This window comes from Oncorhynchus tshawytscha, linkage group LG02 (genome assembly GCF_018296145.1).
Source record: "Oncorhynchus tshawytscha isolate Ot180627B linkage group LG02, Otsh_v2.0, whole genome shotgun sequence".
Classification (NCBI taxonomy): domain Eukaryota; kingdom Metazoa; phylum Chordata; class Actinopteri; order Salmoniformes; family Salmonidae; genus Oncorhynchus; species Oncorhynchus tshawytscha.
The window spans coordinates 55,417,593-55,489,366 of NC_056430.1; the positions used below are offsets into that span (position 1 = coordinate 55,417,593).

Genomic DNA, 71,774 nt, shown 5'->3' on the forward strand with positions numbered 1-71,774 from the left:
CCTCTGGCGATGCACACTTCCTCCCAGCATGAGAGCTCATCTCTCACCCTGTATAATGGCAGTAGGTCTCTGTCCACCATAGCAGGCCATCCTTCCCTGATGTAGGTGCGAAGCTCGTCATCCTGTGGTGCCTGTCTGAGTTCATACATTGTGACTTTAGCTTCCCATGGGCCATGTAGCATGTGGACTCAGTTGTTGTCATCCCCTTCTGTTGCACACCATTGATGCAGGTGAGATCGTCCTGGACAGCAGGTCAGCCACAGCATTGTGGCGTCCCGGGTGAACTCAAGATCTACCCATCTGAAAAGCCATAGAGGCTTGTGTTAGGAGCCCCGGGACGCCACAACGTTGTGGCTGACCTGTTGTCCAGGACGATCTCACCTGCATCAATGGTGTGCATAGCAACAGAGGGGGAGGCAACAGAGGGGATGATGACAACTGGGTCCACATTTGAACATCTTGGCCATGTTCTGTTATAATTTGCACCCGGCACAGCCAGAAGAGGACTGGCCACCCCTCATAGCCTGGTTCCTCTCTAGGTTTCTTCCTAGGTTCTGGCCTTCCTAGGGAGATTTTCCTAGCCACCGTGCTTCTACACCTGCATTGCTTACTGTTTGGGGTTTTAGGATGGGTTTCTGTACAGCACTTTGTGACATCAGCTGATGTAAGAAGGGCTTTATAAATACATTTTATTGATTGATTAGGGGTTGATGGTCTGTGCGGGAGTTTGAATGGTCTGCCATACAAGTTCAAATGCTAGCGCTCACACTCCCACATGCAAGCCAGGGCCTCCCACTCTCCCATAGAGTAATTTTGTTCAATCGGAGACAAGGCCCATGAGGCAAATGTCACGCCCTGGCCACAGAGAGGCTTTTATTCTCCATTTTGGTTAGGCCAGGGTGTGATTAGGTTGGGCATTCTAGTTTCTTTATTTCTAGGTTTTCTGTTTCTATGTTTTGGCCGGGTATGGATCTCAATCAGGGACAACTGTCTATCGTTGTCTCTGATTGGGAATCATACTTAGGCAGCCTGTTTTTCCACCTTAGTTGTGGGCAGTTGTCTGTGTTTAGTGGCCTGTATAGCCCTAGTAAGCTTCACAGTCGTTTCCTTATTCTTTGTTTTGTTGGTGACATTTATAAATAAAAAGAAATGTACGCTCACCATGCTGCACCTTGGTCCAGTCATTTCCACCCTGACGACGGTCGTGACAGCAAAAGCCACTGGCCATTCCATGCCTCCGTGCAGTTGAGACAAAACAGCTCCACGGGCAAGTGTTGAGGCATCACAGGTGCCAATAATTTGTGAAGATTGTCGAAATGAGCCAGAATTGGGGTCGATGTGAGCTGCACCTTGAGCTCCTGCACAGCATCCCGACAGTCCTGAGGTCATGTCCATGGTGCGTCTTTTTTCAGAAGCCGCCGAAGAGGATCGGTTATCTCCGCATAGTTTGGAAGAAACCTTAAGCAGTATGTTGCCATGCCGAGGAATGACGCCAGCTGTGCTGCATACTGAGGCTCAGGCAAGGTGAGAATGGCATCCACATGGGATAGGATGGGGGTGATGCCCTGGCTGGAGAGCCTGTATCCAAGGAGCTCAATGTCTGACACCCCGAACACACACTTTTCAGTGTTGAGTCTGGCCCAGTTCTCGAAAGCTGCAAGCGAGAATTGTGCTCTGTTTGTGATGCACCGTGTACCACAATGTCATCCAGATAGATTGACACTCCAGAGATGCCTGCCAGGAGAAGAGTCATAATCTTCTGGAAACAGCTGGGCACGGAGCTGAGTTCGAATGGCATGTGTTTGTACCTGAACAGCCCCCCTGTGTGTTATGAACGCATGAGATCTTGACTCTCATGTGCCAGGGGAACCTTGAGGTATCCCTGCTTCAGGTCTAGTTTGCAGAATACCGTGGACCCATAGAAATGGGTTGTGAGCTCCTCAGCGGTTTCCTCAGTAATTTCAACATTTCTACAAGGATAGTTTTAATGTCAGCTGTCCCCAAGGAAAAACATCATAACTTGTCGGTCGGTCCCTGATACAAGAGCAGAATGAACAGAATAAGGCTACGTCATTAACTCAATTTAGAAAAAATGCAGATTGAACCTTTATTTTGCAACACAAGTTGACATGGGTTACTATGGCAACAACTACAGATGTTCATTTCACCTAACATTGACAAGAATAACAATTATAAAAGTTGGTTCACAATATTGATAACCTCTGATTAGCTCAAGTTTAAAGTTTTAATGTCATGTGCACAAGTACAGTGAAATACCTTTCTTGCAAGCTCTAAAACCAAAAATGCAGTAATCGATATCAATATAGTACTAAAAATATCATAAGGTAGAACAAAAACATACACAAAATAAAAATAAGAAGAACACGAGTAGTAAGTAAGCTATATACAGGGTAAGCTCCAATACGATATTTACAATGTGTAGGGATACTGGAGTGATAAAGGTAGATGTGAATAGAGCCATTATAAAAGTGTGTGAATGACTAGGTGGTGATTAGGCATCAGGATGTAAGAAGCAGCAGTGTATATGATGATTGTACAGTTGTGGCCAAAAGTTTTGAGAATGACACAAATATACATTTTCACGAAGTCTGCTGCCTCAGTTAGTATGATGGCAATTTGCGTATACTCCAGAATGTTATGAAGAGTGATCAGATTAATTGCAATTATTTGCAAAGTCCCTCTTTGCCATGCAAATGAAGTGAATCCCCAAAAAACATTTCCACTGCATTTCAGCCCTGCCACAAAAGGACCAGCTGACATCATGTTAGTGAATCTCTCGTCAACACAAGGACCAGCTGATCACTCTGTCATCTGATTGAGTTTGAATAACAGACTGGAAGCTTCAAAAGGAGGGTGGTGCTCGGAATCATTGTTCTTCCTCTGTCATCCACGGTTACCTGCAAGGAAACATGTGCCATCATCATTGCTTTGCACAAAAAGGGCTTCACAGGCAAGGATATTACGGCCAGTAAGATTGCACCTAAATCAACCATTTATCAGATCATCAAGAACTTCAAGGAGAGCAGTTCAATTGTTGTGAAGAAGGCTTCAGGGCGCCCAAGAAAGTCCAGCAAGCGCCAGGACCATCTCCTAAAGTTGTTTCAGCTGTGGGATCAGGGCACCACCAGTACAGAGCTTGCTCAGGAATGGCAGCAGGCAGGTGTGAGTGCATCTACACGCACAGTGAGGCTAACACTTTTGAAGGATGGCCTGGTGTCAAGAAGGGCAGCAAAGAAGCCACTTCTCTCCAGGAAAAACATTAGGGACAGACTGATATTCTGCAAAAAGGTACAGGGATTGGACTGCTGAGGACTGGGGTAAAATCATTTTCTCTGATGAATCCCCTTTCCGATTGTTTGGGGCAGACAAGGAGAAGACAAGGTGAGCGCTACCATCAGTCCTGTGTCATGCCAACAGTAAAGCATCCTGAGACCATTCATGTGTGGGGTTGCTTCATGGAACCAACACATCCTCCGAGAGCAACTTCTTTCAACCATCCAGGAACAGTTTGGTTATGAACAATACCTTTTCCAGCATGATGGAGCACCTTGCCATAAGGCAAAAGTGATAACTAAGTGGCTCATGGAACAAAACATTGATATTTTGGGTCCATGGCCAGGAAACTCCCCAGACCTTAATCCCATTGATAACTTGTGGTCAATCCTCAGGAGGCAAAGAAAAACCCACAAACTCCAAGCATTGATTATGCAAGAATGGGCTGCCATCAGTCAGGATGTGGCCCAGAAGTTAATTGACAGCATGCCAGGGCGGATTGCAGAGGTCTTGAAAAAGAAGGGTCAACACTGCAAATATTGACTCTTTGCATCAACTTCATGTAATTGTCAATAAAAGCCTTTAACACGTATGAAATGCTTGTAATTATACTTCCATAATCCATAGTAACATCTGACAAAAATATCTAAAGACACTGAAGCAGCAAACTTTGTGAAAATGTATATTTGTGTCATTCTCAAACTTTTCACCACGACTGTATATAAGTGTGTGTGTTCAGAGTCAGTACAACTGTATGTATGTGTGTAGAGTCCTGTGAGTGTGCATAGAGACAGTGCAGAAATACAAAGGTGAACTCAGATAGTCCGTGTAGCCATTTTATTAGCTATTTTAGCAGTCTTATGGCTTGGGGATAGAAGCTGTTTAGTAGCCTGTTGGTGTTAGAATTGATGCACCGGTACCGCTTCCCATGCAGAAGCAGAGAGAACAGTCTATGGCTTGGGTGGCTGGAGTCTTTAACTATTTTCCGGGCCTTCCTTTCACACCGCCTGATATAGAGCTCCTGGATTGCAGGGAGCTCGGCTCCAGTGATGTACTGGGCTGTCCGCATCACCCTCTGTAGTGCCTTGTGATGAAGGGCCGTGCTGTTGCCATACCAAACAGTGATGCAGTGATGCAGTCATATAACTTTTTGGGGATTTGAGGGCCGATGACAAACCATTTCAAACTCCTGGGATTGTATCTGATCTATACCAGACATTACATCCAGCACAGGTTACAAGTATAGTCTCCTGAACATGCAAAATAGCCAATGTAGCCTATATTCACTTCTTTGATGATAGCAAAATAACTATGTTAATTAATTAATTCATGAAATGTAATTGCATGAAATTAGGCTACATTGTGAGCGGGGACCCCGAATTTGCCTGTCAAAGGTCCACTCATCCAGTGATCAAACAAAGCCCATCTGACAGCTTGCTCACACTCTTATCCATCTATTCAGGATTCTGATAGCATGCCTTTCATCAGTATCAAACCATTAAACAGACTACACTAAGACTTGTTATGGTAGGAAAAGCAGCTTGCTACATCGAAGTTGATGTCTAAATTATCTGATCACAAAACATTTTGTCGTAATTTTTTTACTTTCAAAAGCCAAGAGAAAAAATACATTACAATTATATGTTTTACTTAATAAGGACTGAATGATCAGGCTACCATGCTTTGCTAGGACAACGAGATACAACTTCAATTAGCACTGACGTGTGAAGCGAGAGGTGTCAAAGCCTTTGAGCCCAACAAATGGCAGGCTACTCCACCCAGATCCAGAGGTCTTGAAGCCCCCTCCTGCTGTTCAAAGACCATCCCCTGGCATTTTCTACAAGAAATCTGCCTCCAGAATTAAAAGCTTCTCCCAAGTGGTTGACTCCCATTGCCTGCTGCACTGCTGCTTTGATTCCACCTGGCGATCTGTTCACCGTCTACCCTGGCCCGTCTACGCCAACCACACTCTAACCCCAAGAAGTTCTGGAAAACGGTTAAAGACCTGGAGAATAAACCCTCCTCCTCACGGCTGCCCATGTCCCTTAAAGTTGACGATGTGGTTGTTACTGACAAGAAGCACATGGCTGAGCTCTTTAATCACCATTAAGTCAGGATTCCTATTTGCCTCAGCCATGCCTCCTTGCCCGTCCAACATTTTCTCATCTCCCACCCCTTCTAATGCGACTATCAGCGATGCTTCTCCCTCTTTTTCCCCTGCCCCGCTACGAAGTTTCTCCCTGCAGGCAGTCACTGAGTCTGAAGTGCTAGAGGAGATCCTGAAACTTGACCCCAAAAAACCATCTGGGTCAGATGGTTTAGACCCCTTTCTTCTTTAAGGTTGCTGCCTCTATCATCGCCAAGCCTATCTCCGACCTTTTTAACCTGTCGCTCCTTTCTGGGGAGGTTTCCATTGCTTGGAAGGCAGCCACGGTTTGTCCTTTATTTGAAGAGGGAGATCAAGCTGATCCTAACTGTTATAGACCTATTTCTATTTTGCCCTGTTTATCAAAAGTGTTGGAAAAACTTGTCAATAATCAACTGACTGACTTTCTTGATGTCTATAGTATTCTCTCTGGTATGCAATCTGGTTTCCGCTCAGGTTATGGATGTGTCACTGCAATCTTAAAAAGGTCCTCAATGATGTCACCATTGCCCTTGATTCTAAGCAATGTTGTGCTGCTATTTGTATTGACTTGGCCAAAGCTTTTGATAAGGTAGACCATTCCATTATGTGGGCCGGCTAAGGAATATTGGTGTCTCTGAGGGTTCTTTGGCCTGGTTTGCTAACTACCTCTCTCAAAGAGTGCAGTGTATAAAGTCAGAAAATATGCTGTCTCAGCCACTGCCTGTCACCAAGGGAGTACCCCAAGACTCAATCCTAGGCCCCACGCTCTTCTCAATTTACATGAACAACATTAGCTCAGGCAGTAGGAAGTTCTCTCATCCATTTATAAGCAGATGATACAGTCTTATACTCAGCTGGCCCCTCCCTAGATTTTATGTTAAATGCTCTACAACAAAGCTTTGTTAGTGTCCAACAAGCTTTCTTGTGTCCAACAAGCTTTCAAGCTTTAGAGCTTGAGGTAGTCACCTCATACAAGTACTTGAGAGTATGGCTAAACAGTACACTGTCCACTCAGCACATATCAAATCTGCAGGCTAAAGGTATTTCTAGACTCCTCTATCGTAATCGCTCCTCTTTCACCCCAGCTGCCAAACTAACCCTGATTCAGATGACCATCCTACCCATGCTAGATTACGGAGACATAATTTATAGATCAGCAGGTAAGGGTGCTCTCGAGTGCTTAGATGTTCTTTACCATTCGGCCATCAGATTTGCCACCAATATTCCTTATAGGACACATCACTGCACTATATACTCCTCTGTAAAATGGTAATCTCTGTATACCCGTCAAAAGACCCACTGGTTGATGCTCATTTAAACAACCCTCTTAGGCCTCACTCCCCACTATCTGAGATATCTACTGCAGCCCTCATTCTCCACATACAACACCAGTTCTGCCAGTCACATTCTGATAAAAGGTCCCCAAAGCACACACATCCCTGGGTCGCTCCTCTTTTCAGTTCACTGCAGCTATCGACTGGAACGAGCTGCAAACACTCAAACTGGACAGTTTTATCTCAATCTCTTCATTCAAAGACTCAATCATGGACACTCTTACTGACAGTTGTGGCTGCTTTGCATGATGCATTGTTGTCTCTACCTTCTTGCCCTTCATGCTGTTGTCTGTGCCCAATAATGTTTGTACCATGTTTTGTGCTCCTACCATGTTGTTGTCATGTTGTGTTGTAATTTGTTGCTGCCTTGCTATGTTGTTGTCTTAGGTCTCTCTTTATGTAGTGTTGTCTCTCTTGTCGTGATGTGTGTTTTTGTTCTATATTTATATGTTATTTATTTTTAATCCTTGCCCCCGTTCCTGCAGGAAGTCTTTTGCCTTTTGGTAGGCCATCATTGTAAATAAGAATTTGTTTTTAACTGACTTGCCTAGTTAAATAAAAGGTTCAATAAAATATCTTATTAACCATCATTTTATATCTCGAGGAATGGCTGCCCTTTCATTTGTGTCGATCGGCTTATCCGTAAACTGCAGAGCCATCATTGACGACCACAGCACACAGAGAGGTAAATGCTGAGTGCCTTTGAGAGTTCTTCAAGGCCAGTAATCTTAGCAAGACACTGCATAGGTCCTAGGTCAACCTGCAGAGACACTCAACTAACAATGTTCCTGCTTCACTGTGACATTCCCTCCATCCCAAATGGCACCCTATTCCAGATAAAATGCACTACTTTTGACCAGAGTGGGGCACCATTTTGTATGCACTGAGTTCACTTTTGTTATTTTCCAGGGGGAATAGTTAGAAAATGAGGTACAAAATGGAATAGTAAGGCCTATGACCACAAAGTCATGTCTAAGGCAGGTTTTTTTTATTACTCTCATGCCCCCTGGAAATAAAAGGTGCACACTTTGCTATTGTGCAAATGCTTCATACAACTGGCACTAGTATGGTAGCTTGAGAGATTTGAACAGATGAATTTGAACATATTCCAGGTATTTATATTGATTTAATCATCAGTCGGTTTCAGTCTGTCCATGGCAATATAAACTCAGCAAAAAAAGAAACGTCCCTTTTTCAGGACCCTGTCTTTCTAAGATAATTCATAAAAATCCAAATAACTTCACAGATCTTCAATGTTTTAAACACTGTTTCCCATGCTTGTTCAATAAACCATAAACAATTAATGAACATGTACCTGAGGAACAGTCGTTAAGACACTAACAGCTTACAGACGGTAGGCAATTAAGGTCACAGTTATGAAAACTTAGGACACTAAAGAGGCCTTTCTACTGACTCTGAAAAACACCAAAAGAAAGATGCCCAGGGTTCCTACTCATCTTTTATTAATTAATTTAACTAGGCAAGTCAGTTAAGAACAAATTCTTATTTTCAATGACAGCCCAGGAACAGGTTGTCTGCTCCTTGTTCAGGAGCAAAATGACATACTTGAACCTTGTCAGCTCAGGGATTCGACCTTGCAACCTTTCGGTTACTAGCTCAACACTCTAACCACTAGGCTACCCTGCTGCCCTATTTTGCATGCACTGAGTTCACTGTGTGAACATGCCTTAGGCATGCTGCAAGGAGGTATGAGGACTGCAGATGTGGCCAGGGCAATAAATTGCAATGTCTATACTGTGAGATGTCAAAGACAGCGCTACAGGGAGACAGGATTGGCAAATGATCGTCCTCGCAGTGGCAGACCACGTGTAACAACACCTGCACAGGATCGGGACATCCGAACATCACACCTGCGGGACAGGTACAGGATGGCAACAACAACTGCCCGAGTTACACCAGGAATGCACAATCCCTCCATCAGTGCTCAGACTGTCCGCAATAGGCTGAGATAGGCTGGACTGAGGGCTTGTAGGGAAATGTCAAGAGAAATGTAATCATTGAATATTGTAAGAATATTGAATATTGTAAGAGCTTTCATTGTCTGCATATATGCCCCCTTTATTTATCATATGGTTCTAACTTGGTGTACAGGGAGAATACTGTAAGAATGGTTCTGAATTCTGTCGCTGTACATTTCAAAAGTGCTGAACAAATAGTTAGCTCACTCATTAATGTCTTAATCTAAATCTTAATCTAAATTACAGATTGCCCCTTATGCCATAGTTTGTACATCTCAATTGTCAGTAGAAACCTAATTTGTTTAAGCAAGTCAGCAATATCAGCTATATTTTTTTAAAGTTTAAGGGCAGAAAATGAGGCAGAATTAACTGTTTCGCTGCCAGACAAGGCTCCGCTGATAGCCAGGTGTAGTAGTGGTAAGGTGTTGGGACTGCTATTGGGACTCTGCTGTTGGGACAGCTTTATTTAGGCCCTAACAGTTTGTAGGCACAGTTTGTCACCATTATAGTGCAATTCGTGTATTGTTGAGTGTTGTGTTGTGTAGTGGCTTTGCAGGCATGCATCCCTCAAGATTTACATGCTAAAATTGCCACTGCTGACAGGTGTATAAAATCGACCACACAGCTATGTGATCTCCATAGACAAACATTGGCAGCAGAATGTCCTTACTGAAGAGCTCAATGACTTTCAATGTGGCACTGTCATATGATGCCACCTTTCCAACAAGTCAGTTTGGCAAATTTCTGCCCAACTAGAGCTGCCCCAATCAACTGTAAGTGCTGTTATTGTGAAGTGGAAAAGTCTAGGAACAACAATGGCTCAGCCTCAGCTGCAAAGTGGCCACACAAGCTCACAGAACAGGACCGCCGAGTGCCGATGCGTGTAGCACGTAAAAATATTCTGTCCCCGGTTGCAATACTCACTACTGAGTTCCAAACTGCCTCTGGAAGCAATGTCAGCACAATAACTGTTTGTCGGGAGCTTCATAAAATGTGTTTTCATGGCCGAGCAGCTGCACACAAGCCCAAGATCACCATGTGCAATGCCAAGCGTCGGCTGGAGTGGTGTAAAACTCGCCGCCATTGGGAATGCATTCTCTGGAGTGATGAATCACGCTTCACCATCTGGCAGTCCAACGGACTAATCTGGATTTGCTACCTGCCTGAATTCATAGTGCCAACTGTAAAGTGTGGGGTTGTTTTTCATGGTTCGGGCTAGGCCCCTTAGTTCCAGTGAAGTGAAATCTTAACGCTACAGTATACAATGACATTCTTGGCGATTCTGTGCTTCCCACTTTGTTTCAAACGTTTGAGGAAGGCCCTTTCCTGTTTCAGCATGACAATGCAACCATGCACAAAGCGAGGTCCATACAGAAATGGTTTGTCAAGATCGGTGTGGAAGAACTTGACTGGCCTGAACAGAGCTCTGACCTCAACCCCATTGAACATGAATTGAATGAATTGGAACGTCGTCTGCGAGCAAGGCCTAACCGCCCAACACCAGTGCCCAACATCACTACTGTTCTTGTGGCTGAATGAAAGCAAGTCCTCGCAGCAATGTTGAAACATCTAGTGGAAAGCCATCCCAGAAAAGTGGAGGCTATTATAGCAGCAAAGGGGGGACCAACTCCATATTAATGCCCATGATTTTGGAACGAGATGTTTGCCGAGCAGGTGTCCATTTACTTTTGTAGTGTACATAAAAACGCCAAACCTGCATACTATTCATATTCTTAATTCTTAATTCTATTTAAAATGATAATTGAAGGATAATCAAAAGTAAAACATTGATTTGCAAAGTCTACGATGTTCACGTTGATTCAGAAAGCAGGAAAATGCCCTCACCCTGACTGATTTTTTTTAGCACATTTTGAAAATCCCTGTTTTTACTTTTGATGACATCATCAGTGGGACATTTTCTTTTTGACTACAGAATGTAGAATTGCACCGTTTTCACATATGTAGAATTATATTACCTATATCACGATGTGTGTTTGACCCTTCCATACAGATATGGAGAGGCAACGCAGTTTTCAGCAGACAATATGTTGACCCCGACCTGAAAGTGGTTAGAGAAAATATATACATTATTTTGGATGAACCTTTCTAGTAGCAGACACTGGATGGGAAGACAGGTGTCTCAATTTCTACCTATAGTTTTCAATTACTTTACTCAGCATGCTCTTCAGGTATTCGTCATTTCACATTCATAAAAATTGTGATATGTTTTTGTCTCACCTAGCTATCTTAAAATGAATCTAATCTAAGTTTATTGGTGGCATATACAGTTTTGTAGACGTTATCGCAGGTACAGCGAAATGCTTATGTTTCTAGATGCAACAATGCAGCAATATCTAGCAATAGAATAAAAATGCACACATAATCCCAAAGTAAAGCAAATTTAAATACAAGAAATTAAGACATAACTAATTGTAATACTGTAAATCGCTCTGGATAACAGTATCTGCTAGTGCTGAGCAATTAGTTATTTTCTGGGTCGGTTTGGTTTTGGTTCAATTATGGAAGAAATAATCAAGGTTTTGGAATTAGTTTTTTTTCTTTCATTAAATGCATTATGAAATAACAGATAGCCTAGTGGTTAGAGCGTTGGACTAGTAACTGAAAGGTTGCAAGATCGAATCCCTCAGCTGACAAGGTACAAATCTGTTGTTCTGCCCCTGAACAAGGCAGTTAACCCACTGTTCCTAAATAAGAAAATAAGAATTTGTTCTTAACTGACTTGCCTTGTAAAATAAAAATTCAAATAATTGTTTTGCTTTTTAATGGAAATTCCAAAGCCAAAAATAGTGAACATTAAAATTGCCAAAATACTTCAAATATTCCATTGTCTCTGTCAGGTTCACATTGGGTAGACATCAATAGAAAAATAGGAAATGACTATCAAATAATACAATATTTCAGTTGTGTATATTACTTAGTTTTGTTTGATGGCTTTACTTTTTATTTAATTCCTTAAAGTCCTCATCTCATCTCTGCTCAGACAATAGCAGCCAAACAATGTTATCTCTGTACTCCCAATACTGTTTTGTCTTTTGCTATTCTATTTAGCTAGGCTAGCTGCAGAGCTGTCTGACAAAATTATTTCACTAGTTCTTCAAAGAAGACAAGGCATACTTTCATGAACTGTCCCTCTCTCTCATTGTTGTGTACATTCCTCTCTGTGTATCTAACCTAGCATAACACGAGCAAAAGTGTATCCACCTGCCTGAACATAAAAAACTGAATTGAATGCTAAATAAATATGTTTAATAAAATATCATGGTGCCCCAAAAATAAATCCGTGCATAAAATGAAAGGTGAAAACAAAACACAAATGTTTCGGCCTCAGGCCATCATCAGTGTGAATCGTTGGCACACACACCTGGCTTGTATTTCTAGGATAATTGCATATATCACATGATCAAACAAGAACACACATAAAAAAAATATATGAATCAGTACAATAGAACAATTTAATTTCAATTTACTAGGCAAGTCAGTTAAGAACAAATTCTTATTTTCCATGACGGCCTGGGAACAGTGGGTTAACTGCCTGTTCAGGGGCAGAACAACAGATTTGTACCTTGTCAGCTCGGGGATTTGAACTTGCAACCTTTCGGTTACTAGTCCAACGCTCTAACCACTAGGCTACCCTGCCACCCTGAGGTAATAGTAGGGTCCTTGTCCACTACCTTGTATACAAAGCCTACAGACAAGAACAGTATACTTCATGCCTCTAGTGCACATCCCACATTTCTGAAGGAGGGATTACCGTACACACAATTTCTGAGACTGAAGCGCATTACTGGTAAAACAGACTTTGAAAATTAGGCTATGAAAATGTATAGACCATTTGAGGTCCGCTTATACTGTAAATAACGGCTTGATGATGCTTTCGGTAGAGTACGTACCATTGATGAGACCTCAACCAGAAGTGATACACGTTTTTTTTAACATTCATGTGTCTGTTCCACTACATATTCTCCTTTGAGTGATGACATCAATGGAGCGGTTTAGAAACATTGGAATGTGCTCACGGCTGATCCTGCTTGTCAAAAGATTTTCTCTGACCCTGCTCTCTTTTCACACTACAGTGCCAGGAATGTCAGGGACTTCATTGTTCGGGCTGACACTCAAGTCCCCCTGTAAATAAATGATGGAAGACTGGATGAGGTGGCTGGCTTCTACCCCTGCCGTAGTTGTGTGACATGTAGGGATTCCTGTAAAAAAAAAGAGCAGCTCTGCCACTGGCAAACAATACACTATCTAACAGTTCCTTACATGCAGCTCTTCTAACGTCATATACCTTATCCCTTGCCCATGCAATAAGCAATACGTGGGAAAAACCCGTAGACAGATTAGAACAGGTATTATAGAACACAAGAGTGCTGCAAGGAGAAATGACCCTAAATCCCCTATTGCACCTAACTTTTCAGAGTCCGGTCAACCCGTCTCCTCCATGTCCTTCTGTGCTATACAGCAGATAAAACGTTTGCGTAACAATGAAGAATTGTTATTGAAGTGTTTTCTGTAACTGGTATTTTGCCTCCCACTGGTGTTCAATACCCCCATCTGGTGGTATCTCTAGCTCATTACTCTTACAATCCTGTGTTATTTATTCTGAGGAAATGTTCAAATGGCATTTGTAAAAGCAATAATTTATGATATTTCTCTGTCTGCTTTTGTATATTTTGTATAAAATATAGATCATGCACTCTATTGTACTAGGTACTGAATCATAGATTTAACATCTTTATTTTGCATTCAAGCCTCAGTATTGGATGTATTATTTTTCTTGACAGTGTGCGAGCCTCCATCTCTTCCATTGTAGTTAATTACCACGTTTCTGCCCTGAACTAGGTTGAATATTTGCTTAATGAAAACTACAACTCCCTTCAGCCCAGCGTCCCACATATTTTTGTTGTTGTTTATTTCTCTGTAGAGAAATGGAGTGTTGGGCTCACAGAAAATAAATAAAAATACAATTAAAGTAATTTAACTGAAAAAACTAAACGCAATGTTGGTTTATCGCTTCAGTGTCTGCTAAATTACTCCAAATGTAAAAATACCCTTCATGGAAGGCAGTGGTGTCTATTCAATGGAAGCAAGCTTCTCTCTGGGCTTCATAATTTTCATTCAATTCACAAGAGGCAGAATGTATCTCAGAGGAGAACGCATCCAAACGAGTGAAACAGCGCCCCTCTGTCTCTCTATGTGTAGGTCATCTATCTGATACGGTCTGGTCCAAACGAGTATGACATTGTTGCCGCAAGTAGCATTGAATGCAAGGGAAGCCAGCGAGCATTTGGCCTCCTTTGACAAAAAAAGTATAAAACGTTAGCCAATCAGCATTGAGCTAAACTGAGCAAGCTCAACTGTGAATGGTGGCGGAAAAAAATATGTGTCAAGAGAAGCCAACTGGGATTTGGCATCTCTCCTATCAAATCTCTTTAAGAGCATACGTCCTTCACAGAAACAACTTGAATTGTTGCATCTCGTTGTGTGGTTGTCCTCCGGTGGCTAGCTAGCTAGCAAAAATTGTCCCTTTCCTAAATTAGCCATGGATGGAGATAGGGATTTGGACTTGTGGTTTGACTTAATTCTCCGTACTGGCCAATGATTATAACAGCGATCCAACCATTAATTTATACACTGGCCTGAGTGGATAGAAATTCAATATGTACAGTAGCTAGATGTAGAAGGCTAATATTAACTAGCTAATGTTGTCCATGAATGGAAGTTAGGCTAGCGAGCAAGCATTTTAGCCAGGTAGCCTTGGACAACAAAAAATAAGTGAACGCACGTACACGCGCAAACAGAAATCAGAACCATGTACAGCCACATCATATTTAGCTTATGTTGATTGGACAAAAAAATGTGGGTATCTTTTAGTTGTCACTGTGTTAGACTAAGCAGAGGTGATTTGATTATGTTGAAATGTTGAAGTTGAAATGGTGCTGGAATAGTGGAGGCAGCTCCTGTTTCCTTTGCGACTTGCGGTAACGCTCTGTGGTTATACATCAATAGTTGTGTAGTTATCCGAAAATGTCGGAAACATTAACTTGCTTAACCATGCTGTAGGTCATGTAACTGTTTGTTATATGCAATATGCGTCAAGGACATCACCTGACAGAGGTTGCTATCTGGTTTTGTGATAAAACAAAGGTGTGGTTGAATTTATTCTGCCACTGTCTTCTTATTGTCTCGGCCTTTAGATCACAGTCACAAGGCATATGAATTAACAGCAAACAACGCAATTATGACAACACACACAGTGTAGGTTGTAATATGGGGGGGGGGGGCTTGGCTTCCCCAGTGTTTTTACCAATACTGCTGGAAGGAGATTACAGCTCTTGTAAAGCAGAATGACAAATCATTGCCATTTTGCACTGTTGACAAAATTTTACCAGACAGCTTGTTTTATGGGGCTTTGACTCCATCTGCTGGTCTATCTCACCATTCACGTCTACCCAATATGTCCCCTCCATCCTGCTTGAAACATGCAACAACAAATATTTTCATATGATTATACCAGTGTACCTTTTATTTACAAATATGACAGTCATGGGCTGCATGTTAGATTTTTTTGGGAGGGGAAAGTAGGCCCTGCACTCTCCAAGGCAGAGGGTTATTGGAGGACAGCTGCTGCACAAACAAACTACACTGCTATCTACAAGCTTACAAACCAATGCTGCCATCTCTTGCAACTTCTGGCTGTATGACCAAATAAGAGTATTCAATAATTTCAAGAAGAATTCAACAGTTAAAAACATAGTTTTGTCATCTTAAAGTCCCCCGACCAATAGGTGTCACCGTTTTTATTATGGCCTTCCCAACTTTTTATGAATAAACTCCAAATAACGTCTGATATTCGCTATATTTCATTCGTTCGAACAATAAAACATGATTATGTAGACATTATCGATACATATGACACAAAATCGGCTGTCAAACACTTATATAAACACGTGGCAATGTTGTATAAACACGTCTTGTGTAATTTTCTGTAGGGAAGGGGAGGGGCAATGGATCCAGCAGCGTTCCGCTGTCTTTCGATGCATCAGAAGACAAGAAGATGGCGGCACTACGAGTGGTCGTGCTATCGGGGACTGGACGAGCCTTCCTATGCACGCCAAAAATGATTAAGGCTCCCCGGGTATGAAGACATGTTTATGTTGTTTTGGAGTTTGTTCGTTTCTAAAAAATACTTCCAAAGCCACCCTGACAGCTAGCCGGGTAGCTAGCTAACACAGACAAGGTCACTCGAGCAATGATTATGTTATCCAGTGTGAGGTAGATGGCTGCATGTTGAAGTGCAACTCAGTGTGCGAAGTAACGTTGCTACATTTGACGTGATGGATGGTTGATACCGGAGCATGCGTTGAAATTGATAAGCAGTTGACTTTAAAATCAAAGCATTGTGCCGATGCCGGTATCACCAACCTGGTCTAGCATTTCGTAATACTCTGTACATAAATCCGAGACATCCATTTAGTATGGTGTGTATCAGTACTTGACTTGGACGGGAGTTCACCTGAGCTGAGTTACGTAAACTAACTCACTCTTGTACATCGCCTTGGTCCGTACAATGTACCTTATTTTTCCGCCCCAAAAACGTAATACTTCGATAGCGCACCGGACCTCCGGCTAGAAGGTCGAGGGTTCGAGAACTGCTCCCTGCTGTTTCATTACATTACCATTGTAAAGCACCATTTCTCTATCAAAATCAATGATCAGACCTCCACGCTGCCCGTTTCTTTATGATTCAAGAAGGCAGTGAGCTCCTTCGGGTGTTTTGAAAAATAGCAGGTCGGGAAGCGAAACTAATGCGTGATAATGAGAAGAGATGTCGTGTGGGGGAACTGCTTTTTTTTTACTCGATCTGTCCAACTTATCGCCTCTAAAATGTAAATAAAACACGATAAGGAGTTTATATAATGTGTTATTACATACCTATTTGAAGGTTTGTGTCGAATTTGAATCAGGTTTTTAGAGCAGTCCTAAAGTGATCTTCAGAAGTTAAGTGGCTTTTAAGAGTCATGATTGCTTACAGTGATGACGCAAAAAAATGACTAGGTATCCCCCTTACCCCTGTCCATTTCTTGTTTTCAATTGGTAGAGAGAAGTGCTACACCTAGTGGTGTAGCACTTGTAAGACAAATAGTTGCTTTATGCGTGCTGTATGTTACAGTATGACATGTAACAGTGGGTCAACTTTCAACTTTTCTCCAATACTATAGAGCCATTACCATGTCGATCAACGTTTGAATAGAAAAGTAGTTCACACCCCAGATTTCGAAGTCAACCCAGTCACTACAGTCCCATTAGTTTTCTTTGCAGCCTCGTTTGAATGTCGCCGTTGCGCACATTTGTACGGAATGGGGTGAGTTTACGTTACTGGTGTTGTGCTGAAAAGTTCCCCCCTGCCAGAACCCCCACCACTTCGCGTGAACCCGCACGCACTCAATTCTTCATTGCTGCCAGTTGCTTACTAGTTGAGATTTCTGATCACGTTAGGCTGCGTTTCATTTTATTTTTTTAGGGGGGGATTTATTTATGGATTAATACACATGAACAAATAACCAAACCGAAAACTGCAGACATTACTAGTGCCTCCCTGCGATCAAACCGACATAAAAGGAAACGCAGCCGAATGTGATCAGAAATCTCAACTAGCAAGCATGTCGCAGCAATGAAGAATTGGGTTTCGGCACAACACCGGCACCACACGTTCTACTGCTTGATCTCCTGTTCCTCTTATTGAATATTAGCTCAAAAGCATTGTGGAGGTCCTGCACCTAACTATAAACAGTACTATTTCAGTCCAGGTCAAGCACGGGTATGAATTTATTTGTGTCCATCACCCATTTCATATGACATGTTACAAATTAAAATTACTATGAATTCTAGCTAGGTGGCTAACGTTAGCTGGGCTAGGGGTTAAGTTTAAGAGTTAGGTTAACTTGAAGTGTTAGCTAACAAGCTAAGTAATTTAAAAATTGCTAAAATGCTAAAGTTGTTGATTATGAAATACACTGATTGTTTAAAGCAAAACTACCAAAACTATTACTGATGGTGAACCTGAACAATCAAAATAAAATCGATTGTATGCTCCGTGCTGCATGTATATCCAGATTTGTCTCCGGTAGCACTAGCTTACTTTTATTCCGGTAAAACACAATTTAACAGGGCATAGATGAAAATAACATAGCAAATTATAGTTAGCTTACACTCTTTTGTACATTGTGCTGTAATATACAATTTACCTTATTTTAGCACCCAAAAACAATACTTTCAGGTTAACTAATATGAATACCATTGTAAAGCTGAATTTCTTCCCTTTCCAGCAAGATCAATGACAAGACCATGTTGCCGTCTTCATGATTGAAGAAGACAATGAGCTCTGTCGGGTCTTTTTAAAAATGGCGGGTGGGGAAGCGACACCTTCTGCGTGATAGGGAAAGGGGGAGATAAGCCTTGTGTGCAAACTGCTTTTTTTCACCTGATCTAACTTTTCACCGCTAAAATGTAAATAAAACACTATAAAGAGTTTATATAATGTGTGAATCTGGTTTTTAGAGCGGAGCTAAAGTTATCTCTGATCTTCTGGTCAGACTTTGTAGGTGCGCACACCACCCACTGCTTCAGTATATTACTCGCTAATGTCCAGACTAGATAACAAGGTAGATGAAATTAGGGCAAGGGTTGCTTTCCAGAGAGACATCAGGGATTGTAACAATCTTTTCCATGGAAACATGGCTCTCTCGGGATATGCTGTCAGTGTCGATACAGCCACCTGGTTACTTTATACGTCGCGCCAAAAGTAATAAACATCTCTCCGGGAAGAAGAAGGGCGGGGGTGTATGTTTCATGATTAACGACTCATGGTATAATTGTAACAACATACAGGCACTCAAGTCCTTTTGTTCACTTGACCTATAATTCCTCAAAATCAAATGCAGACCGTATTATCTCCCAAGGGAATTGTCCTTGGTTATTGTCGTGTATATATCCCCCTCAAGCCGATACCACGACGGCCCTCAAGGAACTTCACTGGGTTTTATGAAAACTGGAAACCATATATCCCGAGGCTGCATTTATTGTAGCTGGGGATTTTAACAAAGCAAATTTGAGAACAAGGCTACTTAAATTCTATCAGCATAATGACTGTAGTACTCGTGGTGGCAACTCTGGATCACTGCTACTTTAACTTCTGCAATGCATACAAGGCCCTCCCTCCTTTTGGCAAAACTGACCACGACTCCATTTTGCTCCTCCCTTCCTATAGTCAGAAGTTCAAACAGGATGTACCCATGTTAAGAACTATTCAATGCTGGACTGACTAATCGGAATCCACGCTCCCAAGATTGTTTTGATCTCGCGGACTGGGACATTCCGGGTAGCCTCAGAGAATAACATCGACATATACGTTGATTCGGTGCGTGCGTTTATGGAAGTGCATGGGAGATGTTGTACCCACTGTGACTATTAAAACCTTCCCTAACCAGAAACCATGGATAGATGGCGGCATTCGCGCCACACTGAAAGTGCGACCCAGCGCATTTAACCATGACATGGTGACTGGGATTATGGCCAAATACAAACAGTATAGTTATTCCCTCCGCAAGGCAAACAAGCGAAATGTCAGTACAGAGAGATTGGAGTCGCAATTCAACGGCTCAGACACGAGACGTATGTGGCAGGGTCTAGAGACAATCACGGACTACAAAAAGAAAACCAGCCACGTCACGGACACCGTCTTGCTACTAGACAAACTAAACGCATTCTTTACCCGCTTTGAGGATCGTGCCAACGACGTGGCCCGCTACCAAGGACTGTGGGCTCTCCTGCACTGTAGCCGACGTAAGACATTTAAACGTGTTAACCCTCGCAAGGCTGCTGGCCCAGACGGCATCCCTAGCCGCGTCCTCGGAGCATGCGCAGACTAGCTGGCTGGTGTGTTTACAGACATATTCAATCGCTCCCTATCCCAGTCTGCTGTCCCCACATGCTTCAAGATGGCCACCATTGTTCCTGTACCCAAGGAGGCAAAGGTAACAGCTGAATGACTATCGCCCCATAGTGCTCACTTCTGTCATCATGAAGTGCTTTGAGAGACTAGTCAAGGATCATATCACCGTACCTGTCAGCCTAGACCCACTTCATTTTGTCGCCTAAAACCCTCCAACTTCTGCAGATGCACAATTGGGAGCACCCTGTCGGGCTGTATCACCGCCTGGTATGGCAACTGTACTACCCACAACCGCAAGGCTCTCCAGAGGGCAAACTACCTGCCCTCCAGGACACCTACAGCACCTGATGTCACAGGAAGGCCAAAAAGATCATAAAGGACAACAACCACCCAAGCCACTGCCTGTTCACCCCGCTACCATCCAGAAGGCGAGGTCAGTACAGGTGCATCAAAGCTGGGACCAAGTGACAGAAGCCGTTTTTCAATCTCAAGGCCATCCAACTGTTAAACAGCCATCACTAACACAGAGGCTTCTGCCTACATACAGACTTGAAATCATTGGTCACTTTAATAAATGGATCACTAGTCACTTTAATGTTTACATATCTTTCATTACTCATCTCATATGTATATACTGTTTTTATATCATCTATTGCATCTTGCCTATGCCGCTCTGTCATTGCTCATCCATATATTTATGTACATATTCTTATTCTATTCCTTTACTTAGATGTGTGTATTAGGTAGTTGTGGAATTGTTAGATATTATTGCACTGTCGGAACTAGAAGCACAAGCATTTCGCTACACTGTCAATAACATCTGCTAACCATGTGTATGTGGCCAATAATATTAGGTTTGATTTTGAGAAGTACATGGCAGCTTTTGAGTCATGATGGCTTGCAGTGGTGACTCAAAAAATGAACGCATTCAGTACAATTGACTAGTGCTGCGTTTCAAACTCAAAAGACACCCTCGCCTTATGCCCTTGGGGGAATCCCCATCACCATCTTGGACGTCGGTCCAAATGATTAGCCAAACAAGAGAAGTTCGCAACGTAAGCCCCTCAGCCCTTGTTTTTGATCGCGTTTGCGAGTGTACAATTATGCACACTTCGGGGCTTGAAACGCCCCATAATTCAATTCGCAATGACTGTACATCCGCTAAGAAAAGTTTGCCGACAGGTCCGTTTTTTCCCCCAACTTTTCTCCATATTATCGGGCCATTACCATGTCAATCAACGCTAGAATATAAACGTAGTTCACACCGCAGATGTTGATGCTAACGCAGTAGCTACAGTCCCATTTGTTTTTATTGCAGCCTCGTTTGAATGCAGCGGTTGCGCAAATTTGTACGAAATGGGGTTAGTCAAACAGTACATGGGTTTACTCAACTAAAGCTTAATATCACACAAGCCTTTTTAGGGTTTGAATGCTGAAGGTGCCACGTAGATGTACAAGATCAGGAACAGGCCGTCTACAGTTTGACCAGGCTACTGATGTTGCCTGTGGTTGATCGGCATCCAAAATGACTTAGATGAATGACTCAACACAGTTACATGCAGTTCGACACTGAAGGAGAGAAAGCTTCGGTTGTCACAAAATATTAGATATTTTCGTAAGGTAGAAAGATTATAATATGAGCAAACTTTTTTGTAAACTGGCGATTTGTAACGTTTTGAATGCAAACTTTTTTGTAAACTGGCGATTTGTAATGTTTTGAATTGATTTTCCTGGCATGCATGCTACGTTTGGATCAGTTTGGGGTCTGCTGACTGATGCACTTGTATCTAATACATTTGAATCAGGGACCGATGTGAATTGTCACATCCCTACACTATAGTATTGGTTACCTAGCAAGCTAGAAAGGAAGACCCAGGTAGCCAGCATTGAGATGGTAACTGAGCCAGAGCAGAGGTAGTTTGAATTTTACATAGCTAACGTTGTTCGGTAGCTGTTATGGGTGTAAGATGGCACAGTGATGCCATCTGTTGGTAAATGTTCATTACTGCAACTCTTGTGTTTTACCGGGGTGCTTGAGATACCCGGGTGTGTTGTCATGTACTGAACAAGACTGGTTACTCGCATCAATGCCTCTGTCTCGTCATTTAACATTCAATACATGCCGATATTGTGGCATTTCTCATGGACGAGGAAAAGAACACTGCCCAGCCTATAGAAAAATATGCAAATCCTGTGGTACAGCTAATCACTTCGCAAGGGTATGCATGAAAAGCAAGAGAAAGGAGGGTAAAGTGCACTCCATTGAAACAAACACAGATGAAGGGAACGGCAGCACAGAGGATGTACATTCTAGCGAGTGCATAGGGGCAGTGAGGGCAAAAGGACAAAAGTGGTTTGTCACTCTGCTACTTAATAATAAACCACAGCAATGCCAGCTAGATTCAGGGGCCACATGCAACGTTATGAGCCTTAAAGACAAAAGGAGGCTCGCGCCCAGAGACAAACTCACACAGAGTAGCACCAAGCTGAAACTGTATTCAGGCCAGTTCATGACCTCTTTAGGCCTGTTTGTGACAGTGTGTTTTACGTGGCCAGAAATACACCCTTGAGTTTGAAATAGTTGAGGCTAGTCAACAGCCATTACTGTCAGGTTCTACATGCGAGCGCCTTGGACTTATTAACTTCACCATCCCAGCTGATCTTAACATTATAGACAAAGTCCAGGCTGGGCCCCTGAGCAAGGAGACACTCCTAAGCAAGTACCATGATGTCTTCAACGCACCGGTCGAGTCAGTTCCTGGGGAAGTCCACTTTGAGTTGGACGCAGCAATCCAGCCTGTACAGTGTGCACCCCGCAATGTACCAGTGGCCATGAAAGCAGCTACGAAGGCTCAGCTTGACAAATACGAAGCAGATGGCCACATCATATCCGTCACCGAGCCTATGGACTGGATAAGTAATATCGTCAAGAAACCAAACAAGCTACGGATATGCATTGATCCTAAACACCTCAATCGGGCTCTGCGACGTTCACATTACATTATGCCCACGTTGGAGGATGTTCTTTACAAGCTTCCAAAGGCCAGAGTCTTCACGCTCGTGGATGCCAGAGATGCCTTCCTGCAGTGCAAGCTTGACGAGCCCAGCAGCTACATGACCACCTTTTGGACACCCTGGGGCAGGAAGAGGTGGTTGAAGCTTCCGTTTGGTGTCTCCGTGTATCAGCGGAAACGGCATGAGCTGTTAATGGGACTCAGTGGCGTGGAACCCATAGCAGATGACATCCTCGTAGTGGGCTGTGGGGACAGTGATGAGGCAGAATGTGACCATGACGCCAAGATGCTGGCCCTGATGGTCAGATGCAGACAGGTCAAGCTAAGGCTAAGCATAAAAAAGCTTCAGTTTAAAGTGCCAGAGGTCCGCTTTCATGGGCACATCTTGTCCTCCACCGGATTGAAGGCGGATCCTGAAAAAGTGAAGGCTGTCTTGGAAATGCCCCACCCATCTGACGTGAAGGGAGTGCAGCGCTTTGTCGGATTCGTCACCTACCTGGCCAAATTCCTACCGCGGCTCTCTGAAGTGTGTGAGCCACTGAGGAGGCTCATGGACAAGGACACCATCTGGCATTGGCTCCCAAAACATGACGCAGCGGTGAGGGAAATAAAACAACTGGTCACCCAGACACCTGTACTGCGATACTACAATGTGTCAACCTGTCACGATTCAGAGTGACTCAAGCCAGTATGGACTTGGCTGTTGCCTCTTGCAGGAGGGCCAGCCTGTGGCATTCGCCTCTAGGGCACTCACCCCAACAGAGCAGAACTATGCCCAGATAGAGAAGGAGTGCCTCAGCATTGTGTTTGCATGCCAACGCTTCCACCACTACCTGTACGAGCGCGACAATATTACTGCAGAGACAGATCACAAGCCCCTTATTGCTATATTCAGCAAGCCCCTCCTGAATGCCCCAAAACGACTCCAGAGCATGCTACTGGCCCTACAAAACTACAACCTCAAGGTGGTGTATAAGCCAGGGCCAGAGATGTATGTGAGTGACACGCTCAGCAGGGCTACTGCATCAGGCACTCACACACGCAGTGTGCAGCTTACAAACAGAGCAAGTGGATGTTGAACACATCAACCAGGCTGACTACCTTAATGTTACGGACCAGCGCCTTATACAAATCAGACAGCACACAGACAGGGACGGGCAACTCCAGGCATTCAGGTCTGTGATTCTGATGGGCTGGCCCGACTGCAGGGAAGAAACTGCTTTAGCCGTCAGAGAATATTGGCCAGTCAAAGAGGAGCTCAGTGTTCAAAACGGAGTAATATTCAAGAGTCAGTGAGTTGTTATTCCCCGGTCTCTGCGCCCTGAGATGTTGGCACGCGTGCACTCAAGTCACATAGGAGGTGAGGCCTGTTACAGACAAGCACGTGGCACACTGTATTGGCCAGGAATGCAGAGTGAAATCCAAGACTATGTCAGTAAATTCACAATCTGCAATGAATATGCCATTGAGCAACAGAGACGATGATGTCCCACGAGCTACCGATGCGCCCCTGGCAGATAGTAAGTCTAGATCTCTTCCAGCACAGTGGCAAAGACTTTCTGCTGGTATTCGATCATTATTCAGACTTTTGGGAGATCGACCTCCTCCCCGACCTCTCAGCAGAGACAACGATCAAACGCTGCAAGGCTCAGTTTGCCCGCTATGGCCAGCCAGATAGGGTAATTTCAGACAATGGACCCCAATTCTCCGGAGTTGAGTTCCGAAAATTTGCTGCAGGATGGGAATTCGAGCACGTCACTTCATCACCACGACACCCAAAAGCTAATGGGAAGGCGGAGTCCGCAGTAAAAAACGCAAAGAACCTCTGCAAAAAGGCTCTGCGAGAGGGCAAAGATGCCTGGAAAGCAATCCTGCAGTGGCGCAATACCCCGACAGAAGGCATGGACAGCAGCCCGGCACAGCGCCTCATGGCACGGCGCTTAAAAGCAGCTCTGCCAGTAGCCAGCACTCTCCTGGAGCCATGTGTGGTGACAGACGTGCCGGTGAAGCTACGTCACAGAAGACAGGTCTCCAAGTTCATCTACGACAAATCAGCAAAAGACTTACCTGAGCTCAGGGTGGGTGAAACGGTGCGAATGAAGCCACTACCAGGGGACGGGACAGGCCTCTGGAGACTCGGATCCTGTGTACAGAAAGTGGCACCACGCTCCTACTTGGTCGAAGTGAATGGATCACTGTACCGTCGTAACAGGGTTGACCTTCGGATTGCTGAGCCAGCACCTACTCAGAACCCTGATGGTCAAAGGGGTCGCATGACAAAAGACAGAACCCCAGCAAGTCACATGGGGCCTGAGGCACTGGGCGAAGAGCCAGGGGATCACAGGTCGGCCGCTCCCTCGCCCATCAATTCTCCCCTTAGACATTCAGGTGACACGCCTGTGCGGGAACCCGCAGTCCTCGCAGACAAGCCCCCTGTCTTTTCACGCTACGGGCATCTGTCCCAGCCACCAAAAATACTTAATCTGTAGGTTTCCCATCAGGGATTGTTGACAGAGATAAAAGTGAAGAGAATATCAAAATGTGTTGTTACCTGGGGGGGGAAAAAAAAAAACATTACTAAACTGTTCATGTTGGAAATTGTTACTAGGTTTGTTTTGTTAGTGAATTGACACCGCCTGTCCTATTTTATTAAATGGAAGATATTATGGGTGTAAGATGGCACAGTGATGCCATCTGTTGGTAAATGTTCATTACTGCAACTCTTGTGTTTTACCGGGGTGCTTGAGATACCCGGATGTGTTGTCATGTACTGAACGAGACTGGTTACTCGCATCAATGCCTCTGTCTCGTCATTTAACATTCAAACAGTAGCTCGATAGCCAGTTTGACGACAAATGTCAGTAGCTAGCTACATTCATTCTATGTCAACTCTCTTCCTCAACAGGCCAACATGTCGTTTGCCAGTCTACCCAGGTCAAAGAAAGTGGCCCTGACAACATTGGGTGTGTTGACAACTGGAGGGGCCGGTCTGGCTCTGATGCTGCAGCAGTCGGTTAAGGCTTCAGACCTGGAGCTTCATCCCCCCAACTACCCCTGGACCCACAGCGGCATGCTGTCAGCCCTCGACCATGCCAGGTACTAGCTAACTCCTAACCATGAAGGCCATACATACATGAAGGCAATACATATCTTGTGTAATTACATGTTACATCATATGATATCACCAAGGCTTTTTCCAGTGCTAGCAATAGGAAATTTGATTTGCGACATTTAGAATTGTAAGGAAATATATTTTTTCTTAAGGAATCTTATTACATGCTAGATCATATTTACCTGAAAAGGAGGACTGGATGTAATGTCTGTTATTCTTTATATTGCAGCATTCGCCGTGGATATCAGGTGTACAAGCAAGTGTGTTCAGCGTGTCACAGCATGGAGTACCTGGCCTTCCGTAACTTGGTCGGAGTGTCGCACACAGAGGCCGAAGTGAAGGTTTTGGCTGAGGAGGTAAGGGTTTGTCCTTGGCCATTAGATTAAACAAGGTCATGGCCTTACAGATGACTGTCAGTCACTGGCTAGAACGTGTCCTTGGGCACAGTTCTAGGATCAGCTTTTCCAAATCCTAACTTTAACCATTATGAGTGAAAAATTAAAAGCTGACCTATCATTTTCTAGGGACATCTTGGTCCTTCTCCATGTCACTGACCACTGTCTGTTCTCTGCTCAGATTGAGGTGGTGGATGGCCCTGACGAGTCAGGAGAGATGTTCACCCGTCCAGGAAAGCTCTCAGACTACTTCCCCAAGCCATACCCAAACCCAGAAGCTGCCCGTGTGGCAAACGGGGGAGCCTTGCCCCCAGATCTCAGCTACATTGTCAATGCCAGGTACCCTGTTGCTCACTCCAGGGCAACGTTCTCCAACCTTTTCTAGCAGGAGAGCAACAACAAAAAAATGTAACCTGTCACAGAGCTACTCATTTTTTTGGGTAGCTTTCTAATAGGCATGTTCTTCTCTCCTTCCCTGGGTCCTTAGTGCACTACTTTCTCTTTTTCTGTCAATTTTCTGTCAATTATACCTGGTAAAATAATCATCAGAATATGTTCTGTTTTTCACTCAACATTACAATTGTTCATAGAGAAACAACATTGGATGTTCTGAGTACATGCCAATGCTTAAATCACATCAGAATACTTGTTTTCTTACAGACATAAAACAAACGATGATTTGACTAATTCCCCTTAAATTGCGCATCTAGCGCATGAGGAATGTGGCGGTCTAGTGATGGTTCCGCACTGCTGCTGCTCATTTCATGGCAAACTTTATAAATAACAAATAATAGATAGAAATGATATACTTCTGCCTGGTAAGCCTACGTTGCAGTTTACATTTGAATTGATAAGGTTTTTGGGAAAGTATCTGTCAACCTACACGATGGGTATCACATCAACTGGCTACACACGGAGTGATAGACAAATGTACTCACCACACAGGCGGGCAAAATTGCTGGAAATTAATTGGCAGATAGTGTTAGGTTTCGCTTTTTATGCCAATAGTGGCTAACCAACGTTGGGATAATGTCAATGGTACTGATTAGATGGGAGCTTGCGGTGTCTGATACTTGTATGATTTGTTTATGACAGTTTGCGGTGGAAAATGTATGTATTTTCAGAATTGTTTGGCGAGCTACTCATAGGTGGGCTGCGGGTTACCGGTAGCTTACGATTGACCTGTTGGAGACCCATGCTCCAGAGTATCTGGTGATTTGGGAATATCGACAGTAAACGAAACGTTAGATTCAAGGTAGAATATATTGTAACCTTTACTTCACCAAAAATCTTTTTAAGTGTCTATAGAGCAGGATAATACTTTTGTAAATCCACAACAAGACACTCCACTGTTACCATGATTTTGTACCTTAGCTTATAAGTGCTATGTCCTAAGTTGTTTTTCTCCATTGTTCCAGACATGGAGGTGAAGACTATGTGTTCTCCCTGCTGACAGGCTACTGTGAGCCCCCTGCTGGAGTGGAGGTGAGAGAGGGCCTCTACTACAACCCCTACTTCCCTGGCCAGGCCATCGGCATGGCTCCCCCCATCTACAATGAGGTCCTGGAGTTTGAGGACGGTCAGTAGGATTCCCTCTGCTAGGGATCACTAACTTGAAATAATATAATGATATATCGATTCAGAAAGTGCTTCTTTTTTTCCTCTTTTTTTTTTGTTGCATCGCTCGCAAGACTCCATTTTGACCCTTGACATGCCAGACTGAATGTCTAGGTTCTGGTTATAGATTAATAGACTAAGGGCTCCCGAGTGGCGCAGCGGTCTAAGGCACTAGTTCGATTCCAGGCTGTATCACAACCGACCGTGATTGGGAATCTTATAGGGCAGCGCACAATTGGCCCAGTGTCGTCCAGGTTAGGCCGGGGTAGGCCGACGTTGTAAATAAGAATTTGTTCTGAACTTACTTGCCTGGTTAAATAAAATGATTTGATATTGGATATTTACTGAACAAAAATAAATGCAATTCAAAGATTTTACTGATTTACACTTCATATAAGGAAATCCGTTAATTTAAATTAATTAATTAGGCCCTAATCTATGGATTTCAAATGACTGGAAATACAGATATCCATCTATTGGTAAAAGATGGCTTATAAAAAAATAGGCATGGTTCAGTATCTGGGTTGTCCACCATTTGCCTCATGCAGCATGACATCTTATTCGCATAGAGTTTATCAGGCTGTTGATTGTGGCCTGTGGAATGTTGTCCCACTCTTCAATGGCTGTGCGAAGTTTCTGGATATTGGTGGGAACTGGAACACGCTGTCGTACACACTGATCCAGAGTATCCCAAACATGGTCAATTGGTGACTAGTGAGTATGCGGGCCATTGAAGAACTGGGACATTTTAGTTTCCAGGAATTGTGCACGGGTCCTTAAGGCATGGGACCGTGCATTATCAAGCTGAAAAATGAGTTGGATGAATGGCACGACAATGGGCCTCAGGATCTTGTCACGATATCTCTGTGCATTTAAATTGCCATCAATAAAATACAATTGTGTTCATTGTCCATAGCTTATGCCTGCCGCTACTATAACCCCACCGCCATGGGCCACTGTTCACAACTTTGACATCAGCAAACCACTCGCCCACACAACGCCATACATGTGGTCTGCGGTTGTGAAGCCAGTTGGACGTACTACCAAATTCTCTAAAACGAAGTTGGGGGCAGCATATGGTAGAGAAATTAACATTACATTCTCTGGCAACAGATCTGGTAGACATTCCATCAGTCAGCATGCCAATTGTACACTCCCTCAACTTGAGACAACTGGCATTGTGTTGTGACAAACCTGCACATTTTTAGTGGCCTTTTATTATCCCCAGCACAAGGTGCAATGATCATGCCGTTTAATCAGCTTCATAATATGCCACATCTGTCAGGTGGATGGATTGGCAAAGGAGAAATGCTCGCTAACTGGGATGTAAACAAATTTGTGCGGAGAATTTGATACATTTTTGTGCGTATTAGAGGTCGACTGATTATGATTTTTCAACACTGATACCGATTTATTTGTAATAATGACAATTACAGCAATACTGAATGAACAATGAACACTTTTATTTTAACTTAATATAATACATCAATAAAAATCAATAATGAAACATGTTCCATTTGGTTTAAATAATGCAAAAACAAAGTTTTGGAGAAGAAAGTAAGTGTGCCATGTAAAAAAGCTAACATTTAAGTTCCTTGTTGAGAACATATGAAAGCTGGTGGTTCCTTTTAACATGAGTCTTCAATATTCCCAGGTAAGAAGTTTTAGGTTGTAGGTATTAGAGAACTATTTCTCTATACCATTTGTATTTCATTTCCTTTGAATATTGGACGTTCTAATAGGTACTTTAGTATTGCCAGCCTAATCTCGGGAGTTGATAGGCTTGTAGTCATAAACTGCACAGTGCTTGAAGCATTGTGAAGAGCTGCTGGCAAACGCAGGAAAGTGCTGTTTGAATGAATGCTTATGAGCCTGCTGCTGCCTACCACCGCTCAGTCAGACTGCTCTATCAAATTATAGACTTAATTATAATATAATAATAACACAGAAATACGAGCCTTAGGTCATTAATATGGTCAAATCCAAAAAGTATCATTTCGAAAACAAACCGAAGCGAAGTTGGCTGTCTTTATTAGGAAGAAATGGTCTTCACACAGTTCGCAACGAGACAGGCGGCCCAAACTGCTGCATATACCCTGACTCTGTTGCACAGAACGCAAGAAAACTGAACCTAGTTAAAATAAATTCATGTTAGCAGGCAATATTAACTAAATATGCAGGTTTAAAATGTATATACTTGTGTATTGATTTTAAGAATGGCGTTGATGTTTATGGTTAGGTACACATTGGTGCAACAACTGCTTTTTTTGCAAATGCGCTTGTTAAATCACCCGTTTGGCGAAGTAGGCTGTGATTCAATGATAATTTAACAGGCACCGCATCGATAATATGCAACGCAGGACAAGCTAGATAAACTACACATGGTTGATGATATTACTAGTTACATTTAATGCTAGCTAGCACCTTACCTTGGCTTCTTGCTGCATTCGCATAACAGGTAGTCAGCCTGCCACGCAGTCTCCTCGTAGAGTGCAATGTAATCGGCCATAATCGGTGTCCAAAAATGCAGATTACCGATTGTTATATGAACTTGAAATCAGCCCTAATTAATCATCCATTCCGATTTAATCGGTCGACCTCTAGTGCGTATGGAACAATTCTGAGATCTTTTATTTCGGCTCATGAAACATATGTTGCATTTATATTTTTGTTCAGTGTATTCCACATCTTGCATTTTTGTCATTAACTTCTTGACGCACCCATCGCTTTAGCGGGATCATTTTCATCAACACCCGCTGAATTGCAGCGCGCCAAATTCAATTACAAAAAATATTTAATTTTCATGAAATCACAAGTGCAATATAGCAAAACACAGTTTAGCTTGTTGTTAATCCACCTGGCGTGTCAGATTTCAATACAGCTTTTTGGCGAAAGCATGACAAGCATTTATGTAAGAACATCTATCTAGGTAGACAAAATATTACAAACACTAGCAGCCAAGTAGATTGGTCACGAAAGTCAGAAAAGCAATAGATTAAATCGCTTACCTTTGATGAGCTTCGGATGTTTGCACTCAAGAGACTCCCAGTTACACAATAAATGTTCCTTTTGTTCCATAAAGATTATTTTTCTATCCAAAATACCTCCATTTGTTTGGCGCGTTATGTTCAGAAATCCACAGGCTCGAGCGGTCACGACATCGCAAACGAAAATTCCAAATAGTATCCGTAATGTCCACAGAAACATGTCAAACATTTTTTATAATCAATCCTTAGGATGTTTTTAAAATATATAATATATCAACCGGGACTGTCGCTTTTTCAATAGGAGAGGGAGAGACACGATGGCTGCCCCACTCTGTTGCGCACGCAAAACTCTGCAAACACCCAGCTATCCACTAACACAATGTTATCTTTCTCGCTCATTTTTCAAAATAAAAGCCTGAAACTATGTCTGACTGACACCTTGGAGCCATAGGAAAAGGAATCTGGTTGATATCCCTTTAAATGGAGGCAAGGCATCCAATGGAACAGAGAGCTTTCAGGAAAAACAGCACTTCCTGGTTTGATTTTCCTCAGGTTTTCGCCTGCAATATCAGTTCTGTTATACTTACAGACAATATTTTGACAGTTTTGGAAACTTTAGTGTTTTCTATCCTAATCTGACAATTATATGCATATTCTAGTTTCTGGGCCTGAGAAATAGGAAGTTTCAAATGGGTATGTTTTTTTTTTTGTTGCCATAAATGAAAATCCTGCCCCCTACATTCAAGAAGTTAATCAGATGCTCTTATCCAGAGCAACTTAGTCAGTGCGTTCAACTAAAGTAGAGAAGACGATCACATGTCACAGTCATTGGAAGTAAAACCTTCCATTTTCATGTGTTGACAGGAACCCCAGCCACCATGAGCCAGGTGGCCAAGGACGTGTGCACCTTCCTCCGGTGGGCGGCCGAGCCTGAGCACGACCAGCGCAAACGCATGGGCCTGAAGGTAAGCTGGCAGGGAGGCGCCAACCACTGCTGTAATAGAAATGGTTGTAATGAGAAATGTATTTGCAACCTAGGGTGTATTCAATAGTGCAAACTGTTTTTCAATAGAATATGTTTAACAATGAAAACATTTTTTTTGGGGGTGCAGGTAGTCCCTCTATTTGGGATTTTCTTTGGTTGTTTTCTAGTGAATACATCCCTGATTTAGGACATTCCTTTCCATTGTTTGACACAATACCATTGTTTGACACAATACCTTTGTAGTCTTAAAAATTGGTAGGTCTATGTGGGGCATTGCTTGGATCCCTCAAGTCTTTTTAAATTATATTCATTACATTCAATTTCATATGTCTGGAACCACTACTTGTCATGTTTATAAACATAAAATAAGATGTTTGAAAGGTGTCACGAAGTCAAATCCCCTGTTTTGGATTTGTCTTTTTGGCCCTTGCTTCCAAATTGCTCCCTTTCTACATTACTCTCATCACAGTTGACATTAACCCCATCTCACTCAAACAATTTCTTCCCCCAGCTGCTCATGGGCTCTGCCATCTTGATCCCCCTGGTCTATTACATGAAGAGGCACAGGTGGTCGGTGCTGAAGAGCAGGAAGATCGCTTACAGACCCCCAAAGTAAAGACCTAGACAGCTGTATTCTGACTGCCCATGTTGCTTCTCAGCTAAAATTCTGACCCCTCTGATTTGCGATTGTCCTTTAAAAAAAAAAACATGCATTTATGATATGGTTGCCCTAATTCACTTTCTGGGTGACCTCTCAATTAGTTATTTTCTGCCAACGGGAAAGGATGTAAACACAACCTCTATATTGTTTTACTGTACAAAATAAATTATCAAAAGAAACATGTCCAGGTTGTTGTCTAATGGTTAACCGGTTCTTTGATGGGACTCAAGTCCTGCAACCTTGTGCTGTTGTGAATCTGTCACATCATGGGTTCTCTACACTTTGTTGTGTAAATATTGAATAAACACTGGTGTACTGAATAAACCATGTTATAACCTGTGACCATGTTCTGCAATGCACCTATGCCACAAATGTCTTGTCTTGATGTGGTACATACACTTTTTACACATTTTAACATTTAACTTTCCTTTTGTTTGCAAAAACCGCTCTTAAGTTTACCAGCCAGAAGATAATATCGTCAATATAGGGATTCTTAAAAGTCTGGATAATCCTTGTCCAGCAAGGAAACTTTATTTTTATAGTTGAAAAATGTTGCATTATTTGAGGTTAATTTTTACATTTAGGTGAATTTTATAAGGGGAAAGTTTTGCTTTTGGAATTGTTTAAATATTCATTTCCATGTCGGCTCTAGGCCGGGATTTGCCCTTGTCCAGAGCAAAATATCCTAATTTCAAACTCGGTTCAATTCTAAGAACTGGCCATTAATAACTGCAAAAAAGGATCTAATGTAGTTTCTTGCAATAGCCCTGTCTAAAATCCTAAATACATCATGACTGAGCATGGCTTATTTTTAACAATTTTATATATTTTTGGCTTATTTTTAACAATTTTGAATTCACCATGATCACAACCATATACAACTCCAGCTGCCTGAGATAGGATCTGCATTTTGGTTCAAAAGTTTATTTTAAGGTTTTTAGAGTGGAAGCAATTTAGGAAAAACAAAATTGCTACTTTGTATACATACACCTTGAATGGATAAAAATAATTTGTCAACTCTGTAAAACATCTCTTGTCAGATTGTATTCTAAACGTCTGCTCGCTGAAAGATCAGAATTGTTATTGGATATTTTCAAATTAATCATTTCATAGTTTACAAATGTTTATATTGAACTTTTATTTTGAGGCAATATATCTTGAGTATTTGTTAACTTCGTCACTGATGGCTACCCCCTTAAGATGTTCTTTGTCAACGTATGCTTACACTATTGACGTATTTGCTGTGCTAGATCTAAGGGATAATGTTTCCTTTATAAATGTTTAAGTTCTGAATCTAGAAAAACATGCCAAAATACTAACAAAATTTGCCCTGAAGCATTATATAGCATTATATACAAAACAAGTTTGGATATTTGAATAATCTAATGTTAGAATTAAACCGCAGCGTCTGTTTACTACTGAAAACGATTGTTCTAAAAGCCAATTTATGCTTGATCCGAAATGTGGTTGGAGGATGTGACTCAATCGCGGAGCTTCAGAAGCCAAATCAAGCTCCATACAGCTCCGCTATGCGCATTTCAAATATTGTAACTTTGTGGAGGGCTACTTGGAGCTTCGCATTGACATGATTGGTTGGTGATGCGTGAGGCGGGAGGTCCTGTATAAACACCGCTAGCCTGCTCATTATTAGGCGGCAGATTGATTAGGGCAGCATTTTCTGAGCTAAATTGATCAAGACGCACCACCACCACATAAAACCTCATAATTCTGCCCAAAAACAATTTCTCTCAACCAGTAGCATATGTACTTTTTAGGTAAGCGCTGATGCCGCCCTTTGGTAAAGCAATGCCCATTTTGTCAAGCACAAAATATTTTGCTTGTCCATTCCCAGCGCTCCACAGACGTTCCCCCCAAAAAATGAACATAAATCTTGTATCAGATATAGTATATGGTATAAATTTGGCTTTTTCTGGAGCCAACAGGCTGGACATGAAGTGTATGACAACGTAATGTGGACCTACACTTTTTTACATCATGCAGGTTTCTCCGATCAAATAGCCTAACCTAATTGGCGCTCAATCAAATAAACAATGCGCTGTTAACAACATATCCTAAAAACAGGACAGGTCAAAGTAAAATGGACAGTATGGAATTGACAATCACAAATTATGTCCAGGAGTTTCACCCTATTGTCATGATCAGTGGTTTCAAGTTTGTATCTGTACATTTTTGACAAGCTGATCATAGCAAAAAATAAAATACTTCTGCATTTCCCGCTGTGTAAACACATTGCAAATAGGCTCGCGATAACTCTTGAAAAAGTTGGGTAGCTGATATTCAGAGTTTAAATAGCCACATTTATTTAGTCACGGGAATCAGGATTAATAAAGCCAATGCAATGGCCTGTTTTACAAACGGTGGGCCTAAAACATGGACGGTTGAAAATTGGTGCAGTCCAGACAGGCCTTGATTTCAACGTCCAATGACAGATTTTTGGTCTGGTCCGCACCAAATCTGAACCAATCATAGACGTCTATGTATGGTTCAGACTTTGTCCGGTCTGGACCAGACTTGATTTGGCCCAAACATAAACGTCTATAAATGACTTATTTTCAACTTTCATTCAGAACTGAAAATGAACCGGATTTCAACATCAGGAAAATACATATTTTTCAACGTCCTGGAAAATAAACATTTTAAACATACGGGGAAAAAAACTTTCCCCTTTCATTCAGAACCTAAATTGAACCTAACTTCAAAGTCTGGAAAATTCGTATTTTAGACCTCTTTTTAACGTCATTTTGCTTACTGGAACTATTCTAGTTTTTGGTCTCGCCAATGGCGGTAGAACGGCAAGGACCGGCCCTGTGTATAAACTAACTCCCTTCCTAGACAACTTCCTTCACAACAGCTCTGCAAAGAGCAATAAGTATGAATGCCCTGCCTTCTGCTGTAAATACTGCATGGCCAATGCAGACATCAGATTGACCATGAAGCGCCTTTAATTCTGCTAGTTTATACAAAACTCCCAAATTGTAGTCAAGTAAATTCATATACTGACCCTAATGCGGTCAACGCTGATTGGTTCCTTACGCATGCATGCCTTGTGTACCGGAAGTGAATGTCGAGGACTGATGTGTCAGGAATTCTTTCAGCCGATGGTATGAAAGAAGATGGACACACTAAATAAACTGAAACAATTTGATGCATATCCGAAAACGCTTGAGGATTTCCGAATTAAAACATGCGGTGGAGCTACAGGTGAGTATTTTTGTGCAGAGTTCTAGTTAACAAGCATAACACTAATACTATCCCCAATTGCTAGCAGTAGCATAACCCATTCATAGACGCTAACTACCCTGAGCGCCGATATTGACGATATTATCTTCTGGCCGGCGAACTTTTGTTAAGAGCCCCGATGCTCGTTCTGAACGTTAAAACGCATCACTTGCGGTACGGTTTTTGGAGACGAAAGGAATGTACCTTTTCATATCACCCAGAAATAATGTTACATTACTAGACATTTTATTGTTCGGGTTCCTACACAGCCATATTTTCATGTTTAGAGCGCTTGTTTACGGAAAACAGACAGAAGGCAGAGGCGTACGAATTAGCTAGCTAAGAACACCTGTGTGTAAACGGAAGAAGATGCCACAAACGTGTTGTCACTGAAAAATACTGTCAGCTGCAACTGTTAAAACAGCGTACAGTAAGTGTATATTTAGCATTTGTGAAATTATTTTTATGTGAGGGCTTTACGTTTCTAGAACCGTACCGTAGTTGAGAATCGATTCATGTCTGTATGGTAGTATTGGCTGTTTTGTCTGCCAGAGCCAATTCGCTTCTAAACAGAACATGTAAGGTCCTTGGACTATAGAGTACCATAGTATGAGTGTAATACCCATAAAACCTAGCGGTCAAACAGGGAAATGGTTACAATCGTTTTTTCACCATTAATTTTTACCATAGGGGATTCTAGAACCATTTAATAAGGTCTGTGTTTTGTGTAGGTTTATTCTGGCGTGACATTTTGATAACCATGTAACTCTCAGACATGGTGACTTATCAATTTATTTGCCTGTACCCACAACAAATGAAACACAAATTAGCTGCTAATGTGGCATTCATTTAAGAACTACAAATGACATGATGATCTGGAGGAGACTGCCGAATTGGGACAACGGTAAAAATCTATGGATTAAATATCTAATGTTAGCTAAATGTAGTAATTAATACATTGGCTACATTTCTTTATATTTATCTCTTAGCAAAGGTGCAAGCTAAAGATTATGTGCAGGAGCTTGCAGTGATTTGTTTTGATGCTAATTAGCATTTTCCAATCTGGAAAATTAATATTTTTTTTCCAAATAGCGCCGAAAATCTCTCTCCGACAAGATATACATGGTTATCAAAACGTCACTCCAGGGTAAGCCTACATAAAGCATAGACCTTATGTTAAGTGTTTCTACATCTGGGGGGGAAACGGATGACTAGCTACAATAGTTTGCTAAAAATCAATGGGATTTGGTGATATTCTGACATGCATTTTTGTCTTTACCCCTTTTACAGTCACCATCATAAGTGGTCTCATCATGTTGATCCTGTTCTTCTCAGAGTTGCAGTATTATCTCACTAAGGAGGTGAGTTAATGTGATTTCTTTCTGAAAATAGTCAGGTACACTAGTGTAGGTATGCCAGCCAGGTATGTGGTTAAGAAGCTAGCTCTAGGGCCTCCCGAGTGGCGCAGTGCATCTCAGTGCTAGCTGTGCCACTAGAGAACCTGGTTCGAGTTCAGGCTTTGCCGGACCACGACCGGGAGAACCATGGGGTGGCGCACAGCGTCATCCGGGTTAAGGGAGGGTTTGGCCAGCAGGGATGTTCCTGTCCCACTGCGCACTAGCGACTCCTGTGGCAGACCGAGCGCAATGCACACTGACACGGTCGCCAGTTGTACGGCGCTTCCTCCGACACATTGGTGCGGTTGGCTTCCGGGTTAAGCAGGCATTGTGTCAAGAAACAGTGCAGCATGGTTGAGTTGTGTTTCGGAGGATGCACGGCTCTCGACCTTCGCCTCTGTACAGGAGTTGCAGTGATGGGACAGGACTGTAAACTACCAATTGGATACTATGAAATTTGGGAGAAAAAAGGGGGTAAAATAATAATTCATAAAAGAGGCTAGCTCTGTGTGGACCACACTGAACGATTCTCTACGGGAGAACAGGCAACTAGGAGAACAATGGAGTTGAGCGGCGAATTGTGAGAGCGGACTGGAGTTCCAACATCGCATAAAAGAACGTTTTTATCAAAAGCATATTTCAGCACCCAAAGAATAGCTTGCATTTACACTAGTCGCCGCTCATCTCCATTGTAAATCGTTGAGTTTAGTCGGCTAGGAGAACAGGGAACTAAACATCTAGCTAGCTACTCTGTTTAGGTTCAAGCTTTGCATGTCACACTTATTCTAGTTTGTAAACTCTTAAGACAGACAGTGGTATTCAAACTTTCAGCCAAGCCCTTTGCGATTTAAAAGAATGTCTAATTAAATATCAAGTAAAATTTTGGTCTGATTTAATCAGGCTCTAATGCATGATTAATTGGTATATACAGCCTGAAACATTGGAGTGCAAATTTGTTTAACTGTTCCTTACAAGCCAGAATGTTGAATAAAATTACATTTTAACTTTACTGGTTGTCTGTGCAACTGGTAAAGTAAGGAAAGTATTGCTTACCCAACTTTTTAAAGAGCTGGTAGGTTTGCCACTGCCAGCTAAATGTGAGGGAACGTAATTCGGTTGTGTTTACATCGGTTGTGTCAGTAGATTTAAAATGCACACCGGAAATACAAGCCAACAGAACCATATACCTACCAGCTCTCTAAAAAGTAGTGTAAACAATACTTTCATGTGGATATGTTGTAAAAAATGTAGGGCGGCTGCAGGACAAGCCGCACAGACAACCGTCAGAGTACATAAAAATATCTATATGTTCAACATTCTGGATTGTAAGGAACATTTACATGATTTTGCACTTCAATGTTTCAGGCTGTATATAACAATTAATTGTGTATTATAGACTGATTAATCAGACACTCCATTGCCACCTGGGCAACTGGGAATAGTAAACATTTCAATGGTGGGTATAGTGCTAAAATACAATGACTGGCCTATTTGAGGATGATTAGAATATAACAAATGTTGTGTTTTTCTTATTAAGCCATATGTCATAACTTTTACCCACAATTCTTTGAAACTCCAGCTATTGGGCCCGGTCCACACTTTAAGTACACTGCTTTATGACTTGCAAAAATTAATATCGTTCTGCCAACCCAGGTCCATCCTGAATTGTTTGTGGACACATCACGAGGAGACAAACTGAAAATCAACATTGATGTGATATTTCCTAACATGCCATGTGCCTGTAAGTAACTTTAGAAAAATACTTGTGTTCAGACCTAGCATGCATCATCACATTAACTTACATGTGCACAATTAACCCCTATATGTGCTTGTTTATATGATATTATAAACAAGGACAAGGAACAAAATATGACATTTTATCTGAATGCGTAAGGTTAGGACTACTTCAAATCTTCGGTAATCTCTTTAGGAATGTACATGAAGCTATAGGGTAATTGCACAGTTGAAGTATATGACATTTGTAACACCACCTTGTCCTTCAGATCTAAGCATTGATGCCATGGATGTTGCTGGAGAGCAGCAGTTGGATGTGGAACACAACCTGTTCAAGCAAAGACTCGACAAGGAGAGCAATCCTGTCACTACAGAGGCAGAGAAGCACGGTAACCATCTTGTTAATTAGCTTGCAATGTCATTATATTTCTTGAAGAGCATTCTACACCTTGGAGAGCAGTGCGGTTTTCCCTCATGGGAAAATATAAGCTGTATGAATTATATTAAATAGTTCATGTTTTTCACTGGGTCATGGAATTTGTTTTGTCATCTCATGTAGATTTGGGACAAGAGGAAGGTGACATTTTTGACCCCAGTAAGCTAGATCCTGAGCGCTGTGAAAGCTGCTACGGAGCAGAGATGGAAGATTTGAAGTGAGTTTCCAAGACATGAATGCCTTCCAAGGCATTACAGAACATACAGTGCATCTACTACACCATCTTCCCATGATGGAAAAGGGGGTTTCTCTGTCAATTTCATAACTAAAATCCCTTGACTGTGAAATTGGACTTGCTACAATGTATTTGAGGTTTTGTTTTAAAATATGACTGCCCCCACCTTTTTAAGACCTTAGATATTTTTCAGAACATAGACCATGAATGAATGAGATTATATATTGTCCAAAATTTTAATGTGACATTGACATATATCCTGTGCTTTTCTGTAGGTGCTGTAACACCTGCGATGATGTACGAGAAGCCTATCGTAGGCGGGGTTGGGCCTTCAAGAACCCCGACACCATCGAGCAGTGCAAGAGGGAGGGCTTCAGCCAAAAGATGCAGGAGCAGAAAAACGAGGGCTGCCAGATCTACGGCTTTCTGGAGGTCAACAAGGTAACTAGTCTTCAACGGATAATTTGGCTAAGTTCATAATCAAAAGAATAGTCAATACTCGCACTCTGATTTACACTCCAAAAGGGAATGTTTTATTTAATGGCTGACAGTGTTTAAACCATTGCCTGGTCTTCAAATGGTCAGGTTAGAAACAACATGATTTGTTAGAAACAACAACAAATGAATCATCATTTTTGGGAGCATAATTCTGTGTGGTTATTTAAAAAGAAATAGGGATGGAAGTGTACTGTAACTGGGAGTTATATTTTGTGAGGTGCTTTAATGCATTTATATACATTTTCAATCTGCAAATATTTCGTTCATTGTCTCTTTCTTTTAAACTCTTTGTCTGTTTTTTTGTTAGGTGGCAGGAAATTTCCACTTTGCCCCTGGAAAGAGTTTCCAGCAGTCCCATGTTCATGGTAAGACCTGCATTTTACTATCCTAAGTGTGGACAACCCAAATCTGATTTTCTTTCTGTATAGTCTTTTTTTCTGACTGTCCACAAATTTTATCAGATTTGTGCATTCATACTGATCTGAATTGGGCTGCCTATGTAAACGCAACCCTGGTCGAAATGGGTTGGTCCCCTGGTGTTATCTCAATTATCAAAGGAAAATAAGAATTCTGTTTTCCATCAATACCCATGACAAAGTCAATCCTCTGAATTGCATAAAGACAAACGGGTAGCAGACTGATTTGGGTTGGAAATCGAAAATTGCTTACTTGTTACCAGAAACACCTTGTGATTTATTAAAACAGTCTGTCTCAGACCAGGTACAGACCCTTTTGTAGTGTAGTTTGCCCCTAGCACATTCTCAGAGGATAGCAAGGAAAGACCTATGTTAACCGGTAAGTTCACTTGCAAGTCACTATGCCAGTAGGCATTTCTAGTGCATCCATAACTAATCTTTCCAGTAAAACACTCGTAAATCCTTTTGTAAATGGTGCATGTTTTTCTTTTTCATCGTTCCTTCCGATGTCTTATGCTAGACTTCTTCCGTTCTTTTCTAATAGGATCCGCTGCAATCTCAGTAATTAATTGTAGCTCTTTTATTTCTCATGAAAACATCTGATCTTTATGGCAGAGGTGAAAATGTGTCAAACTAAGTAGCTCTTTTTTTCTACATATAAATGTAACGTTTTGACTGTAAATGTATAATTGACTCACTTGCTTTATCATTGTTGCCTACTGATAACACTAACATACTAATCAAGTTATTTTGCATTGACAATTACACTCTGGATAAATATGAATGTGAAATGTATTAATGTGTTTGGCATACTGATTGCAAAACATTTATTGCAATGGATTTTACAAATTAAATCATGTTACTCGGCTTGACAGAAGTCTGAATTGCACTCCAACTGTGGAAGCGGGCATAAGAACAGAAGTCGTTACTATAAAAATTCTTACTGATGTAACCTTTGTAACTGTGTGACAATACAGGCATATTTGTCATTGAGGCACTGTTGTAATTTCATTTACCCTAATAACTAATTTCTCAAGAATTGCTGATAGAGTAGCATGGTACATAACCAGATGAAGTTGTAGGCCCAAAGTACTATACTCTCAACTTGCTTGGAGGCATTGAAAGGTTTCTTTTGTCATCAACACAATGTACAGAAAGTATAGAGCAGAAGAATTCACCAGCTCAATGCTGATTTTATTTGCTAGACTAGTACTACTGTCCATGTCTGCTTAAAGGCAGAAATAAGAGACAAGAATCCCTTTTTGATAAGAATTTGGCCATATATGAAATACCAGATGTGATGAACCCCCTTCAGAGGCATATTGCCTTTGGCCATCCTCTTTTTCTATGTAGCCCAACATGCGTCATATAGTGACTCTTCTCTCTTCTTTCTGCAGTGCACGCTGTGGAAAGTAAGTCCATCTTTTTGTAGCTTTTATTTTTGTAGTAAACGTCCCCCCCTTGCCCTGGTCCCAGATCTGTTTGTGCTCTTCTCTACTCCCTTGCTGTCCTTGTCATGACAATGAGTTGGCGTAAGAGCACAAACAGACTGGCACTCAGGCCACATCCCTCCCTTCTAAATTGATCCAGTCAAATATCAAACTTTGTTTATGAAGAGGTTGTCAGTCAGAATTGACCCTGTTATTAAATTAAAGCCTAGCGAAGACAACCAAAGCTGCTTCTAACTTGTGGTTTAAAACAGTCCTTTTGAATAACCAGCGTGTGATTGTTGGTTTGATCTTTATTGGAGGTGGTACAAGCAGTAATCTAGATCACATTTCGGAGGGCTCAACAATTATAACTTGTAATGGGAGAGTCGTAGATTGAGTAGTAAGCCCTCATAACTGCCAGAACATAACTGATGATGCTATCAGATCACAGCATTACTAACATCTTGTCTCCAATTATTTTCAGTTCATGATCTGCAGAGTTTTGGACTAGACAACGTAAGTACATTTGACAAATCTTGTCTTGCCCAGGCAATGTTCTCCATACACGTGAGCACTTATTTGTGTTGTCCTACAGATCAACATGACTCACTTTATCAAGCATCTGTCCTTCGGGAGAGACTACCCTGGTATCGTCAATCCTTTGGATGGTACCGATGTTGCAGCACCACAAGGTTAGTCATCCCATTTATCAAAAGCCCCACATCAAACATTTGGCCTACTACCAGCAATTGAAATCACAGCATTTATTGACATTTCTCCATCGTTCTGGGACAAAGTGTGACATGGGAATGAGTTATGACAAAAGTCCCACTATGTAATTTTCAGTAAGTATGGTAGGTGGTCTCAGCAGCGGATGCCCATCCCAATGGACATAAATGTACCAAATGTGCCTCCACTCTGCATCATCGTCTTCCCAACTCCTCCCATCAGCTCTCTGCCTCTCATGCCAACCCTGAGGGAAGAAAAAATACAGCATTTGAACAAAATGAAAAAACAATCGAGTTCTATTGAACAAACCACAATATGCAGTGTGGATGCCTGCGACAAAAACATGTAAAGAAATATGATGCCCAAACACACTATTGCATTCTTACAAAGTGTATTGCATTTCAGTGTAGGCTTACTTGTAATTGGTAGATAGCTAGACGTTGGGTTAACTTAACTAACCTTAGACAGGAAAAGGTTCCAAACATGGCACCAGCTGCCATCCCAACAGCGAAGCCCATCATGAATCCCATTTTAATTCTGTCAATGCAGGCTGGCTGTTGCTGGCCATACGGTCCTACTGCCACTGGCATCTGTATTGAAAGAAAGCACAACCATCAAAATACAGGGCAGGTTCATGAATCAGTTGCGCTAGCTAGGCGTTTGTAGCTAGCTTGCTACGTCGTAAGACTACACCAGTGGCTAAGCTTAAAAGGTAAATTAAGCTAGCGGAGTTAGCTAGCTAAACTATCAACGTTATTTGCACAAGACAGACATTTGCCACCGAAAACAGATTGATATGTAGCTAATGTCACGAACGTTGTCCACCCTTTATCTCGAGCTTCTGTTTACCCAGCTAGCTAGCTGCGTTTTGGCTGGCTAACTGGTTTGCATGTCACCTAGGTCAGGCCTTGAAGACATTTGAAAAGATAGTTAACGCCCGACTTTATATATTTTTCTATCATCACTATTATTCGCTTTAAGCAGCACTTACCTTGGTTTATTGCGTAATGTGAGTTATCGGTCACTAGAGAAGAAACCCCTTTTCGATGAGACTAGGTCGTTTGGAATGCTGTACTAACAGGCGGCCATTACTTGAGAGGATTGCGAAACCAACGCAGTGGAGACAAAGATCAGTTCGTGAACGATTCGTTTTTCTGAGTGAGTCGTTCATTTTAGTCGTTCCTTTGACCTGCTAGCTGCAATGAATTCTACAGCAGGATTCAAACGCGTTCCGACCAACTCTGTCATGTGTGCGCAGGAAAAATAGATAAAGCTGCAGGCAGCATAGAGAACAGATTTTGTCACATTTATTTCACCTTTATTTATCCAGGTAGGCTAGTTGAGAACAAGTTCTCATTTACAACTGCGACCTGGAATAGATAGTTGATAGCATGGTGCAAAAATGAATGCAATTGACTATTGAATATTATGATGGACACAGCTTTGAAGAACCATAACATACACAGACTGCTCAACAAACTCGAGAACGAATCAATTGTGTTCCTGCATTTCGCGAATGAATCACACTCACGGCAGTCAAGCAATGCATTTCGCCAAGAGTTGTTCGACGGTAGGGGTCCACCGTGCTCTGGGCATTACTGACTCAAATGAACGAAGTTAGTCAACAGATTCGTTGAAAAGATCCGAGTCAGTAAAAAAAAAAGAACTTCCGGTCACTTGATGGGTTGACCCGATAGAAATTATCCCTTTTGTGAACGTCGAGAACCGAATCACATCTGTGAAAGGATATACTGCAAATTTGAGCCCCAGGCATCGATTATCTGTAGATAAGTTATACTAACATTCTCTGAAGATGGTAATTCTTGACTGATTTTTTTTGTAATGTTTTTTATTTTTTTATCAAAATGTATTTGTCACATGCGCCATTTGGACCTAGACTTGGTGCTCCCCTACAGCTTGCTGTGCCGTAGCAGAGAGAACAGTCTGTGACTTGAGTGACTGTAGTCTTTGCCCATTTTTGGGGCCTATCTCTGACACTTCTAGTAGAGGTCCTGGATGGCAGGAAGCTTGGCCCCAGTGATGTACTGGGCCGTACACACTACCCTCTGTAGCAGCCTTGTGGTCGTATGCCAAGCAGTTGACATACCAGGCTGTGATGCAACCAGTCAGGATGCTCTCGATGGTGCAGCTGTAGAACTTGTTAAGGATCTGGTCTCCTGAGTGGGACAAGGCATTGTCGTGCCCTCTTCACGACTGTCTTGGTGTATTTGGAACATGGTAGTTTGGTGGTGATGTGGACACCAAGGAACTTGAAGCTCTCGACTCGCTCCACTACAGCCCCGTTGATGTGAATGTAATTTTGTCATGTAAAAAATGTATTTTGAACTCGCGTTTCACGATCTGAGATAATGGTAGGCAACGTTTTAGGCTTTACATTAGAAATATGCTATTTTTCTTTTCATAAATGTTTAAGCACTGAATGAAGAGTTGTTTGTGAGCCAAGTGAATGACTCTTTTAGGTGAACAGAGCAAAAAGATCCTGCTCACCAAAAAGACTCAGAATGCTCATCGGTGTGTAGCCTGCTAATTATGTGGTGTCAATCTATAGCGCCACCCTGCCTTCATGCTGAGTGAAATGTTGCATTTCTGCAGACTACATGGGCTCTGCTGCTACACATTACAAAACAATCACTTGTTTTATTCCAGCATCCATGATGTATCAGTACTTTGTGAAGATTGTCCCAACCATCTATGTGAAATGGGATGGAGAGGTGAGTATACATTAGACATGACAGCTGTGAAATGAACTCGGGTGGGTAGTTATTGACCGTACCAACAAATTGTAGCTATTTGATGGAGTTAATTTAAATGTGATATAGCTATAAAATAAATTAAGGGAATTCATTATTAATTGTTGTATATTTCCCTGTGCATGACTGTTTATGCATGCTAAGAAAGGTACTTAGGCTTCATGCACAAACAGGGAAGTCTTTTGTATTGCTTGTGTCTTACAGGTGGTTAAAACAAACCAATTCTCTGTGACCCGACATGAGAAAGTAGCCAATGGGCTGATCGGAGACCAGGGCCTACCTGGGGTGTTTGTATTATATGAACTCTCCCCCATGATGGTGAAATTCACAGAGAAACAGCGGTAGGTAGCTTCAAACAAAATTGAAAATCCATATACAGTTGAAGTCAGAAGTTTACATACACCTTAGCCAAATACATTTAAACTAAGTTTTTCACAATTCCTGACATTTAATCATAGTAAAAATTCTTAGGTCAGTCAGGATCACCACTTTCTTTTAAGAATGTGAAATATCAGAATAATAGAGAATTACTAATTTAAGCTTTTATTTCTTACATCACATTCCCAGTGGGTCAGAAGTTTACATGCACTCAATTAGTATTTGGTAGCATTGCCTTGTGAATTTTGGCCCATTCCTCCTGACAGAGTTGGTGTAACTGAGTCAGGTTTGTTGGCCTCTTTGCTCGCACATGCTTTTTCAGTTCTGCCCACACATTTTCTATAGGATTGAGGTCAGGGCTTTGTGATGGCCACTCCAATACCTTGACACCATTGTACTTAAGCCATTTTGCCACAACTTTGGAAGTATGCTTGGGGTCATTGTCCATTTGGAAGACCCATTTGCAACCAAGCATTAACTTCCTCAAATCAAATTTATTTGTCACATACACATGGTTAGCAGATGTTAATGTGAGTGTAGCAAAATGCTTGTGCTTCTAGTTCTGACCATGCAGTAATATCTAACAAGTAATATAACCTAACAATTTCACAACTACCACCTTATACACACAAGTGTAAAGGAATGAATATGAATATGTACATAAAAATATGAATGAGTGATGCCCGAACGGCATAGGCAAGATGCCGTAGATGGTATAGAGTACAGTATATACATATGAGATGAATAATGTAGAGTATGAAAACATTATTTAAAGTGGCTAGTGATACATTTAATTACATCAAGATGGCAAGATGCAGTAGATGGTATAGTGTACAGTACATACATATGAGATGAGTAATGTAGGGTATGTAAGCATTATATAAAGTGGCTAGTGATATAATGATTACATCAATTTATCCATTAATAAAGTGGCTAGAGTTGAGTCAGTATGTTGGCAGCAGCCACTTAATGTTAGTGATGGCTGTTTAACAGTCTGATGGCCTTGAGATGGAAGCTGTTTCAGTGTCTCGGTCCCCGCTTTGATGCATCTGGACTGACCTCAACTTCTGGATGATAGCGGGGTGAACAGGCAGTGGCTCGGGTGGTTGTTGTCCTTGATCTTTTTGGCCTTCCTGTGACATCGGGTGTTGTAGGTGTCTTGGAGGGCAGGTAGTTTGCCCCCGGTGATGGGTTGTGCAGACCTCACTACCCTCTGGAGAGCCTTACTGTTATGGGCGGAGCAGCTGCCGTACCAGGCGGTGTTACAGCCCGACAGGATGCTCTCGATTGTGCATCTGTAAAAGTTTGTCAGGGTTTTTGGTGACAAGCCAAATTTCTTCAGCCTCCTGAGGTTGAAGAGGCACTGCTGCTCCTTCTTCACCACGCTGTCTGTGTGGGTGGACCATTTCAGTTTGTCCGTGATGTGTACGCCGAGGAACTTACATCTTTCCACCCTCTCCACTACTGTCCCGTCAATGTAGATAGGAGGCTGCTCCCTCAGCTGTTTCCTGAAGTCCACGATCAGCTCCTTTGTTTTGTTGACATTGAGTGGGAGGTTATTTTCCTGACACCACACTCCGAGGGCCCTCACCTCCTCCCTGTAGGCCGTCTCGTCGTTGTTGGTAATCAAGCCTACCACTGTAGTGTCGTCTTAAAACTTGATGATTGAGTCGTGGGTGACATATTCCTCTTGTCCAGATGGGTTAGGGCAGTGTGATGGCGATTGCATCGTCTGTGGACCTATTGGGGAAGTAAGCAAATTGGAGTGGGTCTAGGGTGGAGGTCCTTGACTATTCTCTCAAAGCACTTCATGATGACGGCCGTGAGTGCTACAGGGCGGTAGTCATTTAGCTCAGTTATCTTAGCTTTCTTGGGAACAGGAACAATGGTGGCCCTCTTATAGCATGTGGGAACAGCAGACTGGGATAAGGATTGATTGAATATGTCTGTAAACACACCAGCCAGCTGGTCTGCGCATGCTCTGAGGACGTGGCCGGGGATGCCGTCTGGGCCTGCAGCCTTGCGAGGGTTAACACGTTTAAATGTTTTACTCACGTTGGCTACAGTGAAGGAGAGCCCGCAGGTTTTGGTAGCGTGCCGTGTCAGTGGCATTGTATTGTCCTCAAAGCGAGCAAAAAAGTTGTTTAGTCTGTCTGAGAGCAAGGCATCGTGGTCCGCGACGGGGCTGGTTTTTCTTTTGTAGTCCGTGATTGACTATAGACCCTGCCACATTCCTCTTGTGTCTGAGCTGTGTAATTGCGACTCCACTTTGTCTCTATACTGACGCTTAGCTTGTTTGAATGCCTTGCGGAGGGAATAGCTACACTGTTTGTATTCGGTCATGTTTCCGGTCACCTTGCCCTGATTAAAAGCAGTGGTTCGCGCTTTCAGTTTTGCGCAAATGCTGCCATCAATCCACGGTTTCTGGTCGGGGAATGCTTTAATAGACGCTGTGGGTACAACATCACCGATGCACTTGCTAATAAACTCACTCACCGAATCAGCGTATTCATCAATGTTGTTGTTTGACGTTATGCGGAACATGTCCCAGTCCTCGTGATCGAAGCAATCTTGAAGCATGGAATCCGATTGGTCGGACCAGCGTTGGACAGACCTGAGCGCAGGTGCTTCCTGTTTTAGATTCTGTCTATAGGCTGGGAGCAACAAAATGGAGTCGTGGTCAGCTTTTCCGGGAGGAGGGCTTTATATGCGTCGCGGAAGTTAGAATATCAGTGATCTAGGGTTTTGCCAGCCCTGGTAGCACAATCGATATGCTGATAGAATTTGGGAGCCTTGTTTTCAGATTAGCCTTGTTAAAATCCCCAGCTACAATAAATGCAGCCTCAGGATATGTTGTTTACATAGTCGAATGAAGTCCTTTCAGGGCCGTCGATGTGTCTGCTTGGGGGGAATATACACGACTGTGATTATGAGCGAATAGAATTCTCTTGGTAGATAATGCGGTCGGCATTGTGAGGAATTCTAAGTCAGGTGAACAAAAGGACTTCAGTTCCTGTATGTTGTTGTGATTGCACCACGTCTCGTTAATCATAAGGCAGACACCCCCGCCCTTCTTCTTACCAGAGAGTTGCTTGTTTCTGTCAGCGCGATGCGTGAAGAAACCAGGTGGCTGTACCGACTCAGATAGCGTGTCTAGAGTGAGCCATGTTTCCATGAAACAAAGAACGTTACAATCTCTGATGTCTCTCTGGAAGGTAACTCTTGTTCGGATTTCGTCTACCTTGTTGTCAAGAGACTGGACATTGGCGAGTAGTACGCTCGGGGGGCGGTGCGCGATGTGCCCGTCTAGGGAGCCTGACCAGAAGACCGCTCCGTCTGCCCCTTCTACGGCGTCGTTGTTTTGGGTCGCCGGCTGGGATCCGACCAATTGTCCTGGGTGGTAGGCCAAACAGAGGCTCCACTTCGGGAAAGTCGTATTCCTGGTCGTAATGTTGGTGAGTTGACATTGCTCTTATATCCAATAGTTCCTCCTGACTGTATGTAATAAAACCTAAGATTTTCTGGGGCAGCATTTTAAGAAATAACACACAAAAAAAACAAAATACTGCATAGTTTCCCTGGAAAGCGATGCGGCTATCTCTGTCGGCGCCGGAGGAGTGACTGATGTTTTGAGATGTTGCTTCAATATATCCCACATAATTTTCCTCCCTCATGATGCCATCTCTTTTGTGAAGTGCACCAGGCCCTTCTGCAGCAAAGAACCACCACAACATGATGCTGCCACCCCCGTGCTTCACGGTTGGGATGTGTTCTTCGGCTTGCAAGCCTCCCCCTTTCTCCTCCAAACATAACGATGGTCATTATGGCCAAACATTTCTATTTTTGTTTCATCAGACCAGAGGACATTTCGCCAAAAAGTACGGTCTTTGTCCCCATGTGCAGTTGCAAACCGTAGTCTCGCTTTTTTATGGTGGTTTTTGGAGCAGTGGCTTTTTCCTTGCTGAGCGGCCTTTCAGGTTATGTCGATATGGGACTCGTTTTACTGTGGATATAGATACTTTTGCATCTGTTTCCTCCAGCATCTTCACAAGGTCCTTTGCTGTTGTTCTGGGATTTATTTGCACTTTTCGCACCAAGGTACATTCATCTCTAGGAGACAGAACGCATCTCCTTCCTGAGCGGTATGACGGCTGCGTGGTCCCATGGTGTTTATACTTGCAAACTATTATTTGTACAGATGAATGTGGTACCTTCAGGCATTTGGAAATTCCTCCCAGGGATGAACCAGACTTGGGGAGATCTACAAAAAAAAATTCTGAGGTCTTGGCTGATTGCTTTAGATTTTCCCATGATGTCAAGCAAAGAGGCACTGAGTTTGAAGGTAGGCCTTGAAATACATCCACAGGTACACCTCCAATTGAGTCAAATGATGTCAACTAGCCTATCAAGCTTCTAAAGCAATGACATCATTTTCTGGAATTTTCCAAGCTGTTTTAAAGGCACAGTCAACTTAGTGTATGTAAACTTCTGACCCACTGGAATTGTGATACAGTGAATGATAAGTGAAATAATCTGTCTGTAAACCATTGTTGGAAAAATGACTTGTGTTGTGCACAATGTAGATGTCCTAACTGGCCAAAGCTATAGTTTGATAACAAGAAATTGGTGGAGTGGTTGAACAATTTATTTTAATGACTCCAACATAAGTGTATGTAAACTTCTGACTTCAACTGTAGCATTGTCATTGTGTAGCCTATTTAAATAATAAGATGTGTGTTACATCTAACATGTTTGCTCTTTTTTCAGATCATTCACTCATTTTCTTACAGGAGTGTGTGCCATCATAGGGGGTGTTTTTACAGGTGGGCACCTCTGCACTCAGACAAACAAAAGGGTGTAATGGGTTTGCTAAAGATGTTGCATAAAGCTTATTTCATTATTAAATGTTTTTTAAATTGTTATCACTGGGATAGCGTACGCAGATGTTTTGACTTTCCCATTTTACAAATACAGTACACATAGAAAACACATGTTTCACTCACTACATCTTCAATATAATTTAATCTAGTTTATAATTAGTGATGGCTTTCTCAGTTTGGAGGTACCATGCAGTATTGGAGGTAGATGTTTTTCATTTGTTGGAATTAACCATATGGACAGTGGTTCTACTGTATGTGTGTCAGAGATATGTCATTTTATATACTGTATCTTGTATCTTTTTCCCAGTGGCTGGACTCATTGATTCATTGATATACCACTCTGCAAAAGCCATCCAGAAGAAGATTGAACTGGGCAAAGCATCTTAGTGGAGTGTTTGACACGAGCAAACCAGCCTGTTCATCAGTCTCCGGAGGGGCCTATCTGGAAAGGGGAAGTGACTACAAACTGACTCACGCTTCCTAACGTGGCAAAAAACACTTAAGAATCTGAAAAATCTCCCTCAATATGGAAAGGAACTTTGACTGCTGTGTCTCCCATGTTCGTTTTACATCCCCATCCATACAAAGAAAGAAAGACAGAATCACTGACCAGAAGAGGGACTTAACATCATTTTTTGAACTCATTTGATTCATCCCCAGTCCTAACAAACTGATATTTTATTTTGCCAATCTCAGCTACCCCAAACATACTTTAGTGGCCAGTGGACATATTTATCCTTGTGTTTATCCCAAGCCTTAATTTCTAAGTATGTACCCTTCTTTTACATGTGTATTGCTTCCCCATCACAAATTAAGTATTTGATATGATATGCGACCCGGGCAGGGTGAATGTGTTTTTTAATGTGTTCAGGGGTGTATTCATTAGTGCAAAATGAAGCAAAAAGTTTGGCAATGGAAACGGGAATCTCTTATTGGACAAGTTCAGGTAGGTCCCTCCCCGTTTTGGCCTGTTTGCTTCCAGTTGGTTCTTAGTGAATACCCCAGAGTGATGGAAGCTCTGCCTGTTGTTGAGGACTACTTGAGGAGACTGGATTATGCAGTTTAATAATGTTTTTGTTCATTTGTTGTGATTGCACATTTTGAGATCCTATTCAGGGGCCTGGGTTGAGTGAAGGAGTGTGTGTGCAAGAGTGCACACGTGTGTGAGCGCATGTGTTGTCTGGTGCTGTGTGCACAGCCTATTTTGTGTGTGGGAGAGATGTATTTATATGTTGATTGTCCCAAACTGTTTTTAAAATGACAAATAAATGTTGAATACACCAGCCTGTAATGTAATGATTTGTCTGACATTTTGTGTACACAATGTGTCCTGTCCAATTCCTGTCCCAGGAACAACCACAAGTGACAGATTTCAGAGATCTAGAACCCTTAACTGAAAAATGTATGGAATTTCTTTTAACTCACTTGCTTATGGCTTGCTTTAGCTCTTTGCCCTTCATATAATTATTTACAGCTGAAGGGGATCATTTATTTGGGTTAGGGGTTTCTTATTGAACACTTAAATACAATTGTAAACTGGCTGGTTTGAGCCCTGAGTGCTGATTGGTTGACAGCTGTGGTATACCACGGGTAAAATACATTTATTTTAACTGCTTTAATTACTTTGGTAACCAGTTTGTAATAGCAATAAGGCACCTTGGGGGTTTGTGACATATGACAATACACCACGGCTAAGGGCTGTGTCCAGGCACTGTTTCGTCGCGCTTAAGAACAGCCCTTAGCTGTGGTATATTGGCCATATACCACAACCCCTCGGGCCTTATTGCTTAAGTATTGTACATGACTTTATTTTCATCCCTCTTCTGGGCTTTGACTAATTGACTTCTCTAGTGTGAAGTACTTAGTCATCATTACAATAAAAAGATAAGGGTCCTGCTATACAAGTTAGAGACTACGGTCTACTCTGTTGCGAAAGGACTACTGATATCTGTGGAATGTCACTTCCTCTCCAAGCTCATGTGCAATAGCTTAAGGACAAAGAGGTTACCAACCAAATTATCACTAGCTGTATGAGCCTATAGCGGTCTCTTTTCAGTGATATCTTTGTCGAAGTAGGCTACTGTTCAATATCCTTTCCAAATGAGCTGAGGTTTTATGTTACAGCCACAAGGGGGAGCACCGGTTCTTTCAATATACCCAGCTAAGTAGCTAATAATTGTGGGAATTTAAAAAATGAGTGAAATACCATCCTAGACAGCTGAGTAACATTATTGTGAGTAACTTCCTGTATATGTGTCACAGCCACGTATCTATGAGCCATCTTGCTCTTGAATGGCTTATTTTTAAACGGGGGCCCAATGTTGACCCACAATATGCCTGTACAAATGCATTATTCCGTAGTTACACTCATACAATGCTAATTCCCTGGGGAGTCTACAGCTGGAATTGCATTTCCATTGCATGTACTCACTGGAAGCTCGGCCTCTAACTCCCACATCCTGCCGTTTGGATTGTGATGCAATCATCCACACAAGAGCATGAGGGGCGCTAAGCAAACGGCTTTGAAAAGTTGCGGATGTTTTTTTGAGCTTAGCTGGGAGCTGTATGAGTCTGGTGAAAGGAAAGGCAATGTCAGTGAATCTGGCTCATGCCCATCACGGCCGGCATATTTGGAGTGTGAGAGAGGATAGGATTGTCTATGACACGATTCAATGACCACTATTTCAAATGGATACTCAAAAATAAGTGATTCACAACCTCTTTTAGTTAATAAACCCCCAATCACAATTTGTTCTACCCAAAGTGCAGTCTTGCCAAGTACCCCCTGTGGATAGGCCAGGTACCCCAGGTTGAAAACTACTGCTCTAAGGCATAAGGGGGTGGAGAAAGAAAGGGAAAGTATAGGCCTATAGTGTAGGGTTTAGCTGACTTGAAAAAAGGTGCTGTTCAAACTTTGACTTTAATCATTTCCCTGTGACAAACACAAAACATAATTTTCCCAGCTATCTTTACTCGTCAATGTCACACAGAGCACCTGAACACACAGAGAGAAAAATATGACCATTTCGTTGAACAGGTAGGCGACGAGTGGCCTACATTTCACACTACATTAACACCAGGCTAAATGGGGCCTTTTGAATGAATGAAGCTGTTATGGGCCTCTCCAGTTAGTCATATACTTTTGATTTCATTTTGGAAATGTAGAAGAGTGAGAAACAAAGAAAACCTATGCGGTCTGTATGTTTCCTAAGCCAGAAAATCAGCATCTAAATCCAGTGTTGCAATTAAATAAATCAAGCATGTCATCCAAATGTCATGTGTTTTGTACTACCAAGTGCACATAGTGGACAAATGCGCACTTGGTAGTACAAAGATTCTTTACTGTACAGTAGTAGTGCAAAATCTACACTGGCCAGTCATTTTATAGTGGAGGTGATTGTGGAGTTTAGACCAACAACAACAAAAGTTCCGCCTGGACGAGTGCTGCATATCAAGCACTTACATAATTGGAAATCTATGACAAGGATTTGGATCCATGACAAGCATCACTATGACAATAGATTTTCCAGGATAATCAAATTGCATTTAAAGTGCTATTTGACTTTGGGCATCCTTGTAATCTTTTTTTTATTTATTTTACCTTTATTTAACTAGGCAAGTCAGTTAAGAACAAATTCTTGTTTTCAATGACGGCCTAGGAACATTGGGTTAACTGCCTGTTCAGGGGCAGAACGAAAGATTTGTACCTTGTCAGCTCGGGGTTTTGAACTTGCAACCTTCCAGTAACAAGTCCAACACGCTAACCACTAGGCTACCCTGCCGCCTATGAGGCTAATCTTGAACGAATCACTAGAGGGGGACTACATAAAGTGACCAAACCACAGATTATTCAGACTTCACCCACTCTTCTAAACAGAGGGCAGAGGGTTCGGAGAGACAGAGAAAAGACAGAGGTAGTGGGGGGTGAACATTTAAAAACAGTTTACTTACCCTTAATTCTCAATGCATTCCTCATTGATTGCTGTGTTGGCTTGGGTGTCTTTCAGGGATGCAAGAGGGCATTCAGGCCAGCAATTGAACAGTGGATAAGAATAAAGCTGTATTGATTGGCAAATGGTCTTGGGTATGCGCATGAGTGGGGGAGACTTGGGTAGCACCCAGGTGTGATGGGGCAGGGGTCCTCTGCTGCAGCATTGAATGTCATAAGATAACTGTAGGGGATGGTGGTTGCTGTGAACTTCTTTTGACCAGAGCTCTAAGAGCACTTGACAAAAGTAGTGCTCTATATTGGGACTAGAGCGTGTTCCAAATGGCACCCTATTCCCTATATAGCAGACTACTTTTGTCAAATGCCTATAGAGCTCTGGTCAAAATAAGTGCTCTATGTAGGGAATATGGTGCCATTTGGAAAGCACCCGTGACTCCCTCCTCATATAGCAGCAAATTACAGTCGAGATACAGTCAGGTGCAAAAGTAGGAGAGTTTATGTTCTTAGAGAGCTTATGTAACAGAGATAAGAACGTGCCATAAGCTCACTTCACAGCTAGCTTGAAATGTTGCCAATGGAGCTCTTGAATTGAATTATTTTCAATATTTCAAGTGATTGGTACATTGTCAAGTAGGACTGTCATGTTTGTTTGCAATCACAAGACCACTGGTTCGAGTCCAGTATGGGGAAAGTCAAGGAAGCTATAGTTAGCCAGAGGTGTGGACTCGAGTCACATGACTTGGACTCGGGTCACAAATATGATGACTTGCAACTCGACTTTGACTTTAATACCAATGACTCGTGACTTGACTTGGACTTGAGCCTTTTGACTCAATCTGACTTGATATCCTCCCCAAGCCCAAATAATAAAAATTATGCTATTAGAAAAAATGTGCAGCGCATCAACTCTTCATTTAACGGATTACAGTTTGAATCGGACAGCAGCCAATCAAATTGTGCCAGCTGCGAAAAAGTTGTGCGTGGCAGTGCAGAGGAACGTCGGCGGGTGAATTCAGATGGAGCCCTTGGAAAGATGATACCCAAACTTAGTATTTTCGGATATAAAGGCACGCTGTATCAACAAAAAATGGATTGCAACTTGCAAAACATGCGGGAAGAAAATTATAGACAGAGGCGTAACAATTTCCAACTTTGTTCGACATTTGAAGCTGCACAATGAACGGTAAGTCGTGGCTAATATTGCCGACAGCTATATATTTTATTACTTTACGAGTGTATCATGTAGGCTAACATGACACACAGTCAGTCAGTGCGGGAACGTGATCATTGCACCCAAAATTGAGCTACAACTGGCTAGGCAATTGGTAGCCTAAATCCTGCCTGATGTTACTGCTGTTCCTAAAACCATTGGCATACATTAGCCTACTGTAACCACACAGACTGTGTGTGTGTGTGTGTTAAGGTTGGGTGACTGTGTACAAGCCTACATCGCCAGATTGCTCCCCATACTGATCCTCGATAGTCGATCACTATGGGGGGGTCTTTCTCATGGCTACCCATGTATTTCCATGGAAATATAACATTTATTTGGAAAGTAATAAATATATAGATATTTTAAAAGCATTCATGATTTGCGTAAATGTAATATACTAACTATTACTCTTGATAAAAATATGAAATGGTATTACATTTGGTGAAGAGCACATTATGACTTGTTTTGGACTCAAAACTCAAAGTTTAGGACTTGAGACTTGACTTGAGACTTGACTTGATACTTGACGGTGTTGACTTGAGACTTGACTCGGGCTTGCCTGTCTTGACTTGGGACTTGAGACTTACTTGTAAAACAATGACTTGGTCCCACCTCTGGTGTTATAGCAGCACACTGACGTCGGTTTCACTTACAGCTTTTCATTTCCCCCCCATTCTTCATATAGATTTATTTGACACAACTAACTCTGCTTGATATAGGCAGAGAAGGGACACCGTTGTTCCATTTTGACATATATTTTTTCCACTCCTATATTACTTCATTTCAGAATAACTTTTACATGGATTCAGTTTTTACATGAGATTGAGGACATTTGTCAGCAGCCTACGCTTCTTATATGAGCCAAGGGCTTAAGTAATGTAAGCCAAGTCAAGTTTTTATGCTACATAAAGAGTAAGCTCAAATGCCAAGTAGGTAATTGCAACATAGAAATTGCATCCATGTAGAATAAGTTATTCTAGTAATAAAGAAATGGAAAGCTATGGCGAAATGCTAAAGAGCATACATTTTTTTCATCATTTGGAACTATTTGGAACCACATTGCAAGGCTAGAGTGTCCAGCAGTGCTAGGCTGGAGTATCTGGTGGGCCCCTCTTCACTCTTAGTGTGAAACAGGCTGTGAAATGTTAGGAGTTCAGTGGGTCATGAGAATATTGGCTCCCTGACCCTCCCATTCTTGAAAGGACTTAGGTGAACTTTCACCAAATAAAAATCTTACTCTCAGAATAATTTGTTAAATGGAATTCCATACAGCTTTCTTTGCATTTTATTGATATTGGACACATTTTATACATATTCATATGAATGATTGATATCCAATCAATTTCTGTCATCATGTGCAGTGCTATCCATAATTTCAGTTTTCAACGCTGCCAATATTTCCGTTTTCTTGATTGTCCATAATTGAGTTTCATAATGAATTGAGGCTCATAATAAATTGAATCGGCAAAGCCCCTATGTGCATAGGCAAGCCATATTTTGGCAAGCCATAATTCATTGGGCCCATATAGCAGCACACACACTGTTAAATTTCATGACACTCGTGGCAGCTGGAATTTGCCATATAAGACTGGCCCCAGTGTTTCTCAGAACTTCGCCCCATGAATGACTGGGGTTGTGAATGTCGCTGGCTCGCATGGTGTCAGGTTTTGGGTCAAGTGCGGGCACCAACTGACTAGTGCTTTGCCCTATATGGCGAGGACTCTCATAGCGCTAGGCAGCAATGTGCCACGCTGAACATACAGTCATAAGACTCCTCTGGCATCTGGAACAGCTCTCCGTTCCCTCTCTTTTTCCCTCCCTCCCCCTTTCTTTTCCCTCGTTCTTTCTCTCTGTCTCTATCTATGTCAGAGCAGTCCTAAAAATAAATACTATGGTATTGCTCCAGACTCTGAGTTCTTCCACCACTAGTAACCTCTCTCTTTCCGTCTCTCTTTCTCTTTGCTCCCACCACCCACACTCTATCTCTCTCTCTGTTCCCCCCTCTCTTTGCTCAGCCCTTTTTCTCACCACAGTTGCAGAGTTCCTAGTAATATTTCCCGTAGGATTCACAGAAGAGCCCCTTTACTTCCCAAAACTCCTGCAGCCCTTTTTTTCACTTTCACCCACATCATCACACATGTGTAATCCATGTGACCTCCCCTGCAGCCCTGTCTGTCTGTCTTCCTCTTCTTTACTTCATCTCTCCTCCAGTCAGGAGCACTGTTTTTCTCTTTCTCTGTGTGTATTTGTGTGTGTACTGGGCGCAGCTTGGGAACAGTGCCCTCACCCTGAATGTTCTATATAATAACTCAATAAGGGAATCTACCTCCATCAATGTGCCTGCCAACTAACAAATTCATGAATTAGTTGATTCATCAACATGTCTTCTTTGGATAATTAACTGTTTTTGTTGGGAGTATATACTGTGAAATACATATGATACTGTGAATGATATATTTCAATGTGTGGGTATATTTAGATGACCACCTATGTTCCATATGCTACAATTATGTGCTTTCTTGGGACCCAACCTACAAACTGTAATGACAGCTTGTAACTTGAGTCCCATGTAGTCCAAAGGCTCCTCTATCAACTCCCAACTCTGAGAAACAGGGAAGTCTTATAGTGAGAGACACAGTAAGTGAGGGGGGAACTCCATGTGCACAGAAACAGATGTTGAGCTCAGCAACTGGGGGCCCTGTGTGTGTGTGTGTGTGTGTGTGTGTGTGTGTGTGTGTGTGTGTGTGTGTGTTTGTGTGTGTGTGTGTGTGTGTGTGTGTGTGTGTGTGTGTGTGTGTGTGTGTGTGTGTGCGTTTGTGTGCGTTTGTGTGCGTTTGTGTGTGTGTGTCTGCGCTGCAGGGGCCGGCTGATTGCGAATAAGTCAGGGGTCTGTTTCTCATTCCAACACAGTGCCCCTCTGTTCCTCTTGTGGTGTCTCTCCATGGTAGAAGGGAGTAGGGGTGGTCACTAAAACGTCCTGAAAACTTGGTGTACTCACTGACCTTTAATACTAATGTCCCATCTCCTCCTTTGTCACAACTGCTTACAAATGCTCATAGTAATTATTTTTGAGCTAAAGCTGTGATTTTTACACTGGATGAAGAAATATATATTTTTAATCAACTTAAATCAAGATGCCACATACAAAAGAGTAACATTTAAATGTACCCTAGACAAACTATTGATCGTACCGTACATACTGAGTCTTTTGACACATTTAAAGGTCCTGTTCTTTTAAGATCGAGCCTATGTTAAGAAAACGAGGAAGCGAAAATGTCAATGTGGCCTTCAGTTGTAACAGTTTAGACGCTTCCTTCCTCTTCATTTCTCTTACCTTGTCATTGTTCTTTTTTTTCCCTGTTCTGTGCACTTCCCATATCTTAGTAACATGACCACCATAGACATGAAGTTGAACAAGAGAGTTTATTTGGGCCAGAATCTTACACACTCTTTCAGCCAACACAAGAATTGTCCAAGCTCGTATTGACATTAAAGGCGCACTCCTTAATGAAAAATAAATAAATAAACGGCAGCCACTTGGTTTGCTACAAAGCTAAGGGCTGCAGCTGGAGAAATGCACACTCAAATTCATAGATGGCACAATGGAGGAACTGACCGTCCATGGGGTCACAATGATAATTTTCATAAGTGACATTCTCAAGGAATCAATTGATATATCTCATTAATTTAAAAAAAAAACTAAAATGGCACGAGTGTTTTTTTCACCTCATTAAACTTTGTCCAACAATAGACAATTTGATGTTGCGTCTGACATTCCCTGTCTCCTCTGGAGAAAGCAAATTCCAAAGGACACGTATGGGCCTATTAATTTGTGCTTAATTTCCCAAGAAGAATCAGTTGCATGCTGCCACCAACGAGATAAGGAAATCCAGTGTGGTAATCTGTAGAGGAAGACCCTGGATCACTCTGTAGTGGTATCTGTGTCCCCCACACAGCCCCCTATCACAAAGCCACAAGCAACACAACCCATTTCCCCCGAACCCCTGCCCATAGCAGACTCATTGAGGCCGGCAATGTTGAAATGGCAGATTTCTTTAAAAGAACAGAAACGTTAACTGGTGGTTTTCATCTCAAACCCCTTCCTGGTCACCGCCCTCCTCCTCTCTCCTCACTGCACTATCGGGGGACACAGAGGAGATGTCACAAGGTTGCGAGGGACCCTTCCCTCACCAAAAAAGGCCGCAAGGCTGAGGGTGAGGAACCGTTCTCCGTGTCTTACAAAAACTGACTTGGCAGAAGAGGCAGAGGGGTCACCCTTTTCTCAGAAACGGTCGGCATCTGGAGAACACTGACGTGTGGCATGTTCCCTTGCCTCTATGGTGACATTGTGTCACATTGTCCTACTCATGCTTTCATTGTCCTCACAATGCAAAGGGATAGAACATATGCACATGGCACATCCAATGGCTTTGTGCAGGGTGGATATCCAAGTATTCATCAGCAAATAAGGAATATATTGTACGAAATATCTCGAATGTGTTTTATTGTGATAATATATTCAACCCTTACATCTTCATCAGGTCATCACAATGCACATCACTGTCCTTACTTTTTGATATGTATTCAACATAAAGATTTTGTTCACAGACACGAAGGGCAAAGTGAATTGGGAAACACCTCCATGTTCTTCTGTGTTGTCTGGGGTATATTTGAGGTTTCACTGCAAAGAAATGGCCACATTGACCGCAGCAGCAAGTGGAGCACCAGTACGGTGCAGTACGGTGTCTGGGAGCCCCAGTACGGTAAATGGCTCTACAATACCCTATCTGTGATTATGTCCTCTGCATTATCCCAGCTGTCATCCATTATAACTTTCTCTATTCATGTGTGCAAATAAAGATCAGTAGCCTTTGTCTGCTAAGTCATGTAAACTCCTACCTACCTCACCCTTGCTACACAGCTATATGCACAATCAGCATTTCACTCTCCGACATTGTCCAGTTCCAATATGGGATGTACAGTTAACAAATGTCTGTGTACATTTTGTGACAAATGATTTCCGTTGAACCGTTGATATCATATTGGAACAATGACAGTCTTTGTTTAATTCACATGATTCTGCGCTAAGACCCTAACTGTTCTATTGTGTCTCCATATCCTTTTATATACTCTTAGAAAAAAGGAACTATGTATAACCTTAAAGGGTTTTTCAGCTGTCCGGATAGGAGAACCCTTTGGAATAACCCCTTTTTGGTTGCAGGTAGAACACATTTAGGTTAAATCTAGAACCCTCTGTAGAGAGGGTTCTATGTGGAACCAAAAGGGGTTCATCAAAGTGTTCTCCTAGGGGGACAGCCGAAGAACCCTTTAGGGTTATAGATAGTACCTTGTTTTCTAAGAGTGTAGGCATATGGGAGCTATTGCTGGGTTAGCTGCCTGCCAGCAATGCAATCGGGTGGACTTTAATATATTCCCAAAAGAGACTGGGTTCTCTGATGTATACCACAAAGCATGACAACCACACAATAGCGCCCACCACATAAAAACAGGCCCAAGTGGAAATGTACACCGAAATTCACCCACCCCACCTCAAAAAAAAGTTTCTCCATTACACAGAACTAAACTTTTTTCTACTATTAAGTCACTGACAAGAAAATGTTAGGATGTTACAGACCTCAAGCTAAGACAAGCCTCCTAGAATATTTAGATAATTGGCCCTCAGCTAGAGATGTTCTCACAACTTATTCTAAGGATTCTGAACAACTTGAACAAGGATTCTGAACAGCTTGAACAAGTAGTCTCTGTTCTCTCATAACATAATGATAACTCAAAAGTTATTTCCATAGAGCAATTTTCTGTCTATAAACTTTTGGCAAACGGAAAGAGGACAGTCTATTGGCTTTCATGTGCTTGTTCCAGTGATGTAACCAAACCATTATCCAACCCTGTCACGTTCATTGGTAGTTGGAGTCCGGAAGTAAAGTTTTACTCTTAATATATTTGGCAAGCGTTTGTGGAAAGATCCTCAGCGTGTTGTATTGGGAATGGCATACGCATTGAAAGTAGATGGATAAAAGTTATTGAATTTATTCAGATCTAAGCCATGGTCCATTGATATAATACAGTGTTTGGTATAAAGTAGCCTACAGTACCAGAATAAAACTCTACATTTCAACAAGAAATGGGATTTAAAAAAAACATGTTTTATGTAATTGAAATATGAAATAGGCCCATGCATCGTGTGGTTTGTAGGTAGCCAGGGAGAAAGCAACAGTTCTATGGCGCTTAAATTATACGAGCGGAGGCGTGAGCAGAGTTCATTCAGTTTCTACTACAGGCTACACTGGTTCAGTGGGCCAGTCTGACAGCAGAGTTCATTCAGTTTCTACTACAGGCTACACTGGTTCAGTGGGCCAGTCTGACAGCAGAGTTCATTCAGTTTCTACTACAGGCTACACTGGTTCAGTGGGCCAGTCTGACAGCAACTTCTAGGTGGCACATTAACCGACTCTTTCAGTTCACCCATATTAGCCTGGTTGAGCAAGAGCCAGCAGCCAGTCAGTCCTCCTAACAAAGACTGATCTTAGCTTATATAGACAATATTGTTCATGCTATTTGAGGTAGCCTACTGATTGGCACACTGATTACACATGACTGAATGTCAATGAAGATGTATGAAAGTGGCTCATTGACATAATTCCTATAGTTTTTCAGAAATGTAATGCATTATTTTATTTTGCTTTTAAAAATTAGGGTAGATTTGTATTGAAAATCGAACTTAAAAACCCATGTAAAATCAAAAAGAAGTTGATTGTTGAGTATATTGCAAAGTGATTCAATTCCTAACTTCTGTCCTTAACAATAGATTGTATCTGCAAAAGTCCACTTTGTAGTCTGGACCAATTGTAACAGATGCAACTCGGGCTGTACATATTTCTTGTTCTACTAGGCAGTACATTCCCCAAAGAGTAAATGGCGAAGCGAGAGAGGTAACTGGGCCCACAATCTGTCTTCTCCAGCAGGGGACTTTCTTTTCCGCTCACTGAGCGAATTTTTGTATGGAGGTCAATGAGAGAGTGTAGAATTTGGTTAAAAAAACAAACATGTCATGGTTTATTTTCTACGTGTGGCTTATTTGATCGAATAGAAGTTGCGCAATGATTAGATTGTTACGAGTGTACTGATATAAGTAGGAGACGTGACATCCCGGCAACTTTAAGGAAAAAAAACACTTTATATAGGAGTTGTGCTTGGTCTTACCTAGTTACCACAGCCACAAAGTAATAAAACCCACCCATCTACAATGATTCTTCTTAAAATGTGATTGAAAATCTAACCGTAACCACACTGCTAACATTATGCCAAACCCTAACCTTGAAGTAGAATTAAAAAGCACATTTGGGTTTTCACGATTTTTTTCACCAATTTAGTGTTATCTTCATTTTGTGGTTGTGGTAACTAGTGGAAACCGTTGTGCACGCGTATCTGCCCTCTTATTGGCTAGAACGGTCCCACCTGATCTTTTCTTCTCCCGACTGCATTCCATTTTTGAAGACGTTTCTTTACATTGTTCAGGCGGCCACTACAGTATCTGGTCAATGTAATGGATCATCTAATCTGTGATTCCCCACCGAGTTTTGCTTTTCCTCACGTAACTAATGTGAATACCATAGTAGGGTACCCTCTACTTCCATTTTCGCAAGGTTAAACCGTGTAAATCATTACTAGTATTTAGTATTTGAATTAATAGATTCGGCATTATAGTTTGGGCGTTTCGTTTTGTTGGGTGTAAAATGCATGCAAATCATTTATGGTGCGTTCCTGGGCTGGCTGGTGAATTGCTTTGAAATGTCCAACCTGCCCATAAACTCATTCCCATATGCCCATATCATAGAACGGAAGATGCCTTATTATTCTTAATATTATTGTTGCTGCTAAGAACCAGACGAGACACCCGGCATTTGTGAGAACACACGTGTATGTTTGTACCCAGCCCGCCTCCATTTTCTTGGAATTCCTTAATGCGCATTGAGAGTAGATCCATCCGCGTCTCCAGACGGTATAGACCTTTCCTTAAACACGTTTTGCGGTGTGTGTTTTGTCCCCGTATATTCCGAGCAGATGCATACGTATTTATACCAAATTAACATTATAAAGGCAGTAGAATATTTAAAATCTAATGTCCCATATTGATTGACACGTTTTGGCGCGATTTTGGGCTGTGGAAGGATACTGCTGTGCTGTGGTAGTATATAGTAAAATCTGTCTCGCCGCCACACCCACCCACAGATCGATCTGGTATAGTGCGTGAGGTATGATAGCTTGATTAAAACGCAGTGGAGCTTCAGTACTTTCAGATACAGCAGAATAATTACATTAGTTTATCTCCGTTTAAATTTCGTTGGAATTTAACAACTCACGAAGAAAAGGCGTCTTCTTCATTTTCTCACCCCCTGAAAGAATAAAGGTAAGAGTTTATATTTACAGCGTCAGAGTTTAAATCACATGGGTTTTTTCACGTGTTTTTTTTCACATGCCGGTAATTTAGCTGGATTTCTTTCGTAGTTTGTCTAATTTGCTCGCTATCAGACATTTAAAACACTCTATTTCAAAAGATATTACAGAATGCACGAAAGGGTAATTTATTATGCATGAGTGATTTTTAGCCTCAATTCTTTATTTTGGCAAACATTTTTCATGTGCATCTGTCAATGCATGCTAGGCTACTTTGTATTTTTTTGTAAATTCAGATTAACTAATCAAATGAAATGTCCAGGTTGAACGCCCATATGTGACGTTAGCCTAGTTTTGCCATAGTTATTATCTGTTCTGCTAGCCTACTGCTTGTTTATAGTAACTGCACCACTTTAGCCCTTTAAAACGTCTACTGGTATTTTAGCCACGATTTACGATTGAGTTCAGAGGCGACAAGTGTGGGCGGGCTGGATCGCCGTAGTTTTTCAGCACCCATCTGCGGTATTTAAATGTTCAACTTAAAGTCAGCTATTCAGTTAACTGTGGTAGATACATTGTAGTTGATTGATCTACATGTACCTGTGATATTTCTGAAATGTTATTGTTAAATACTGCCAAATTTAAACATTTGTCCCCCAATCCCCCCCTTTCCGTAAATTGTGCGTTCCTGTATTATAGCCAGCCTACTTATGCTAAAATATTTATTTTATTCTGTTGAGCAATTTAATTTGTTCATATTCTTATCTTAAATTTTTTTTAAAGATTGTTGAATTGTCGAGAAGGAAACGAAATGTAGCATTTCGTTTGATGTGTATATCCCGTACATACGACTAATACAAAACTTGAAAATGTGAATCTGAATGGGAGAGATGTTGAACTTTCCCTGAGGAAAATGTTAATTTGGAGACTGAGCTCCCCAGCTGTTTAAATTATGTCATGAGGATAACATCTGCTTGATGACCACCCTCATTGGGGCGGGCAAGGATGTAAACATAAATAAAACGTTGTGCTTGCAGTTGGAGTACTAAGAGCATCACTAAAAAGTTTTGAGAACTCTCTTCACACTTAGTATTTTGCCCACTTTGTGGTGGTGCATTCTGAACTGCATTCTACTGTTCTTTTTAACACATTTTTATCTTCCCTCTTCCCAGAGTCAGACAAAATGCTGCAGAGTTTCTCTCAGTCGCAAGATTGGTTCTACTCGGAGCCTCTCTTATTTGATGATGAATTCTGCCAGAGCTTGATGAAGGACCTACAGTCGCTCCCCACGCCACCCCAGTCCCCTCCGATGAAGGCTGGACTCAATGCCAAACCACTCTCCAAGGAGGACCAGTTGAGCTACGTCTCTGATATACTCCTGGAGGATCAAGACCCACAACTAAATTGGAATTTTGACATTTTGTACGATGGCAATGCAACCGTGACAAAGGACCAACAGCCAGAGGAGTCCGACGACTGTTTGTGGCATTGCCTCGGTGATAAGTCTATGGAGGAGAAGCTATCGTCTGTGCTCTCCAGCAGCCCGCTGCTCTCGGACATAGACACAAGAATCTTTGAGGAAATTGCTGGCTCCACACTGGACTGCCACACCGCGGCACTCGCGTGCCAAGCTTTGGAGAATGAGGATTTACTATTGGACAGGCATGACCGTCAGGAGCAAGGCAGCGAGTCGACCTCCGACTACGGCTCGGCGGGAGGCGAATTCTCAACTTATTGGAGCAGTGCTAGCGATACTGGTGAGTTGGTCCTCATTCTTGCCTAAGCTGTGCTTGTCAATTAAAAGGTTACGATAGCATGCGAGTTATTTGCTTTAATGTTAAGAGGGAGTGTTAGAAAGTGACTTTAGGCAGTTTGACATAGGTAGTGACACCAGTTGTACAATAGTGGGCCTCCTCATGCATGCTTTTTAAAGGGAATTTTAAATTAGGACCATGTTTTTCTTGCACCGTTCAATACTATTTCTCAAGAGCTTCTGCTGAAATTAACAAGTTAGGCTATCTGTTCTGCAAGCTTGCAATACAAAATGATAAACAACGTAGAAGGAAAGTTGGCAACATTGTCTAGAAGTCTCCGTTAAAAATGTGGTAGTCTAAAGCCAAGGCATCTGAATTGCAGTTGTTCAAATGTTAGTGGAAATGACTGCTAACTCAATCTCTTGTGGATTCTCTTCTCCACAGAGGAGGAGATAGACGTAGTGACCGTGAAGAGGACTGCCAGCCCCTCCCAGTTGGCAGAGGAGAGCCGGCGGCAACGGCGTGCCATCAAGCGCCAACACCTGGAGATCCAGCTGCAGCACAATTACGCTGCCCCCTGCCCCACATCGCCCCTCCGCCTAGAGCTCTCGACCGCCTCAAACTCCCACCACAAGCGCTCCCGGGTCGCCGACTCACACAGACACCACCAACACGGGTCGTCGGGCCGCTCATCCTCGTCCCGCCACTACCTCAGCAGTCACCACCAGTCCAGCTCCTCTAGGCAGTCACCGGACATGGAGGACGAGGAGGAGAGGAGGCATACCCACAATGTGATGGAGAGGCAGCGGCGCAACGAGCTGAAGAACTGCTTCCTGCGGCTCAGGGACAACGTACCCGAGCTGTCCAATAACGACAAGGCCTCCAAGGTGGTCATCCTGAAGAGGGCACGTGACAGCATCCGCGGCCTGGAGCTTGAGGGCCAGAGACTGAACGCCAAGCGAGACAAGCTCAGAGACGGGCAGGAGCAGCTCAAAGCTAAACTGGAGCAGCTCAGGAGGTAATGGTGGGACCAAGGAGATGAGGTGTAACAAACATTTAGAGACATTTAAATAAACCGGTTGAGAAGACCTGTCTGGACTTCAGATTTAACGCTGTGCACACTCTGCATGGTGGCATCCATCTCCTGCAGTGACTGTTCAAGAAGAAGTGAATGTTACTGAAACAGTTAAATGTGGTTAAAAAAGTTTGGTTTGGAGCAATAGGGCCACGTTCAGCCCAGTAAAATAATTTTTGTCTTTTATTGTCCTAGCGATTTGCCAAAGTCATTGTTCATAAAGTAGACTACATGTAACAGTCTACATCAAAGTGAGCAGCCATTTGTTACTGAAACATGGAACTTGAATAAGGTTTCTTCCACATTCCCCCATATGTTATGAACTTGGTTGTTCTCTTGCTGTGGTTTTTTATTTTGGGCTGGATCCAAAGTTTGAGTTCTAATAAGGGGTTGAATGTAATGTATTCCAATTATTGCCATTAATTGGCAAAAAAATGTAATGTCTAAACACATTTACCCAATTAGACTTCTTTTACTCTCAAACTTTAAAGCCCTGACCTGTTGGGTTCTCATGCCTTGAAACTCATTCTGATGTCGACTCGTAACTGTACAATGTTTTATAAGTTTTGTTAAAAGCATATGATTTACTGTACCTACCTCGACCAGGTCTCAGACCTGACAATTTGTTTGGTTTCTCAGAAGCAACGATATAGATTTCTTTGTATATTTTTTGTTTATTATGTAACATAAATTATTTGTATTTTTTTTCTTGGTTTATTTGCAAGTAAATAGTTCTGTTCATCAGCTGACTTTGTTTTTATAATGTAATAAAGAATGGACAAATCAGTTTTCGTGTTATTATACAGACTGTGATACCTTACATCAAGGTGTATGTATGTGGTTTGCTTCCAAGAAGACGGCTATTGAACAATCAGTGTACGGTACTTATGTAGGAGTTTATGGTATTTGGGTCAAGGTACGTGGGTGAATGATTGACAGTTGTGAAGGTCTCACAGTACCAGATTGAAAAGCCTTGTCAAAAGATAATCCCAATTTTTATCTCAAGCTGAGGTGTGACTGATAACACAAGCAATAATTTGCCTGTCACACTTTCACATTATATACAAAGTTCAGTGTGCTTAGATGGACAGACACTTTACCTTTCTTACATGAATACACCCAACCACCCGCCTAAGACCTAGATTCATATGACCTCAGTTCTTCACTTTGACATTTACCGCATGACCGTCAACATCACAGTACTGAAAGAAAACAGACTTATTTAACCAAAATTGTTTCCTTGCATGGGAACCCTGGATCCTGGCCACCTACAGAAGTTATTGTAACAGCAAATGAAAGCCCAACCCGCCCACCCCATTCTCCAGATCTTGTACTAACCTGCCTGCCGCTGTAGTTTACTTTGAGAATCTAGCTATGTATCCAGCTCCGGTTCTCATGGCACACACCAATGTTGCATAACTTGGAGAGCGAAGTAGTGAACACGTCACAAATGGCACACAGCCCATCTTTGAACTATTGCCTACAACAACCTACAACTTGGAGGGTGCAGGGTGGTCTTTATCTTTAATGTCTGGCCAAGAGTTACCCGACTGACCGATTATGATGCTTTTCGTGCCTGGCTGTGTCATAAGCACAATTGTCAGCTGTCTGTAGTGCCCTGGGGCTAGTCCATGATGTCATGATATTCACTCCTTGGTTGTGTTCATTAGGGCACACACAGGAAAATGTTTTAAAACATTTTTGCAAAGAAGTCCAGGCTCTACCTCCTTGTTTCAGTCCATTTTTCTCCCCCTGTTTGGTGATTAATAAAAATTACCCTGGCTGCCAGGAGTCCGGTAGAGCTGGCTGAAGGCTCTTGATGCTTCCCTGGGCAGTCACTGACTGCCAGTGGTGATATGAGGTAGGCGTGCAGGTTTTGGTGACTTCGAATAAGTGTAGCTTCTCTGAGATAAATGGGGCAGAAAATAATTGTTGAGTTACATTACTGACAAAAAGTGCACTGGATGTGGACACGTTTAAATGAGTGGATTCTGCTATTTCAGCTCACCAGTTGCTGACGGGTGTTTAAAATCAAGCACATTTTTTTAAAATTTGACCTTTATTTAACTAGGCAAGTCAAGAACAAATTCTTATTTTCAATAACAACCTAGGAACAGTGGGTTAACTACCTGTTCAGGGGCAGAACGACAGATTTGTACCTTGTCAGCGCAGGGATTTGAACTTGCAACCTTTCGGTTACTAGTCCAATGCTCTAACCACTAGGCTACCCTAGCCATGCAATCCATTGGCAGTAGAATGCCCATACTGTGACTTTCAACATGGCACCATTATAGGATGCCACCTTTCCAGTCAGTTCAGCAAATTTCTGCCCTGCTAAAGATGCCCCAGTCAACTGTAAGCGCTGTTATTGTGAAGTGGAAATGCCTAGGACAACTGCTCAGCCATTTTGGGGAAGGCCCTTTCCTGTTTCAGCATGACAATGCCCCCATGCACAAAGTGAGGAACATACAGAAATTGTTTGTTGAGATCGGTGTGGAAGAACTTGACGCCTGCACAGAGCCATGACCTCAACCCCATCGAACACCATTGGGATGTATTCGGATTCCCACTGCCAGCCAGGCCAAATCGCCCAACAGTGTCCGACCTCACTAATGCTCTTGTGGCTGAATGGAAGCAAGTCCCCGTATCAATGTTCAAACATCTAGTGGACAGCCTTCCCAGAAGAGTGGAGACTGTTACAGCAGCAAAGGGGGGACCAACTCCATATTAATGCCCATGATCTTGGAAAGAGATGTTCAACGACCAGGTGTCCACAGTCTTTTTGTCATGTAGTGTATACATTCTTAGAAATAGCCAAGCCTTTGATCGAACAATATTCCTAACAAAATTCTGCATTTTATGCCTTGATAATAACATATGACACGTGTGCAGTGCCTGGCCATGCAGTCATGAGTGAACAGGGAGTACGAGCACGCATGCCTGAGGGGCCTCTGTTGTCACCTACCCTTACAACTTGAGGGCGGCCCATCAGGAAGTACAGGATCCAGTTGCAGTGGGAGGTGTTTAGTCCCAGGGTCCTTAGCTTAGTGATGAGTTTAGAGGGCACTATGGTGTTGAACGCTGAGCTGTAGTCAATGAGTAGCATTCTCACGTAGGTGTTCCTTTTGTCCAGGTTGAAAAGGGCAGTGTGGAGTGCAATAGAGATTCCATCATATGTGGATCTGTTGGTGCGGTATGCAAATTGGAGTAGGTCTAGGTTTTCTGGGATAATGGTGTTGATGTGAGCCATGACCAGCTTTTCAAAGAATTACATGGCTACAGACATGAGTGCTTCGGGTCGGTAGTCCATTTCGAATCTCACCATACCTTCTCTGCTATGCAATCTGGTTTCAGAGCTGGTCATGGGTGCACCTCAGCCACGCTCAAGGTCCTAAACGATATCTTAACCGCCATCGATAAGAAACATTACTGTGCAGCCGTATTCATTGATCTGGCCAAGGCTTTCGACTCTGTCAATCACCACATCCTCATCGGCAGACTCGACAGCCTTGGTTTCTCAAATAATTGCCTCGCCTGGTTCACCAACTACTTCTCTGATAGAGTTCAGTGTGTCAAATCGGAGGGTCTGCTGTCCGGACCTCTGGCAGTCTCTATGGGGGTGCCACAGGGTTCAATTCTTGGACCGACTCTCTTCTCTGTATACATCAATGAGGTCGCTCTTGCTGCTGGTGAGTCCCTGATCCACCTCTACGCAGACGACACCATTCTGTATACTTCCGGCCCTTCTTTGGACACTGTGTTAACAACCCTCCAGGCAAGCTTCAATGCCATACAACTCTCCTTCTGTGGCCTCCAATTGCTCTTAAATACAAGTAAAACTAAATGCATGCTCTTCAACCGATCGCTATCTGCACCTACCAGCCTGTCCAACATCACTACTCTGGACGGCTCTGACTTAGAATACGTAGACAACTACAAATACTTAGGTGTCTGGTTAGACTGTAAACTCTCCTTCCAGACCCATATCAAACATCTCCAATCCAAAGTTAAATCTAGAATTGGCTTCCTATTTCGCAACAAAGCATCCTTCACTCATGCTGCCAAACATACCCTTGTAAAACTGACCATCCTACCAGTCCTCGACTTTGGCGATGTCATTTACAAAATAGCCTCCAATACCCTACTCAACAAATTGGATGCAGTCTATCACAGTGCAATCTGTTTTATCACCAAAGCCCCATATACTACCCACCATTGCGACCTGTACGCTCTCGTTGGCTGGCCCTCGCTTCATACTCGTCGCCAAACCCACTGGCTCCATGTCATCTACAAGACCCTGCTAGGTAAAGTCCCCCCTTATCTCAGCTCGCTGGTCACCATAGCATCTCCCACCTGTAGCACACGCTCCAGCAGGTATATCTCTCTAGTCACCCCCAAAACCAATTCTTTCTTTGGCCGCCTCTCCTTCCAGTTCTCTGCTGCCAATGACTGGAACGAACTACAAAAATCTCTGAAACTGGAAACACTTATCTCCCTCACTAGCTTTAAGCACCAACTGTCAGAGCAGCTCACAGATTACTGCACCTGTACATAGCCAACCTATAATTTAGCCCAAACAACTACCTCTTTCCCAACTGTATTTATTTTTTATTTATTTATTTATTTTGCTCCTTTGCACCCCATTATTTTTATTTCTACTTTGCACATTCTTCCATTGCAAAACTACCATTGCAGTGTTTTACTTGCTATATTGTATTTACTTTGCCACCATGGCCTTTTTTGCCT

The 71,774-nt window shown here is 42.3% G+C and overlaps 4 protein-coding genes across 7 annotated transcripts; 3 read left to right on the forward strand and 1 right to left on the reverse strand.

The window, feature by feature from the left end:
• The first annotated feature begins 15,735 nt into the window (after nucleotides 1-15,735).
• On the forward strand, nucleotides 15,736-32,661 carry LOC112266919 (cytochrome c1, heme protein, mitochondrial). Its single transcript, XM_024444857.2, has 7 exons — nucleotides 15,736-15,891; nucleotides 25,627-25,817; nucleotides 26,063-26,189; nucleotides 26,410-26,567; nucleotides 27,647-27,807; nucleotides 31,697-31,797; nucleotides 32,329-32,661. Exons 1-7 carry the CDS (start codon nucleotides 15,811-15,813, stop codon nucleotides 32,431-32,433), a joined length of 924 nt encoding a protein of 307 aa, XP_024300625.1. The 5' UTR covers nucleotides 15,736-15,810; the 3' UTR covers nucleotides 32,434-32,661.
• A 2,861-nt stretch (nucleotides 32,662-35,522) lies between these two features.
• ergic3 (ERGIC and golgi 3) lies at nucleotides 35,523-51,918 on the forward strand. 4 transcript variants are annotated; one of them, XM_024444804.2, is made up of 15 exons: nucleotides 35,542-35,700; nucleotides 36,811-36,865; nucleotides 37,009-37,079; nucleotides 38,769-38,856; nucleotides 39,119-39,238; nucleotides 39,409-39,502; nucleotides 39,796-39,961; nucleotides 40,326-40,383; nucleotides 41,832-41,846; nucleotides 42,349-42,380; nucleotides 42,460-42,556; nucleotides 45,261-45,325; nucleotides 45,569-45,705; nucleotides 50,510-50,565; nucleotides 50,930-51,918. In XM_024444804.2, exons 1-15 carry the CDS (start codon nucleotides 35,644-35,646, stop codon nucleotides 51,007-51,009), a joined length of 1,191 nt encoding a protein of 396 aa, XP_024300572.1. In that variant the 5' UTR covers nucleotides 35,542-35,643; the 3' UTR covers nucleotides 51,010-51,918. The 4 variants fall into 4 exon arrangements, with proteins under 4 accessions (XP_024300588.1, XP_024300599.1, XP_024300572.1 ...); XM_024444820.2 differs by lacking the exon at nucleotides 36,811-36,865 and having other exon boundaries at nucleotides 35,523-35,700; XM_024444812.2 differs by lacking the exon at nucleotides 41,832-41,846.
• romo1 (reactive oxygen species modulator 1) lies at nucleotides 42,158-43,744 on the reverse strand. The gene is made up of 3 exons (XM_024444878.1): nucleotides 43,585-43,744; nucleotides 43,053-43,183; nucleotides 42,158-42,837 (listed from the first exon to the last, which is right to left on the reverse strand). The coding sequence occupies exons 2-3, from the start codon at nucleotides 43,181-43,183 to the stop codon at nucleotides 42,729-42,731; spliced, it is 240 nt and encodes a 79-aa protein (XP_024300646.1). The 5' UTR covers nucleotides 43,585-43,744; the 3' UTR covers nucleotides 42,158-42,728.
• Nucleotides 51,919-64,003: 12,085 nt separating the features above from the next.
• On the forward strand, nucleotides 64,004-67,814 carry mych (myelocytomatosis oncogene homolog). The gene is made up of 3 exons (XM_024444844.2): nucleotides 64,004-64,212; nucleotides 65,372-65,956; nucleotides 66,398-67,814. Exons 2-3 carry the CDS (start codon nucleotides 65,383-65,385, stop codon nucleotides 66,973-66,975), a joined length of 1,152 nt encoding a protein of 383 aa, XP_024300612.2. The 5' UTR covers nucleotides 64,004-64,212; nucleotides 65,372-65,382; the 3' UTR covers nucleotides 66,976-67,814.
• Nucleotides 67,815-71,774: the final 3,960 nt, after the last annotated feature.

Coding starts and splice junctions, on each gene's coding strand:
- LOC112266919 (XM_024444857.2), top strand. CDS start 15,811: ATGGCGGCACTACGAGTGGTCGTGCTATCGGGGACTGGACGAGCCTTC. Junction 25,818..26,062: donor TCAGCCCTCGACCATGCCAG/GTACTAGCTAAC, acceptor TTTATATTGCAG/CATTCGCCGTGGATATCAGG. Junction 26,190..26,409: donor TGAAGGTTTTGGCTGAGGAG/GTAAGGGTTTGT, acceptor TTCTCTGCTCAG/ATTGAGGTGGTGGATGGCCC.
- ergic3 (XM_024444804.2), top strand. CDS start 35,644: ATGCATATCCGAAAACGCTTGAGGATTTCCGAATTAAAACATGCGGTG. Junction 42,381..42,459: donor AGAGTTTTGGACTAGACAAC/GTAAGTACATTT, acceptor GTTGTCCTACAG/ATCAACATGACTCACTTTAT. Junction 45,706..50,509: donor AAATTCACAGAGAAACAGCG/GTAGGTAGCTTC, acceptor CTCTTTTTTCAG/ATCATTCACTCATTTTCTTA.
- romo1 (XM_024444878.1), bottom strand. CDS start 43,183: ATGCCAGTGGCAGTAGGACCGTATGGCCAGCAACAGCCAGCCTGCATT. Junction 42,838..43,052: donor GGAACCTTTTCCTGTCTAAG/GTTAGTTAAGTT, acceptor TTCTTCCCTCAG/GGTTGGCATGAGAGGCAGAG.
- mych (XM_024444844.2), top strand. CDS start 65,383: ATGCTGCAGAGTTTCTCTCAGTCGCAAGATTGGTTCTACTCGGAGCCT. Junction 65,957..66,397: donor GAGCAGTGCTAGCGATACTG/GTGAGTTGGTCC, acceptor TCTTCTCCACAG/AGGAGGAGATAGACGTAGTG.